The 72,089-nt window shown below is 40.3% G+C and overlaps 4 protein-coding genes and 2 pseudogenes across 4 annotated transcripts; 3 read left to right on the top strand and 3 right to left on the bottom strand.

The window, feature by feature from the left end:
* Positions 1-7,165: 7,165 nt before the first annotated feature.
* On the bottom strand, positions 7,166-9,820 carry LOC132518381 (protocadherin beta-3-like). The gene has a single exon (XM_060146346.1). It carries the CDS (start codon positions 9,679-9,681, stop codon positions 7,315-7,317), a length of 2,367 nt encoding a protein of 788 aa, XP_060002329.1. The 5' UTR covers positions 9,682-9,820; the 3' UTR covers positions 7,166-7,314.
* A 3,413-nt stretch (positions 9,821-13,233) lies between these two features.
* Positions 13,234-15,803, bottom strand: LOC132518406 (protocadherin beta-2-like). Its single transcript, XM_060146369.1, has one exon. It carries the CDS (start codon positions 15,798-15,800, stop codon positions 13,407-13,409), a length of 2,394 nt encoding a protein of 797 aa, XP_060002352.1. The 5' UTR covers positions 15,801-15,803; the 3' UTR covers positions 13,234-13,406.
* Positions 15,804-32,039: 16,236 nt separating this feature from the next.
* On the top strand, positions 32,040-34,296 carry LOC132518378 (transcription initiation factor TFIID subunit 7-like). Its single transcript, XM_060146343.1, has one exon. The coding sequence runs from the start codon at positions 32,728-32,730 to the stop codon at positions 33,775-33,777; it is 1,050 nt and encodes a 349-aa protein (XP_060002326.1). The 5' UTR covers positions 32,040-32,727; the 3' UTR covers positions 33,778-34,296.
* Positions 34,297-39,023: 4,727 nt separating this feature from the next.
* LOC132518376 (mitochondrial ornithine transporter 2-like) lies at positions 39,024-39,931 on the top strand (annotated as a pseudogene).
* A 9,115-nt stretch (positions 39,932-49,046) lies between these two features.
* Positions 49,047-51,466, bottom strand: LOC132517144 (protocadherin beta-2-like; annotated as a pseudogene).
* Positions 51,467-67,504: 16,038 nt separating this feature from the next.
* Positions 67,505-69,809, top strand: LOC132518374 (transcription initiation factor TFIID subunit 7-like). Its single transcript, XM_060146340.1, has one exon. The coding sequence runs from the start codon at positions 68,241-68,243 to the stop codon at positions 69,288-69,290; it is 1,050 nt and encodes a 349-aa protein (XP_060002323.1). The 5' UTR covers positions 67,505-68,240; the 3' UTR covers positions 69,291-69,809.
* The last annotated feature ends 2,280 nt before the right edge of the window (positions 69,810-72,089 follow it).

Genomic DNA, 72,089 nt, shown 5'->3' with positions numbered 1-72,089 from the left:
TATATATCAACATTAAGTGAAATGATAAAAAATAATAAACATACTGAAAAGAAAAAAAGAAAGAATATTATTTTAGATATAAATGGAAAGCAAATTTCCTGAATGAAACAAAAAATTGTTTCATACTGTATTAACTGAGCTCTAGTTAAAGTTAAAGAGTTCAGGACAAAATTCAAACTAGATTTTGTTTACTTATTCCTATATGCTGACATAGTAATAGTGTTGCAGATTAGCTCTTTTCGATCCCTTTTGTCAATCCAAAACAAATGAAATCTAGGTAATATTAACATATATGTGTCACTATATGCCAGATAGTACTCTAAGCATTTTACATACACTAACTCATTTTATCCCTCAAACAACCCTATGAGGTGGGCACTCTTATTAGGCACATTTTATAGACAAAGACATTGAGGAATAGAAAGTTTAAATAATCTGCCCATAGTCACGCACCATGTGAAAATGGCAAAGGTAGGATTCAAACTGTTACAGAATGGCTCCAGAATCCATTCTTTGATCTAACTAAGTGGAATTAGAGAGGTGAAAAACATTTTAGGTAATTTAGATCCAAACTTCAGCCTTGCCTTGGGTACACAGATATCATGGGTGAAATATATTTCTATTCAAATTTTCAATTAATATAAGAATCTTTTAAATAGTTTGTCTCCCGTTAGAGATAGGTACCAGCAAAAAGAGGTGCTTACAAAATTTAGAAATTGAAAGGAAAACTAAGAGTCTTTTGTTGAGATCATTAATTAGGTTTAAAAAAAAAAACTAAGAGTGACATGAATAATGAATTCCCTGTAGCCTTAAATATATATATATATATAAATATCTATGTATAGATCTTTTGAAATGTTATCAGTGTGTAAAGTTAAAATCAAGAAAGGTGGCCTAAGATGATAGTTTAACATTGCATCATGGATTATTTTGCCAAACTGCCAAACTTATCAGAAAAAAAACTATTATATCTGCATGGAAGAGGCAATATTGATAAAGAGAATGACTACCTGCAAAACCATTCCATTCCAGTCAGGAAAGCTGCATTATCCATTCTGAAGGATTCATACAACAACTTACACAATTGGTTGCCAGACCTGAAGCACAATATTTAAAACATTTCTTCCATTTTGAATACACAAAGAGAGATAGAATAGTTAGAGGGATACTCTGGTAATTAAATATCAGTTCTAATTCCTCCTTGGTAAAATACAGGCAAGAACTTTAAATATCATTGAGGGAAAGATAAAAATCATTTTAAAGGAATTTGAATACAAGAAGTCCTGAAGTTCAAATGCTAAACACATACTTTGAAGTTTTGAGTAGTCTCACTTGTTTAAAAAAAAAGAGAGAGAATGTTTTTTTAAAATTCATGATGACTTGAGGGCTGTTTTGCTCTTAACTTGGAAGGGGAAAGTACAGAGAGATATTAAGCAATAATTGTTGAAAGGAGAGATGAATTGGTGAAATATGTATTAGATTTTAAATAGTATTTTTAGTTACTAAAATCACACTTCAAATAGTATTATTTCAAAATATTAAGCAGCATTGATAACTGGTAATTATAAATGGTTTGTAGATTTTACTAGAAATTCTTATAAAAGGAATTATCTTTTGGAATTTTCTACTAAATAGATAAATTAGATTCATCAGCTGGCCATTCAAATGAAATAACCGTAAAGGAAACAATACTTGTCACTGGTAAAAGCAAACTAAAATTTAATATCTTTTAACCTTTTAATATCTTATAGCTAAACTGAAGCTATGTTTTTAAGCAATCACACTAATTGAAATGCAAATTTAGAAAGGAGATATTTGAACAATTAGTGTTTGGCCTTAGAAATTTGTGATGAAATCCAATATAATTTCTAATAATTCCTTGTATTACATACTATATTAAAAATAGGGGCTTCCCTGGTGGCGCACTGGTTGAGAGTCCGCCTGTCGATGCAGGGGACGCGGGTTCGTGCCCCGGTCCGGGAAGATCCCACATGCCGCAGAGCGGCTGGGCCGGTGAGCCATGGCCGCTGAGCCTGCGCGTCCGGAGCCTGTGCTCCGCAACGGGAGAGGCCACAACAGTGAGAAGCCCGCGTACCGCAAAAAAAAAAAAAATAGTATTTGTATGTTTAATTTTTCAAGATTGTTTTGGCTACTTGCATTTCCAAGTGAATTTTACCTTCAATTTGCTAATTTCTGCAAACAAAACAAAACAAAACAAAACCAAGCCTGCTGGGATTTTGATAGGGATTCAGTTGAATCTGTGAACCAACGTTAAATCTTCCAACACATGAACAATTTTCCATTTACTTAGGTTTTCTTTAATTTCTTTCACTGATGTTTTATAGTTTTTGGCATACAAGTCTTGCACTTATTAAATTTATTCCTAAGTATTGTATTATTATTATTATTTTGCGGTACGTGGGCCTCTCACTGTTGTGGCCTCTCCCGCTGAGGAGCACAGGCTCCGGACGCGCAGGCTCAGCGGCCATGGCTCACGGGCCCAGCCGCTCCGCGGCATGTGGGATCTTCCCGGACCGGGGCACGAACCCTCATCCGCTGCATCGGCAGGTGGACTCTCAACCACTGCGCCACCAGGGAAGCCCAGCTGTGGGTTTTCATAGTTGCGTTTTATCAAGTTGAGGATATTCCCTATAATTCTTAGTTTCATGAGTGTTTTTATTATGAAAAGGTGTATTTTGTACAATGCTTTTCCTGCATTTATTGAAATGGTTGTATGGTTTTCCTTTTCTGTTAATACGGTATATTGCATTGATTGATTTTCATATGTTAAATCAACCTGTATTTCTGGGACAAATCCCACTTGGTCATGTTGTATAATCCTTTTCACACGTTGCTGGAGTCAGTTTGCTAATATTTTGTTGAGGATTTTTTATACCTATATTCACAAGAGATATTGGTATTTAATTTCCTTTCCTTGTGTTATCTTTGGTTCTGGCAGCAGGGTAATACTGGCCTCATAAAATGAATTGGGAAGTGGTCCCTGCTCCCTTTTTTTTAAAACAAGTTTGTGAAATATTGGTGTTAATTCTTTTTTAAAAAAAAAATATTTATTTATTTATTTGGCTGCACCTGGTCTTAGTTGCAGCACTCGAGATCTTCGTTGCCACATGCAGGATCTTCATTGCAGCATGCAGTATCTTTAGTTGCGGCATGCGGGATCTTTAGTTGCGGCACGTGGGATCTTTAGTTGAGGCATGCGGGATCTAGTTCCCTGACCAGGGATCAAACCTGGGCCCCCTGTATTGGGAGCATGGAGTCTTAGCCACTGGACCACCAAAGAAGTCCTTGGTGTTAATTTTTTAAATGTTCAGTACAATTCACCAGTGAAGCCATCTAGTCCTGGCTTTTCCTTGTGGAAAGTTTTCTGACTACTGATTAAGTCTTGTTGAAACATTTAGGATGAAGAAATCCATTTCCCCAGAGATAAATATAATGGGAAAAAAAACCCTCAAAAGACAATACTTAGAGAAGACAATTTTAATTTTTGATAAACTTCTAATTTTTCTAAAAGTTCAGTTTCTCATCAAAGTCTTTCCTCATGGACAGCCCATATTAGTTGGACACTATTGACTTCAAAAATCTGAACCCATGGGTTTCCCTGGTGCCGCAGTGGTTGAGAGTCCGCCTGCCGATACAGGGGACACGGGTTTGTGCCCCGGTCAAAGTTGAGCAAAGCTTGAGCTAAGCTTCTTAATTAAGGCTTGGATTTGTAGAGCCTGAGGCTGTAACCACTTTGAGACTCCTTCCTCCCTTTGCAAGACTACCAAAACCAGTAATGGTATGAGGGAAACCTCCAATAGAACATGAGTTCTCAATAAAATATCACCATCTAACAAGACTAACAGTGTGAAAAACAGACTCAACAAATAAAAGATGTATACAGAAGAAACAGAGATTGGAACAATATGGAAAGAACTTAAAAGTAAAAGATATTTAATTTCCTCCAACAAAAAAGAAGGAAATGGCAATTGTTTAAAAAAAAAAAAGAACAAATTGTTGTGAAAATCTGCCAAATGGAAATTTTTGGGGAAAAAAGCCCACCAAAAACTATAGTTAATTTAAAAAAATTCAGTATATTGGGTGAATCTCAGGTTTGGACCTAGCAAATATCAGAACATCAAGAATAAAGAAAACAACTTAGAGAAAAGAAGTTTACAGATAAAAGAATGAGAACTAGACTGATAGACTGTTCATCAACAGTCTTCAATACCAAAAGAGGGAGAAGGAAAATTAGTTTACATTTTATTTTTTTATATAAATTTATTTATTTTTTTGCTGCGTTGGGTCTTCGTTGCTGTGCACGGGCTTTTGCTAGTTGCGGCGAGCGGGGTCTACTCTTCGTTGCGGTGCGCGCGCTTCTCATTGAAGTGGCTTCTCTTGTTGCAGAGCATGGGCTCTAGGCGCGTGGACTTCAGTAGCTGTGACTTGTGGGCTCTAGAGCGCAGGCTCAGTAGTTGTGGTTCACGAGCTTAGTTGCTCCGCAGCATGTGGGATCTTCTCAGACTAGGGCTCGAACCCGTGTCCCCTGCATTGGCAGGCGGATTCTTAACTGCTGCACCAACAGGGAAGTCCCTAGTTTACATTTTAAAATCTATGACCAACCAAACTATTGGCTAAGAACATGAGGATTAGACGTACAAACAACTGAATTATGCCTAATAGGTTGCCAGCTTTAAAACATGTAACAATCTACTCTAAAAAGCAAAATATAGTAGTGGAATATATGTTTAAAAACTGTCATTTTTTAAAGTCCCCATTTGCAAGGAAGCCATATTCAAGGATTAAGGAAGATTTATTAAAAGTGTGGTAAGTTAGTTCACTAGTTTTAATAAGTGATATTTGAATATAGTTTAGTCTTTTAACAACTCTACATAAAAGTTTAAAGTTCATTTTCATCTCTTTCCCTTTCAGTATTAAAAACTAGATTAGAATATTAGTAAGAGATCAATCTGGAAATAATTCACAGTAATGAATTTGTCCATCCTTTAAAAGAAAAACTACTGGGAAATTATTATGAATGTAGAAAGTCATCATTTTTACCTAGTGCTGGACTTTCGGTTGGGGGAATTCCAAAAAGTGGCAAAGATACTTAGTACTCTACATATAGTGCCCTCTCTGTCATGTACTTAATAAGATATCCAGGTAAAGAAGTTTCTGAAAGTTGTCTTCAAATAAAAGGGTAAAAGGTTGCCAATAGCCAAGAAATAAAAGCAACTTTGAACCAAGAGTAAGGTATAATTTTTTCCTATCTTCAAATTTAGTCCATATGATCTTTTCTGGCTTTACGAAACTCTGATCAATTCTCAACAATATGTGAATTCAGTGCATCTATCAACTAAGATATTATTAAGTATCTGTCTTCTTATGTCTGGGTCTAAATAACTCCCTGGTTATATAGTGCCTCCAATTTGAGTCCAAAATCATATACCATATTGGCCAAAAAAGAACTGGCCTCCATATTTTCTGTAGTTGAAAACTTCCCTGGTTCTCACATGAGCTGGAACTAAGCCAGCCAAATACAGAGAAGTCTTGATCAGAATTCTTTGCCTTTTCTCTGATCTTCATGAAACTTCAGCTAAGTATGAAAAGAAGAAAAAAACATCTGACCAAAGAGCCAGATTCAATATCTCTATAAAGTACTTAATGAGTGAAAGGAAATACTGTCTTTCCCCTGATTACTAAAGATTCATGTATTTGACTCTCATACCTAAAATAACACCATTTTAATATGATTATAACTTTATGTGTAATTGAAGACATGTCAGTATTAAACTTTGTTTTTTTTTACAGTCATTAGGAGTTTAAAATTTTTGAGCTGTAATTGACATGTAACACTATATTGGCTTCAGGTGTGACAATGATTTGATATTTGTGCATATTGCAAATGATGACATAAGTCTAGTTAACATCTAGTTAACAACATTCTTTTTCTCTTTTGAGAATTTTCAAAATCTTTGAGAAACTTCAGTTCTCTTTCTTCTAGTCATGAGTATTCAATTTCTGGAAACTTCTATGCCTCTGGATGAGAAAATGCCTATGAGGAGAAATTTTATTTTTTCCTAATCAGATTTGTTAATTGGGGACTAAATATTATGTACTTTAAAATAAGGTTTTTTTCTGTTTCATTCAAACTAGACATAAAAATTGATGTTTGGTTGCTTCAAGAGTTTATTCTTAGTTGCAGTTAATTTAGACTTTCACAGTGATATTGCTCTCTCCCCTTTAGAACTTCCCATTCTTCTAATCTTCTTTTAATTACTGTATAGGAGGTAGAATGCTGATGTGGTTGGGCCGTGTTTATCCCAGAAGGACCATACATAATCCTAAGTCATGTCAGGTTGAAATCTGAAAGAGGGAACTAAGAGAGGAAACAAAGAAAATATTTCCTTCATATATCACCATATAAATGCCAAGTAGATATTAATTTTTTTAAAGTAGGATTGGATGGGACACCACTTTTGCTATAAAGCATTGAGAGAACATATGTACATGTACTTTCTTGAAATTTTTTTAAAATGGCCCTCAGGTTGATAATACTTACATCTCAGAAATTAAAAAACAAATTGTCATTCCACCAGATGCTTATTAAATAATCTTTTCATGCCAAACGGAAAAGCACGATCAGTTGTTCAAAATGCCTATGTTTAATTTTTTTTCTCAGTCATCCATCATAAATACACTTTAGGCAAATCTAAGAGTAATCTGACCTACATTTTTTGTCCATTTTTAGCCAATATAAGCATATACAGTGTTGAAATATTAATTGCAAATGTCAAAACAGAAAATGAATTATATATGTAAGTTTTATTTGAGTACTAAGCCCCTACAGGATGATACACCTTAAAGTGGTACATATTAAAACATTTTTAGTTATCCACTTCATTAACCACAGACAAAGCTGCTTTAGGAGTATTATAAAGAATATTACCTGACTATATTCAATAGGGTAAATTATAATATTGGTGGTGCAGAACTCTCTCTACATTGCTTTGAATAGAGAATTTGAAATGACTACCTTAAATAAACCTATTTGAAATCATCATTAAAAGATAATGCATTTATTTTTACTCACCTATTAGAAAAAGAAAGAGGCATTAATACTGGATTGAAAAGGTAGGAAGCAGATGAAAAAAGAACATGCAGGGTTAACTAGACAGAAAGTAAAATGAAGATATAAACAAAATACTATATCAACTCAAGAGCCTTGACTTAAAAGAAAGCATTCGTAGCCAGACAACTTTCTGATTCTTCTGTTAATGAAACCTACGCTATTCTTGCAATTGCCTTTTTGCACTAGTCCTGCCCAGTGTCTTGAACCAGACCACTAGGGAGAATCGGCTTCAAGAAGTTAAACTCATTTAACCCGGAGCCTCCCGTCAGACACACCTCGTGCTGGTAGCTCTGGGACAGGGTCCCCGTGCCGCTGACGTCCACCAGGTGGCCCGGAAAGTGGCCCTCGGGCACCGAGCAGCGACTCACCGAGGCCGCCCCGCCCCTCCTGCACAGCCGCACCGCGACGAACACCAGTACCCAGAAGAAGAAGAGCGACGACACCGACGCCAAGGCGACCACCAGATAGACGGTGAGCGGGGCGGCCGGGGCCGCGTCCGCCGCTTCCGCTTCCGGGGCCGGCAGGTAGGGCCGCGAGAAGCCGTCCACCAGCAGCACGTACAGCGTGACGCTGGCCGAGAGCGGCGGCTCGCCGTTGTCCTTGACCAGCACCAGCAGCCTGTGCTTGGCCGCGTCGCGCTCGCTCAGCAGCCGGGCCGTGCGCACCTCGCCGTTGTGCGCCCACACGCCGAACAGCCCGGGCTCCGTGGCCTTGAGCAGCTGGTACGACAGCCAGGCGTTCTGGCCCGAGTCGCCGTCCACCGCCACCACTTTGGTCACCAGGTAGCCCGCCTCGGCCGCCCTGGGCACCAGCTCGGTGCAGGGCGCCGAGGCGTTCTGCAGCGGGTACAGCACGAAGGGCGCGTTGTCGTTGTCGTCCGCCACGAGCACGCGCACCAGCGCCTGGCTGCTGAGCGCGGGCGAGCCGCGGTCGGCGGCGCCCACGCGGAACTCGAACGCCCGCAGGGCCTCGTAGTCCAGGGACCTCAGGGCGAACAGGTGGCCGTTGTCCGGGTTGATGGACACCAGGGAGGCCAGGGGCACGTGCGCGTCGAGGGGCGGCAGCAGCGAGTAGGTGACCTGGGCGTTGGCGCCCGCGTCTCTGTCTGTGGCGCGGACGCTGCCGATGTGCAGGGCGGGGCTGTTGTTCTCGCGGACGGACAGGGTGTAGGAGGTCTGGGTGAAGGCGGGGGCGTTGTCGTTGACGTCGGACACCAGCACGGTTATGTTGTGTTCAGTTTTCAGCCTGGGGGTTCCCATATCTGTGACTGTGATGGTGATGTTGTACTCAGCTCTGATCTCTCTGTCCAGCTCTCCTTCTGACAATAGGGTATAAAAATTATCTGCAGATGGTTTCAGGATGAAGGGGAAATCGTTCTCGATGGAACACACCATTTTCCCATTGTCTCCAGAGTCTAGGTCAGAAACACTGAAAACAGCCACCACAGTCTCTGGCGAGTTCTCTGGGATAGGGCTGGTAATTGAGGACAAGGTCAGTTCTGGTGGGTTGTCGTTCACATCAACCACCTGAACTATCACTGTTGATTTTCCTGAAAGGCCTCCACCATCCTTGGCTTCTATGTCCACTTCGTAAGTATGGATCGCCTCAAAATTCAAATATTTGATTAGTCGGATATCACCAGTAATTGGATTTAGTTGAAAAGTTTTTCTAATTTCTTCAGAAACATGAAAAAATGCATATGATATTGTCCCCAAATTTCCTGTATCTAAGTCAGAAGCTGAAACAGTGACAATAAGAGAGTTAACGGGGCTGTTCTCTAGAACTTGAACCTCATAGAGGGACTGTGTAAATTCTGGGGTGTTGTCGTTTATGTCTAAGACCAGGATGTGAACCTGGACGGTCCCAGACCTCCGTGGAGTCCCGCCATCCAGCGCAGTGAGCATTAACCTAAGCTCTGGCTGCTCCTCACGATCCAGTGCTTTGTCTAGTACTAGTTCTGGGTACTTCCTTCCATCCCTACGACTGCGTGTGAGAACGTGGAAATGGGAATTCGGAGTGATCGTGTAGTTTTGGAGACTGTTTCTTCCCACATCCAAGTCTTCAGCATTTCCCAAAGGAATTATTGTTCCTGGTGGAGTGTTTTCTGGGATTTTCAGCTGCATTTCATTTTCAGAGAATGCCGGAGAATGGTCATTTACGTCTATCACCTGGAGCTCATTTGTAATAAACTGCAAGGGATTTTGCAGTAATATCTGAAACTGCAGTATGCATGGCTCTGCGGAGCCGCATAGCTCCTCCCGGTCCAATTTCTCATGCAGGAGCAAATCACCGGTCTGATGGTTGAGCTGAAAATACTGTCTGTTCCCTTTAGACACAACTTGGGCCCCTCTCGCGGCCAGTTTCCCTGCACTCAGCCCCAGATCCTTTGCTAGATTGGAGATGAAAAACCCCCTCTCTTTTTCCTCAGCCACAGAGTAGCGTCTCGACTGGGACGCAGCCAGAGACCCACCCAGAAAAACAAAGAGAAACAGGACTTGCCTTTGTCTAAGAAAGCGCTCTCCTCCGGCCTCCATTGCATTTTCTGCCATGTTCTTCCGAGAAATACTGTCAAGCTAGCCTCCAACAGCACTGGGAAACGCAGTCTTTTGCCTCCTAACCTTTGAAGAAAACCTAGCGAATAATCCTTACTAGAGTCTTAGATTTGCTTGCTTAAAAATCTGCTCCGGCTCACAACCCCTAGTTTACTGCACTGAATCGTTGTGTTACAGAGTATATACACAGTGCCTGCGGTTTATTTCTCCTTTTTAGTCAACAGCGCCACCGTGCGTTCGCTCACAGTTTCAGAATCTTGGAGAAGGTGATGTTTGCTGGGCTTTTAGTTTTGATTTTTTTAATCGCTTATTCCCTTTTATCAAACCGAGTTGATGCTACTGTAGGAATTCCTTCTGTTATATGGTTCAAATAAACACAATCTAGGGAGAAGAAATGCGCTCTTGTCTAAAAGAAGTGACTGTCCCTGGTAGAGTCCCATTTCCATGATTTTGCGGAAGTGGGCACCTGCTAGAACTACTCACCCCACCTCCTGTAATTATTACAGAAAAAGTTTTACAAGATTTTGCTCTAAGTGATGAAGCTTCGCTTTCCTACTTGTGTTTTTCTTTATTTTCCAAATTTTGTAAAATGCACACGAGTTGCATTTATAGTCAGAAAAATGCTATGAAAAGACAACCTCAAGCAAGGTGATAAAAAATTATAATAGATCATGTCAGGGGATATATCCAGAGACCACAAATGCCTAATTCCTTCCACATTTTCGCACTCACTCAAGGAACACAGAGCTTTCTCCTCTTCCTATTTCACAGTAATTCTATGATTACTGGTTTCATCTGTATTAACTCTTTAATCTGCATAACTGTATTTCACCTGTGGAAACCGATATTTATTGCGTTTGTAGAAGTTAGATGTATTGTGGTAATAAGACAGACTATGTCTGTATATCTTATAGAGTTTCCCATCTAATGGGGTGAACAGAATTTAAACAGATGTTTAAACAGTACTATACAGGAAATGTATAATGAGTGCACTGGAAGTATACAATACGGAGACCTAACTCAATGGGGGGATTCAGAAAGTTTCCCAAAGATGTCCCATTTAATCTGGAATATGAAGGATGAGAAGAAGTTTGCCAGGCTAAAACTAAAATGGGAGGATTCCATATATAAGGAATGCAAAGGCCCGGGGACAGTAAAGCATAGCTATTCTAGATAATGAAGGTAGGATAGTGTACCCAAAGTTTAGTGTCTCAAGAGTAAGTGGGGGGCTTCCCTGGTGGCGCAGAGGTTAAGAATCCACCTACCAATGCAGGAGACACGGGTTCGAGCCCTGGTCCAGAAGATCCCACATGGCGAGGACTAAATTAGCCCACACGCCCTAGAGCCCGTGCTCTGCAACAAGAGAAGCCACCACAATGAGAAGTCCGTGCACCACAACGAAGAGCAGCCCCAGCTCGTGGCAACTAGAGAAAGCTGGTGCGAAGCAACGAAGACTCAGCGCAGCCAAAAATAAATAAATAGACATTTAAAAAAAAAAGAAACATAAATATCACCTAATAAATAAAAAAGAGTAAGTGGGAAGACAAGGCTGGACAGGGAGGCAGGGGCCAAATAATAGGTGGCTGGATTTTATTCTAAGAGTGAAAGGAAGCTATTGCAAGGTTTTGGGCAGAGCAACGAAACAGCACAAGTATTATGTGTTCAATATAGCTTCTTCACAATTATAAGTAATGTTATATGAAGGACCATTTATTAAATTTACTCTTAATATTAGTGATACTAAAAATAACAGGGCTTCCCTGGTGGCGCAGTGGTTGAGAGTCCGCCTGCTGATGCAGGGGACGCGGGTTCGTGCCCCAGTCTGGGAAGATCCTACATGCCGCCGAGCGGCTGGGCCCATGAGCCATGGCCGCTGAGCCTGCGCGTCCAGAGCCTGTGCTCCGCAACGGGAGAGGCCACAACTGTGAGAGGCCCGCGTACGGAAAAAACAAAAAACAAAATTACACTTCTTATCCTTATGTTATCTTATTTGGACATAACTGCAAGCTATTTAAATAGCTGTTATCATTTCTGGGGGTACAGAAATTATATGACTTATCCAAGATCCAACAGGTAATAATTTGATACCAAGATACTTCTCTATATGAATGCTAAACTCAAAATGAGACCTTTAAATTTTATATTATAATTTTAATAGTATGTTCAAATAAACATAAAATAATATAAAAATTTAAAGATAGTCTGAAGAACATTAAAAATTAAAATTCCATTTTAATGTGTGGATCAGTAATTGAACTGCAAGAAATAAATAAGAATAAAGAAAGTTAAATGAATCACTTAAGGAATTATGGAAGGAAAATATACATCATAAAATTGAAAACACAATTTCCCCATGTGGATTCCTTAAGCTAGTTGGCAGGAGAGGAGATTAAAATTAAGCAGAAAAAGAAAAAGGAAAACTATCTTGAAGGAAAGAGACACCAAGCACTAATAACTGCATAATGTTTGAATAACAGTGAAGTTCTGTTAATAACCAAAAATTAAATCAGAGAGCATTTAATTCCAGCAAAATTTGTCCTGTGAGTATTTTAATGTATTTGAGTGTCAGTATTTCACAGATGAAATAAAGACATTTCTTTCCTTCAATCAGTCATTTAAAATTTTTATGAAGAACCTAGTCTTGCAGTCATTAGGCTAATCATGCAGTAAATGGAGAGCTACTGAGAAACATAACTCAAGCACTAAAAAGGAAACCAAAAAGCATTGAAAAGTCTAGGAAACTGAAAGGGGGAAAATGGAAGTATTCAGTGAAAAAAAATAGAATGAGCAAACCAAGATAAATATTTTTTCCATGGGCTTATTTCCAATTGAATCATAAATGCTCCAGATATTATTTTAAAATGCAATGCCAAATTACATATGAAGTTTCTAAAATTTGGTCATAGACAAAAACATGTACTCTCTCAGATCTTTTGGATTTTAATGAAGTACTCAAAGAATAGATGGTTTTAAATAATTAAAACAGATTTTTAAATGGAGGGATTGAAACAGAGGTTTTAAAATTTTTAATGAAAAGCATGAATATTTAGCATGTCTGAAAATGACTGGACATTGCTATTTATTTAACTACATTTTAGAATATTGGTAGTTGATTTATTGAAAACTTTTAATGTGGATGATTTGTAGAATCCAACAGTCAAGGTTTTCACAATCTCTAAAGAATCATACTTATCAGGTATGAACATTTTAAGGAAGTATATATTTAGAAAAGTGTGAGAGGGTGCTTTGTTATTCATGAATGTACCTATGTTAATGGTTTTAGCCAATGTGAGTTCACAGGAAGAAAGTTTAAACTAGCCTAAGAGAATACTCTATACAAACAGAAATATTCTGGGTAGGAAAAAAGAGTAACCCTATGTACTTATTGCAAACTTTCAAAAATGTAGGAATGCAAAAATTACCTAGGGACTGTGGAAGGTGAATTTTGAAAAAAAGTGCTCTAAAAATTAAAGACTTCAGAAAATACAAAATATACTTTCACACATTAAACCGAATTAAGTTACAGTGATATTAACAGTAAGAAAGAAAATTTGCATTCATTATACCACAGAGCAGCACATCTAGAAACACCAGTAACATGCGCTGAATTGGAATAAGATAGTTACATTTCAAATACAAAGAAAACAACTCCAATGGGCAAGGCAGTAAAAAAGGACTTTGCACAATTTAACTGAGATGGCATCATAGACCCTTATTAAAATTTAGCTGAATTCAAAACTATTCCTGAAACTGGGGTTTGCCTCACTAACCCTCTCCTCATCTTGAGTAAGGAAGTTTGGGATAACCGGCTTGAGGAACTTGAAAGTCCCAGAGCCTCCCGTCAGACACACCTCGTACTGGTAGCTCTGGGACAGGGTCCCCGTGCCGCTGGCGTCCACCAGGTGGCCCGGAAAGGGGCCCTCGGGCACCGAGCAGCGACCCACCGAGGTCGCCCCGCCCCTCCTGCACAGCCGCACCGCGACGAACACCAGCAACGAGAAGAGGAAGAGCGACGACACCGACGCCAAGGCGACCACCAGGTAGACGGTGAGCGGGGCGGTCGGGGCCGCGTCCGCCGCTTCCGCTTCAGGGGCCGGCAGGTAGGGCCGCGAGAAGCCGTCCACCAGCAGCACGTACAGCGTGACGCTGGCCGAGAGCGGCGGCTCGCCGTTGTCCTTGACCAGCACCAGCAGCCTGTGCTTGGCCGCGTCGCGCTCGCTCAGCAGCCGGGCCGTGCGCACCTCGCCGTTGTGCGCCCACACGCCGAACAGCCCGGGCTCCGTGGCCTTGAGCAGCTGGTACGACAGCCAGGCGTTCTGGCCCGAGTCGCCGTCCACCGCCACCACCTTGGTCACCAGGTAGCCCGCCTCGGCCGCCCTGGGCACCAGCTCGGTGCAGGGCGCCGAGGCGTTCTGCAGCGGGTATAGCACGAAGGGCGCGTTGTCGTTGTCGTCCGCCACGAGCACGCGCACCAGCGCCTGGCTGCTGAGCGCGGGCGAGCCGCGGTCGGCGGCGCCCACGCGGAACTCGAACGCCCGCAGGGCCTCGTAGTCCAGGGATCTCAGGGCGAACAGGTGGCCGTTGTCCGGGTTGATGGACACCAGGGAGGCCAGGGGCACGTGCGCGTCGAGGGCCGGCAGCAGCGAGTAGGTGACCTGGGCGTTGGCGCCCGCGTCTCTGTCTGTGGCGCAGACGCTGCCGATGTGCAGGGCGGGGCTGTTGTTCTCGCGGACGGACAGGGTGTAGGAGGTCTGGGTGAAGGCGGGGGCGTTGTCGTTGACGTCGGACACCAGCACGGTTATGTTGTGCTGGGTTTTCAGTCTCGGTGTCCCCATATCTGTGACGGTGATGGTGATGTTATATTCGGATCTTGTTTCTCGGTCCAGGGCTGTGTTTGTGACTAAACTGTAAAAATTCTCAACAGAGGGTTTAAGAATGAAGGGAAGATCATCTTGGATGGAGCAAACCATCCTTCCATTGTCTCCAGAGTCAGGATCTGAAACGCTGAATACAGCAATTACAGTCTCCTGCAAGTTTTCTGGGATCTCAGTGATAAGCGTTGACATGGTCAGTTCTGGCGGGTTGTCATTCAAATCCATCACTTGGACAAACACCACACAACTGCCAGAAAGGCCCCCACCATCTGTCGCCTGAATATTTAATGTATAAGTCTGAATAGATTCAAAATCCAGTTCCTGTGTTAAAAGGAGTTCTCCCGATTTTGCATTTATTCCAAATGTTTTCCGAATATCCTCAGATGCTTGGGAAAGTACATAAGATATTTCTCCATAGGTTCCAATATCTAAATCTCTGGCAGAGACAATGGCAACCTGGGATCCAATGGGGCTGTTTTCTAGGACATGCGCCTCATAGTGCAGCTTTGCAAACTCGGGGGCATTATCATTGATGTCTAAGACTTCAATGCGGATTAGGGCGGTCCCAGACCTGGGTGGAATCCCGCCATCCAGCGCTGTGACGGTTAATCTGATCTCAGGCTGTTCCTCTCTATCCAGTGCTTTGTCCAGCACCAGCTGTGGTAATATTGTGCCGTCGGAACTGTCTTGTAATTTAAGATGGAAGTGGGAATTGGGGCTGACTGTGTAACTTTGGAGACTGTTGCTTCCTACATCTAAGTCCTGGGCACGCTCTATTAGGAAAGTAGTTCCAGGAGTGATACTTTCTGAAATTTTCAATATTATTTCTTTGTCTAGGAAAACTGGAGAATGATCATTTATGTCCCTAATCCGTAGCTCAGCCTGGAAAAACGTCAAGGGATTTTCCAGTAACATCTGGAAAGGTAGTACACAGGGCTCGGTAGGGCCACATAGCTCCTCCCGGTCCAGTTTGTCATTTAACAACAAATCCCCGGTCTGCCTATCAAAATGCAAACGCACTTTTTTCCCTTTGGAAACGACCCGGGGGGCCCGAGCAGCTAGATCATCTACCTCCAACCCCAAGTCTTTCAACAGATTGGCCACAAAGGAGCCACCGTCCATTTCCTCGGCCACTGAATAACGCCTAGGCTCAGAGCCAGCCTGAGCTATGCCCAGCCAAACAAAGAATATGAAGACTTGCCTTTGTTTCAGAAAGCATTTCTTCCTCTCTCGTGCCTCCATCGCACTCTCGTCTCCCAGCAAACTTGACCCAGCTCGGATTCACGTTGTCGCTGATCTATCTCCCAGTATCACTCAGACACTGGGATAAGTGGAGATGCCTATGGCCCTGATTTCCCGGAGCAACTGCCTTAGAAAGCCTCCTTTTCCTGCTTGCTTCTTTAGCAGAGCATCTAGCTAGAGGAACGCAGACTGGTAGCTTTCTTCCTTCTACTTCTAATGCTGCAGCGCCACCCTGCGTCCTTTCCGAGTGTTTATTTTTACCAAAACATTAAGGAAATCCCAATCCTTTCTTTCAGACTGATGGCAATCTAAATGGAATATTTTCAAGTAGTGTGTCTCAGTGTACCGAAGTAAAAATAATTCCATATTAACTAAAATCCAGTCCCTAATAACTTTTTAAAATTATCCTTCCATTATTCTCCCCCAGTTTTCTTCAACTTAAATAAGAATTCATATTCACTCTTGAATTCCTTTTAGAAATGCACTTATTTTCTTAACCACTTGACATAAGGAATGTCTTCGAAAATTTGTTTTTAAACCAAGTTTCATGATTGTATTGGTGTTACATCTGTTGTATTGGTGTTACATCTGTTTATTCTAGAACAGTCCCCTGTATTTTATTGATATTGAATTTTTTGAAGTATCCAGATCAGTTGTCTTATAGGTAAACAAAAGATAAAAATAGCTAAGGCATTGGTACTTGTGACTATAAATTAACAATTAGCTATGCTTCAGAAGAAAAGAAAACACTACTGAAGATAGAGCAATAAAACAACACCTATAGCATTATTCAGAAAGAGTGTGTTTCCTCTGCTTTTTACCCAGAGCCCAAAAGGCAAGAATGCCAAGGGTGATAGCTGTCTCCACATACTATCTTGTTTTTAGCTTCAAAGAACCTAATTTAATTGGAGATAAGGTGATGTTAAAGAGATGTATCTCCCGTCTCTCTGTCTTGCATTAGGTTGGCAGGATATGGGGATTTTTTTTTGTTTGTTTTTTACATTCAATGAAAAGAAAATTGTGGAAGGAAGGACCAAGGCATTTTCTTTTTATTCCAGAGTTCTGAGATAATCCTTAAAGAGGTGAAGTCTTCTTCTGGAAGTACTTGTAGGATGAGCAGGTAAGTGTCAACATCACCAATTTTATGGAATTGTCATCCAACATCTTTTACATGAAGAAAGGTATTTCTGAAACTATTTCCTATGTAAATTGCCTGAATGTTTGCCATGTAGCCATGAAGTTGCCTGGTAATTTTCTTGCAGTGGATGTTTATAATGCACAGATATGAGTGGTATTTAAAATGTGTGGTGAGTACGCACCAGAGATTGGAGAATTCAGTGAGACTGGAAAATTCAGTGAGCCTGCAGAATTCTGTGAACAGCTCCTTAATATACTGAGATTAAATCTTGAGCAGGCTTTGACAACCAGGTTGCTGAGGAGCATGCATCTCAAAGGTTGTCACTGATTGTCACGATCTGGACCTTAGGAGGTCTGAGACTAGTGTTGATACCTACCATTTTCTTCTGTGCGAGTTAAACTTACCATAGGTTGTTCTTCATCCAGTGATTTTCCCCCAAGAATGGGCAAATTACTCACCCCACTATTGCATCACATATTATTGTGAAATTAAACTCCCTGTGTGGTTTCCAATGGTGGAAAATTCAACCAAATCTCATGCACCATCCCCATGCACATTCTGAAACATTCACAAGAATTTTTCAAAGGGGCAACATCGCAGATTCATAGATTTTTCTCAGAAAACAAAAAAGTTTACAGGTAATACTTGGAAATGTATAGTTTCTATAGGTCTGGCTTCCTATTCGGGAGGAAAGGCTCTTCTGTGGGTGTATCTAAACTATTCTTTGATCTCTTAATAGTTTAGATCCACCCACAGAAGAGCCTTTACTCACGAATCTTTGGTCAGTTTGGAAACCACCTTGCTCAGGTCTGTCTGCCCGCCGCTACGCAGACACTCCCCTTTCCGCTGCGAGGCCAAATCTCCAGGAACCGGCTATAAAAAGCAGCCTTCCTTTTCCTGGACTGCTTACGCTACGCCCAGGAAGTAAAGGAAAACTCACCACTTGCCTTTTTCTGCTAGATTTTCTCTCAGTTTCCAGCATAGCCTCTTTGACTGCGTTGTCTTTAATGAAAGAAGCCTTCGGAAGTCTTCCAGTAGGGATAACATCAACATATATCTAGCTCCCATTTGTTTGAAGAAAAGTCTAAAATCTCAGCTTGCTGCCGACGTTTTCCAAGGCACGTCAACCCCCAGCCCTGCTCAGTTTTGTCTTTTGTAAAATGGAGTCTGTGGCAAGCGCCTGGCTCCACCTCCATTTTTAGCCTGCAGCGTCGCCAGGCGTCTGAACTGAAAACCTGGTTTGTACAGCGCTTTCCCTCAGAAACTGTCAAAAAACAACAACAACAACAAAAACAAAAAAGTGTTCGTGTCACGTGGTCTAGTGGCACAATTCTTACCTCCTGATAGTATAAATTACTTCTCCGACTTTTGGGTTAGCTAATTACAATTTTTAATTAGTATACGGCTTTATTATCAGCCAGCTGTACAATTTCTTTTGTGAGTAATTTGAATTTGATTTCTTCCATTTTAGACAGGCCAGTCGTTTGGCTGTACATTCACTGAGTTTTTAAATTCATCGGCAGGTGTTTATTACACACAGATCAATTTCAGGCACTGTGAAAGGCATTAGGGATATAAAATGGAATAAAGCCTGGTACTTACACCCCAAGAGGTTACAGCCTAGAAGTAAAGTAAAGCGATAATTACTGTAGTGAGTCATAAGTGCTAAGACAGTGATTTGCACAGGCACTCTGAAGTACTCAAAAGGAATATTTAAGCAAGAACAGAAATGGGGTATCAGGAAAGATTCTCAGAGGAGGTGAGGTTCGAGCTAAGTTGAATTTTATGGTACCAACTTAAAAAGAAATCCATTGAAATAGTTTTCTACTGCAGATAATGTAGATAAAGTATTTCTGATTTTACAGAAAGAAGATTTACTCAAATGATGGGAACATCATGGCTTATTTGGGATACAGTCTTTTACTCAGTCAACATCACAGAGTTCTGTATGACGTGTTGTGGGGTGACAACTAACTAAAAGACTAGGGCTGGGCCCTTGTTTCCTATTTCAATTTGCTCATCTATCTAATACTCAACTTAAAGGAGAGTCCTAAGCATGAGTATGTGCGTGTATGAGTGGCTTGTTCTGTTAACAATATCTTTAGGAGATATTTTTGAGTGGTGATTAAGAGCACAGACTTTTATGTCAGGAAATATTCAAGTACTGGCTCTGCTACATTGTATATGTTAAGTTAGAAAAATTCTTTACTCTCTCCAGACTTCAGTTTCCTCATCTGAAGGAAAAAAAAAAAACAACGGATGTAAGGACGGTACCTACTTCATGAATTTGTAAGAACTAAGTGAAACAATGCTTATGAAATAGTCAGCCTAGTTCTTGGAATATCATAGTGTTTCATAAGTGCTAGCTATTTTAAGTGGTGATACAGTGAAAACAAGGAACTTATCTACATAGTTCGGTTTACTCCTACCAACAAATGTAAGTCTAAATGACTCCCTTGTGTATGTTGGTGGGAATGTAAATTGGTGCAGCCACTATGGAAAAGAGTATGGAGGTTCCTCAAAAAAAGAACTATCATATGATCCAGCAATTCCACTTATGGGTATATATCTGAAGGAAATGAAATCACTATCTCGAAGAAATATTTGCACCCCTATGTTCATTGTAGCATTATTCACAATAGCCAAGACATGGAAAAAACCTAAGTGTCCATCCATGGATGAATAAAGAAAATGTGGTGTGTATATATACATGGTAATTATGTCAGAAAAAGGATATGTTAACTGACCTTACTGTGGTAAACATCTTGCAGCAGAAAGGGGAATATTAGAGTAGTGGCAAGAGGACAGACCCAAGCAGGGTGGTTTACAAAGAAACCAAAGAATACCTTAGATCCACCCACAGAAGAGCCTTTGGTTCCAAAGGGAAGGCAGATGTATAGAAGCGCTACATTTCCAAGTATTACTTGTAGACTTCCTTTCTGTATTCTGAGAAAAATCTATGAATCTGAGATGTTCTCCCTTTGAAATATTCTAGAGTACCAGAATGTACATGAGGAAGTGCATGAGATTTGCGTGAATATTCCATCATTGGAAACTACACAGTCAGTTCAATTTCCGTTTTGTTGTTGTTGTAATTATGGTGACAATATTGAGCTCTCCTCTCATAGCAACTTTCTATTATTGAAGTATAGTTGATTTACACTATGATGTTAGTTTCAGGTATACAGCAAAGTGATATAGATATATATACATACACATATATATTCTTTTTCAGATTCATTTTCATTATAGGTTATTACAAGATATTGAATACAGCTCCCTGTGCTATATAGTAAATCCTTGTTGTTTATCTGTTTTATATATAATATTGTATATCTCTTACTCCAAACTCCTATTTTATCTCCTCCCCCTTCCCCTTGAGTAACCATAATTTGGTTTTCTGTCTGTGAGTCTTTCTAATTTGTAAACAAGTTTATTTGTATTATTTCTTACATTCCATATATAAGCAATACCAGATAATATTTGTCTTTCTTGGTCTGACTGACTTCACTTTCTATGATAATCTCTAAGTCCGTCCATGTTGCTGCAAATGGCATTATTTCATTCTTTTACACGGCTGAGTAATATTCTTTTTGTATATGTACACCACATCTTTATCCATTCATCTGTTGATGGACATTTCCATTGTTTCCATGTTTTGGCGATTGTGAGTAGTGCTGCTATGAACGTAGGGGTGCGTGTATCTCCTTGAATTATAGTTTTGTCTGGATTATGGCCAGGAGTGGGACTGCTGGATCATATGGTACTCTATTTGTAGTTTTTATAGGAATCTCCATGCTGTTCTCCATAGTGGCTGCACCAATTTACATTCCTACGAACAGTGTAGGAGGGTTGCCTTTTCTCCACACTGTCTCCAGCATTTGTTATTTGTAGACTTTTTAAAGATGGCCATTCTGACTGGTGTCAGGAGGTACCTTATTATAGTTTTGATTTGCATTTCTCTACTAATCAGTGATGTTGAGCATCTTTTCATGTGTCTGTTGGGCATCTGGATGTCTTCTTTGGAGAAATGTCTATTTGGGTCTTCTGCCCATTTTTTGATTGGGTTGTTTGTTTGTATGTTTGTTTGTTTTTTGGTATTAAGTTGTATGAGCTGTTTGGATATTTTAGAAATTAAGCCCTTGTTGGTCACATCGTTTGTAAATATTTTCTCCCGTGCTAAAGGTTGTCTTCTTGTTTTGTTGATGGTTTCCTTTGCTCTGCAAAAGCTAATAAGGTGGATTAGGTCCCATTTGTTTAATTTTGCTTCTATTTCTTTTGCCTTGGGAGACTAATCTAAGAATATATTGCTATAATTTATATCAGAGAATCATTTACCTATGTTCTCTTTTAGGAATTTTATGGTGTCATGTCTTATATTTAAGTCTTTAAGCCATTTTGAGTTTATTTTTGTATATGGTGGGAGGGAGTACTCTAACTTCATTAATTTACATGTGGCTGTCCAGAGTTCCCAACACCAGCTGAGAAGAGACTGTCTTTTCTCCACTGTCTATTCTCCTCTCCTTTGTCAAAGATTAATCGACTGTCGGTGTGTGGATTTATTTCCGGGATGCTTATTCTTTCCCATTGATCTGTATGTCTGTTTCTGTGTCTATATCACACTGTGGTTTTTTTAAATAACATTTTAAAAATTTTGGATTGCACATGGGCAAGGGCGAGGGATCTGGTGTATGTTTGTGTGTGTGTGTGTGTGTGTGTGTGTGTGTGTATGTGTTTTCCACTCATTGTTTTCAGAGCTTGGGACTGCTAAGGTCTTTTCTTTTGTTAAGACCTTGCTGTGCGGCATAGGGGATCTTAGTTCCCTGACCAGGGATCGAACCTATGTCCCCTATATTGGGAGCACAGAATCTTAAACAATGAATCGCAAGGGAAGTTCCCACACTGTGTTTTTTGTAATTTATTTTATTGAAGCATAGTTGAGTTATGATGTTGTGATGATTTCTGAAGTAGAGGAGAGTGATTCAGTTTTACATATATACAGATACTTTTACATATTCATGTCCATTACTATTTATCATAGGATATTCTGTATAGTTAAATGTGCTCTACAGTAGTACCTCATTCTTGATCCATTCTCTATATAATAGTTTGCATCTGCTAATCCCAAACTCCCAATCCATATCTCTCCTTCTTAGCAACCACGGGTCTGTTATCTATGACTCTGTTTCTGTTTGCAGATGAGTTCGTTTTTGTCATATTTCAGATTCCACATGTAAGTGATACCATATGGTATTCGCCTTTCTGTTTCCGACTTCCTTCACTTAGTTTTGGGAAGTGGTAGTGGGAAGATATTTTCCATACCATGTCACGGAAAGACCAGAATGAACTTTTTGGCCAACCCAATGTGATAATCTCTTGGTCCATCTGTGTTGCTACAAATGGCATTATTTCAGCTTCTTTTATGGCTGAGGAGTACTCCATTATATATGTATATATATACCATATCGTCTTGATCCCTTCATCTCTTGACTGACATTTTGGTTGATCCCGTGTCTTGGCTATCGTGGGTAGTGCTCCTGTGAACCTAGGGGTGCATGTATCTCTTTGAATGGTAGTTTTGTCTGGATGTATGACAAAGAGTGGAATTGCAGGATCATATGGTAATTCTAGCTGTACTTTTTTGAGGGACCTGCCTATTGTTTTGTATAGTGGCTGCAACAATTTATATTCCCCCCCAGAGTGTAAGAGGCTTACCTTTTTTCCACACCGTCTCCAGCATTTGTTATTTGTAGACTTTTTAATGATGGCCATTCTGACCCGTGTGAGGTGGTACCTCAGTGTACTTTTGATTTGCATTTCTCTACTAATCAGTGATGTTGAGCATCTTTTCATATGTCTATTGGCCACCTAGATGTCTTCTTTGGAGAAATGTCTGTTTGGCTCTTCTGTGCATTTTTGACTGGGTTGTTCATTTTTGTTTTATACATTTGTTTGTATGAGCTGTTTGTATATTTTAGCAGTTAAGCCCTTGTTGGTCACATGCGTTGCACATCTTTTCTCCCATTCCGAAGGTGATCTTTTTGTTTTGTTGATGCTTTCCTTCGCTATGCAAAAGCATATAAGGATGATTAGGTCCCATTTGTTTATATTTGCTTTCATTTCTTTTCCACTGGGAGACCGATCTTAGAAAATATTGCTGCAATGTGTGTCACAGAATGTTTTGCCTATGTTCTAGGTGTTTTATGGTGTCCTGTCTTACATTTAAGTCTTTAAGGCATTTTGAGTTTATTTTTGTATATAGTGGGAGGGGGTGTCTATTCATTGATTTTCATGTGTCTGTCCTCATTCCCAGTACCACTTGCTGAAGAGACTGTCTTTTCCGCATTGTATATACTTGCCTCCTTCATGGAAGATTAATCGTCCGTTGGTCTGTGGATTTCGTGCCGGGCTCCTTCATCTGTTACAGCGATGTATGTATCTGTTTTTTGCCTATACCACATTATGTTTCTTTCGATTTATTTTATTGAAATACAGTTCATTTACAGTGCTTTCTGCTGTACAGCACCGTGATTCAATTATATATATATATGGATAGATATACACTTTCTACATTCCTTTTTAGTACAGTTTATCAGAGGATATCGAATGTAGTTCCCTGTGCTGTACAATAGGACCTTGTTGTTTATTTATTCTCTATAGAACAGTTTGCATCTGCTAATCCCAAACTTCCCATCCATCCCTCTCCCAGTTCCTCTCCCCCTTGGTCACCACAGGTCTGTTTTCTATGGCTTTGAGTCTGTTTCTCTTATGTAGGTAAGTTCATTTGTGTCCTATTTCTGATTCCCTGTATAAGTAATATCACATGGTATTTGTCTTTCTCTTTTTGACTTCCTGCATGTAATATGATAATCTCTAGGTCCTTCCAGGCTGCTGCAAATGGCATTATTGCGTTATTTTTTATGGCTGAGTAGTACTCCATTGTATACATATACGACATCTTCTTTTTTTTTCCAATTTTCTTTTATTATTATTATTATTGTACATCTTTATGGGAGTATAATTGCTTTACAGTGGTGTGTTAGTTTCTACTTTATAACAAAGTGAATCAGTTATACATACACATATGTTCCCATATCTCTTCCGTCTCCCTCCCTCCCATCCTCTCTATCCCACCCCTCTAGGTGGTCACAGAGCACTGAGCTGATCTCCCTGTGCTATGCGGCTGCCTCCCACTAGCTATCTATTTTACGTTTGGTAGTGTATATATGTCCATGCCACTCTCTCACTTTGTCACAGCTTACCCTTCCCCCGCTCCATAGCCTCAAGTCCATTCTCTAGTAGGTCTGTGTCTTTATTCCCGTCTTACCCCTAGGTTCTTCATGAAATTTTATTTCCTTAAATTCCATATATATGTGTTAGCATACGGTATTTGTCTTTCTCTTTCTGACTTACTTCACTCTGTATGACGGACTCTAGGCCCATCCACCTCATTACAAATACTTCAATTTCGTTTCTTTTTATGGCTGAGTAATATTCCATTGTATATATATGCCACATGTTCTTGAACCATTCATCTGTTGATCGACACTCAGGTTATTTCCATATCTTGGCTTGTGAATAGTGCTGCTGTGAACATAGGGGTGCATGTGTCTCTTTGAATGATAGACTTGGCTGGATATATGCCAAGGACTCGGATTGCTGGATCATAATGTACCTCTTTTTGAACTTCTTGGAGGACACTGCTTACTGTTTCCTCTAGTTGCTACACCCATTTACATTCCCACCAATAGTGTAGGAGGGTTTCCTTTTGTCACACCCTCTCCAGCATTTCTTCTTTGTAGGCTTTCTAGTGATGGCCATTTTGACTGGTGTCAGGTGATACCACTTTGTAGTTTTGATTTGCATTTCTCTAAGAATCAGCAGTGCTGAGAATCTTTCATGTGTCCATTGGCCATCTGGATGTCTTCTTTGAATAAATCTCTAAGTCTTCTGCCAATGTTTCGATTGGTTGTTTAGTTTGTTTGTTGGTTTGTATTGAGTTGTATGTGCTGTTTGTATATTTTAGAAGTTAAACCCTTGTCGGTTGTATCGTTGAAAACATTTTCTTTCATTCTGTAAGTTTTTTGTTTTGGTTTGTTGATGCTTTCCTTTGCTGTGGAAGAGCTTCTAAGGTTGATTAGTCCCGTTTGCTTATTTTTGCTTTTAATTCTTTTTTGTTGGCCAGCTGATCTAAAAAAGCATTGCTAGGATTTTTGTCAGAGGATGTTTTGCCTATGATTTCTTCTAGGTGTTTTGTGGTGTCATGTCTTTATATTTAAGTCTTAAGCCATTTTGAGTTTATTTTGGGGCACGGTGGGAGGGAGTGTTCTAACTTTATTGATTTACATGTGGCTGTTTATCTTTCCCTATACCACTGGCTGAAGAGACTGTCTTTTCTTCATTGTACATACTTGCTCCTTCATCACAGATTAATTCACTGTCGCTATGTGGATTTCTTTCTGGGTTCCTTATTGGGGTCGATTAATCTATATGTCTGTTTTTGTGCCAATACCACACCGTGGTGTTTTTTAAAAATTTATTTTAATGAAGTATATTTGATATACAATGTTGTGTTAATTTTCTGCTCTGCAGCACAGTATTTAGAATTACTATATAAAGATCCTTTTTCATAATCTTTTCTGTTACAGTGTATCACAGGATGTTGCTTATAGTTGCCTGTGGTATACAGAAGGTCCTAGTTGTTTATCCATTCTCCATGTAATAGTTTATATCTGCTAATCCCAAACTCCCAATCCATCCCTTCTGTGCCCTTCTGCCCCTTGGCAACCACTGGTCTGTTCTTTATGTCTCTGAGTCTGTGCAGATGAGTTCCTTATTGTCATATTTCAGATTCCACATGTAAGTGATACCATATGGTATTTGTCTTTCTCTTTCCGACTTCCTTCCTTCCTTAGTTTTGGGAAGTGGTAGTGGGAAGATGTTTTCCGTACCATGTCACGGAAACACTAGAGTGAACTTTTTGGCCAAGCCAATGTGATACTCTCTTGGTCCATCCATGTTGCTGCAAATGGCATTATTTCAGCTTTTTAGGCTGAGCAGTATTCCATTATATATGTATATATATATATACCATATCGTCTTGATCCCTTCATCTCTTGACTGACATTTAGGTTGATCCCATGTCTTGCCTATGGTGGGTAGTGCTCCTGTGAACCTAGGGCTGCATGTACCTCTTTGAATGGTAGTTTTGTCTGGATGTATGACCAGGAGTGGAATTGCAGGATCATATGGTAATTCTAGCTGTACTTTTTTGAGGAACCTGCCTACTGTATTTTATACTGGCTGCAACAATTTATATTCCCCCCCACAGTGTAAGAGGGTTACACTTTCTCCGCACCCTCTCCAGCATTTGTTATTTGTAGACTTTTTAATGATGGCCATTCTGACCCTTGTGAGGTGGTACCTCAGTGTACTTTTGATTTGCATTTATCTACTAATCAGTGATATTGAGCATCTTTTCATGTGTCTATAGGCCGTGCAGCTGGATAAGCCTTCGTTTCTGCGTTCTGAGGCTGCCCCAGAGCCATTACTGTCTTTTGTAATGCATTAAGGATTTTAGCACACACTGCTTTTTATTTTTAATTCTCTGCTTCTATTTTTATGCTTGCCTCTCCACTTCTCTTTGCCGTCTGGAGTCAAAGCTGAACCACGTCGATAAGAGCCTTGCACTATATCCAAGGGTTTTTCCTCCAGGTTGATTATGGTCTCTTAGTGTGAAGAACTAGGCAGGAAGTCTCCTTGGTTTCAGGACTTTCACTCCTTGAGAGAAGGTCTAAAGGCTTGGTTGAGCTTAAACATTTTTGGCAAGAATACTTCATGGTGAATCTGTGTGCTTTATATTCTCTCACATGTGCTGTTTTTATTTTTATACAGTTGGATCTCAAGTTCACAGAATTGGATTACGATAAACTGTCATCATTAGTCCATACCTGACCTGAATTGTTTATTTACTTACCTATCCAGTATCATTTAGCTGTATATCTATATATGTAGTTATCTATCGAAATAGTAATAAGAATTTGTGAACACAGTACCTCCCCACAAATGCCAGGACCTTGGTAGTAATATACATCTGATCGTACAAATGGTCCCTCCTACGACTCCCTGGACCCAGCAGATCAAGGTAACTATCATCCTGAATTCTATGTGCATCATTCTTTGCTCCTCTGAATTTTTTTTTTGTATTATATGTTACTCCCACATATATATTTTTCTAGTTGTTTTAAATTTTATAGTAAGGTAAAATACTGTATGTGATACTTTGGTACATTTTTTTCTCTAATATTTATTTTTAAAATCCAATCATCTTGTGTTCCTGTAATTCATTTATTTAGACTACTGTAAAACATTCCATTTTGTGAGTATGCCGTAGCTTATTCATTCAGTTGATAGGCATATGGATTGTTTCCTGATTTTTGCTCCTGTTGCCTACTGTCAATATAAACATTCTTATACATACCTCCTGATGCAAATGTGCAAGAATTTCTTTTGGGTATATAACTAGGAATAGAAATTCTGGAACTCGCAAGTATTTATCTAGGAGGAATCGTTATATTTAATAGCTAATATTCAACTATTTTGCAAAGTAGTTGTATGGATTTTTACATGCACTTGCAATATATAGGCCTGAACCTCTTGTATCCACATGCTTTCCAACACTTGGCATTGTCAGGCGTTTAAATTTTTATCAAACAAAAAAATCTACCTGATCTTGGTTTTGATCTATATTTCTCTAATTACAACAAAAGAACATCTCTTTGTGCATCTATTGGTTATATGTTTCTTCTGTGAAATGTTTGTTCATGTCTTTTACCATTTTTCTATTGTTATTTTTATTTATATTGGTTTGTAGGAGTTCTTTATATATCCTTGATATTAATTCTTTGTCAGTGTGCATATGTGAGTATCCTCTCCTGGTTTGTACCTTTTCGCATCTTTAAGATGTCTACTGATAAATGAAGTTCCTTGATTTTATTACAAATGTATTAATCTTTTATTCTATGGTCAGTGTCTTTTTAAAGAAATTATTTCTAGCCCAAGGTCTAAAATCCATTAACCTGTATTTTCCACTAAGAGCTTGAACGTTGTTTTGGGTTTTGTTTTTGTTTTTGACATTTGAGTCTTAGAACCATTTGAAGTTGATTTTTAAATTAAGACCCAATTTAATCTTTTTCTCTTAGGATAACCATTTTTAACTGAACACTTCACCTTTTCGCATTGATCTGTGTTATGGACTGAATGTTTGTGCCCCACCCCCTACCCTAGTTCATATATTGAAGCCCTAGCCCCCACTGTGATAGTGTTAGGAGGAGGGGCCTTTGGGCACTAATTAGGTTTAGATAAAGTCATGAGGGTGGAGCCCATGATGGGATTAGTGTCTTTATAAGAAGAGGAAGAAATATCAGAGCTGCTTCTTTACACCATGTATACATACACCGTGTACGTATACATACATGGTGTATGTATACGTACAAGGTGTATCTATACGTACATGGTGTATGTATATGTACATGGTGAGGAGGCTGCAGCCTGCAAGCCAGGAAGAAGACCATCATTAAGAAACCAGCTGCTACATAGAGAATGGACTTGAGGACATGGGGATGGGGAAGCTGGGACGAAGTGAGAGAGTGGCATGGACATATATACACTACCAAATGTAAAATAGATAGCTAGTGGGAAGCAGCCATATAGCACAGAGAGATCAGCTCGGTGCTTTGTGTCCACCTAGAGGGGTGGGATAGGGAGGGTGGGAGGGAGGGAGACGCAAGAGGAAAGAGATATGGGGTATATGTGTATGTATAGCTGATTCACTTTGTTATAAAGCAGAAACTAACACACCATTGTAAAGCAATTATACTCCAATAAAGGTGTTAAAAAAATTAAACAAAATTAAAAATTCAGTCCCCTGGGATTTCCCTGCAGTGTAGTGGTTAAGAATCTGCCTGCCAATGCAGGGGACACGGGTTCGAGCCCTGGTCCGAGAAGATCCCACATGCCGCGGAGCAACTAAGCCCGTGAGCCACAACTACTGAGCCTGCTTGCTGCAACTACTGAAGCCCACGCTCCTAGAGCCCGTGCTCTGCAACAAGAGAAGCCACCGCAATGAGGACCTCACGCAATGCAACGAAGAGTAGCCCCAGCTCGCTCCAACTAGAGAAAGCCGGCGCGCAGCAACAGAGTCCCAATGCAGCCAAATATAAAATAAATGAATAAAATTCAGTTCCCCAGTCAAAACAACAAGAACAACAACTGGATCTATCAATAGACATTAAGGAAATGGTGATGTGGCAGTTCCCTTAGCTTTAAGATCAGTGTAACTACCCCTCAAAAAATAGCATTCAGAAAATGTATTAAACTCAAAAACAGAAAATATGTTTCAGGATTGAAGGAGGTAGATACTTTAGGGGACACTTCAGTTGATCCTTTTAATTAACTCTGACAACCTTCCATTTCAAGGTTTAATAACTAAACTACACCATAATTTTGGCAAATCTGAATTGCCTGGAATTTATCTCAAGTTATTTTCTGTGACAAAGATATTTGAGCATCATAAAACTCATAGGCAATTAAAATGCAAAGCAATATTTGGATTATTTTCATGTATAAGCATGGCCTCACATTTTATAGGGTTAAATAAAGCAGTATGCAAAGGCTAGCATGAAAAACTCATATCTATTAAGTAAGTAAAATCAGGTACAATTACGGGACAAGCACATTGGAAAAACTTCTTCAAAAAGAGGAAATAGATCATCCTGGAAATTACATATACATCAGCTAACGTTCTTCTTTACATTACAGAACAAAGAGCTAAAATACAGTTATGTAGAAGAGCATAATTTTCCTTCAAACTTAACATAAAAAACCAGACTGGTACCAAACCATTTAAATTGCACCCCATGACACACGGTAGCACAGTGTATGAAACAAAAGGGGTCACATTCACACACGCTATTTGCAAACTTGTGGCCTCATAACAATTGGCACCATCCGTGACTGGAGTGGAAATGTATATATGAAGTGGCTCTATCTCATTTTAAGGTGACACAGAATGTATTTTCTGACAAATTATTATAGGATTTAGATTGTATTTATGTTCTTTCTGGATGGATCAATTGTTTCATTCCATTAGCAAATATTTTTTATCTCCCACGTTTTGATACTAGGCACTGGGACCGGATGAACATGATATTAGACTCCTGATTATCATGGAGCTTCCAATCTTAGGTGAGGGAAACAATAAGTACATAAAGAAATAAAGTGAATTTTCTAAATGTTAATCACATTTTAAGTGAATTCTCTAAAACTTACATGCAGGTGTTGATATATTAGAGAATAGAAATTGAAATTTTAATGACCTCGATAGTCTACCAAATTGATCCTATTAATAAGTAAATGGAAATGAATAGGAATAAGTGGAAACTGTTACACAGTTACACTGAAGTACTATAAATACATGTTGAAGAATACTTGACCACCTAAAGAAGAGGCAAGCAGAAAAGTTATCCAAACAGTAGAGGTGGATTTTTTAAAATTCCAAACTAATTTAAAAATTACTGGCAAATGAGTACAAGGAAGTAATACTTCAATTATATTCTACTTTAATCAGACTATTTGTCTTTCAGCCAACTGTCCTAAATGAACATGGGCCTCCAGAAGAACACGACGTTCTCTGTTTACATTTATATCTACGTCAAACACATTAAAAAGAGGAATCACTACTCAGCCATAAAAAGGAACGAAATTGGGTCATCTATAGAGACGTGGATGGATCTAGAGACTCACACAGAGTGAAGTCAGAAAGAGAAAAACAAATATCGTATATTAACGCATATATGTGGAACCTAGAAAAATGGTACAGATGAACCGGTTTGCAGGGCAGAAATTGAGACACAGATGCAGACAACAAACGTATGGACACCAAGGGAGGGAAGTGGCAGGGGAGGGGAGGGCGGGGATGAACTGGGAGATTGGGATTGACATGTATACACTAATATGTATAAAATGGATGACTAATAAGAACTTGCTGTATAAAAAAATAAATAAACTAAAATAAAAAGAGAGGAATCACCCTTGTTCCCTCAGGGGGTCTTCAAAACAGAAACAGACCGAGTCACGGGCCCCCTTCAGCCATCTTCATAATCAAACACAGACTTAGAATTATAGTGGGCTGCACGTCCTCACTCCACTGACTTGGGTACTTTAAAATCCACGGTATGGTTAGTTATGAGTTGTTTTTTTTTACCAGCCATACCTTCCAAGTATATTTATTTATTTTTTTAGCGGTACGTGGGCCTCTCACTGTTGTGGCCTCTCCCGTTGCGGAGCACAGGCTCCGGACGCGCAGGCTCAGCGGCCATGGCTCACGGGCCCAGCCGCTCCGCGGCATGTGGGATTTTCCCGGACCGGGGCATGAACCGGTGTCCCCTGCATCGGCAGGCGGACTTTCAACCACTGCGCCACCAGGGAATACCCAGTTATGAGTTTTTTTAATCGGCTCCAGATTGAAGACAGCCTGTGGAGATGCCGAGATGTTTCCAGAAACAAACACCATTTCCGCACTGACGCCCTATCTCCGGCAATCACGCAGAAGCCTACGAGGTATCCGGCCCCACAGAGATCCGGTAAAAGCCTTGGCCTAGCGGAGGCGGGGAGAATCTATGTCCTTTTTATAACCGTTTTCTCTAAGTACTTTTAAACCAACAGATTTTTTTTGTGTGTGTGTGGTACGCGTTCTTCTCACTGTTGTGACCTCTCCCGTTGGGGAGCACAGGCTCCGGACGCGCAGATCCAGCGGCCGCGGCACGCGGTATCCTCCCCGACTGGGGCACGAACCCTTGACTCCTCTATCTGCAGGCGGACTCCCAACCACTGCGCCAACAGGGAAGTGCTAAACGAGCTCCTCTTTACGAAACATAGTCTTCATCCCGTTAAGGCCAAGTTCTCGCGAGACGACAAGACACGCCGCAGAGCGTATTCGGGCGTTCGCCTGCGCGCGCTGCGGCAGCCCGCACTTCCGTCGGAGGCGTGTTGCGACTCAGAGCAGCTTCCCGTCCCGTGTGGTGACGTAGCTGTCTTTTTTCGACTAGGTCGGCCGTTAACGGACGGAGGCCCGCAGAGCTGCGGAGTTGCAGAATCTGGCGTTTGGAGCTGCGGTTGTTGGCGAGATTTCGCGTTGCCCGTCCTCAGCCGTTTCGCCGATAATCAGCGGATCGCTTTGCCAAGTGCCGGGAAGAACAAAGGAATTCGGAAGGAGACGCTCGGCTCCCGGCCACCTTGCTCTGAGTGGCTTCCTTTTCCGCTCGCGCCTGTCCGGAGAAACTGGACTTATAATCGTCACTGGATTGTAAGTACCCGAGACGAAGAGAGCTCACTACGCCCCGCTTTTTGCGTATCTTTGTTCCGGGAGAGTTTGTGCATTGGGAGTATCTGCTGAGCCTTACTTTCTGTGCCGAACATCATTCCGTAGGAGCCGCCATTTGCTTTCCCTGCGTTGTCCTGCAGCGGCATCTAGAGGTTGGAACTTGGCATCGCAGCTGATAGATTTAAATGGACCTGCGTAAGGCAATGCGTCAGTAACGACTGGTATTGTTACAGCATATTTAGAAAGACTTGGGGCTTAATTCAGAATAGACGCTTAGTTGCTATTCTACCTAGAACTCTTTGTAATTAAAGACTTCAATTTATAAAGAACTGGTCTTTCTGTTGAAATAGCTGAAATTTTTCAGTGCAGCAAGTGGTTATTAGAGAAAAAGTCACAAAGAAATAAAGATGAGTAAGAGCAAAGATGATGCTCCTCACGAACTAGAGAGCCAGTTTATCTTACGCCTACCTCTGGAGTATGCCTCTACCGTGAGGCGGGCGGTACAGTCTGGTCATGTCAACCTGAAGGACAGACTGACAATTGAGTTACACCCTGATGGGCGTCATGGAATTGTCAGCGTGGACCAGGTCCCATTGGCGTCAAAATTGGTAGATCTGCCATGTGTTATGGAAAGTTTGAAAACCATTGATAAAAAAACCTTTTACAAGACAGCTGATGTCTCTCAGATGCTTGTCGCCACAGTTGACGGTGATCTCTATCCTCCTGTTGAGGAACCAGTTGCCACTGCTGATCCCAAAGCAACCAAGAAAAAGGATAAGGACAAAGAGAAAAAGTTTGTATGGAACCATGGAATTACTCTGCCTCTAAAAAATGTCAGAAAGAGAAGGTTCCGTAAGACAGCAAAGAAGAAGTATATTGAGTCTCCAGATGTGGAAAAAGAAGTAAAGCGGTTGCTGAGCACAGATGCTGAAGCTGTCAGTACCCGTTGGGAAATAATTGCTGAAGATGAAACAAAAGAAGCAGAAAACCAAGGCCTTGATATCTCTTCCCCAGGAATGTCTGGCCACAGGCAGGGCCGTGACTCGTTAGAACATGATGAGCTTCGGGAGATATTCAATGACCTTAGCAGCAGCAGTGAAGATGAAGATGAGACACAGCATCAAGATGAAGAAGATATAAACATCATTGACACTGAGGAAGATCTGGAAAGGCAGCTACAGGACAAGCTAAATGAGTCAGATGAACACCAGCAAGAAAACGAGGGAACTAATCAGCTGGTTATGGGAATTCAGAAACAGATTGATAACATGAAAGGCAAGCTCCAAGAGACCCAGGACAGGGCAAAGCGACAGGAGGATCTCATCCTGAAAGTGGAAAACCTGGCTCTCAAGAAAAGATTTCAGGCTGTGCTGGATGAACTGAGACAAAAGGAAGACCGAGAAAAGGAGCAGCTCAGCTCTTTGCAAGAAGAGCTAGAATCACTTCTAGAGAAGTGAGGAGAGTTTTGATACTTAATTTCATTCCTGACAGTGGTCAGCCTTGAAAGAAAAACTTTGTTTTCATCACCTGGACTAGATAGTAAAACTTTGCAGTAGTTCCCAATTTCCTCCACTGCCTTCTATTGGATTTGTCTTGTAGACAAATATAACTGTGAATTTCTATCTCATTTGTCTTTTGGAACCACTTTGGTGGGTGTTTGTCCTGTAGTAAGTAGGAATGTATAGACAGATAAATGCAAGGAAGTTGTAGGATTAGTGAACAGTTCAGTTTAGTAATTAATCACAGCTTCACTGCAGGACTTTGCTGCCGTTTCTCTGTTTACCAGAAGCTGCCATTGCTACTCTGTGATGCCATCTGAGATAAATTAGTAGAGTCTAGTTTGGTGGCAGTGAAGTTTGTTTACATATGTTTTCCCATGCTGTAGCTATTGTCCCAGTTATTCAAAGCAGTTTTCCACGTTTTGCATTGCAAATCATTTCATAAAGTTGTTTTCACAATAAGTAAAAGCAAGTAATTTTCACCTTATAATGTGTCTTGCTCTTTTAGAGGTAGTGGGTATCAGATCCTCTTCTGAAGTGGTTTCTTTATGGGGTTTAAGGGACTGACCAATTGGATTGTGTTTTGTAGGAAAAGAAGCAGTTATGTTAGAATTTAAGAAAAAGAGGAACAGCAGAGGCAAAGAAATGGGGAAATGTCATCTTTGCATTATGTTTCCAATCCACCTGCTCCATTTGGAGGTCAGGAGATAAAGAATGTTCCTAAACTATCCTAAATTCTTTTCTTTCAGCCTGATCTCACCACATTCTCTCACTATTTTCAATCCTGAGCTTATTTCCATTTTTTTCAAGGAGTTTAATTACTACTCTTTCTCTATAATAGTCTATTGGGATAAATATTATTATGCATCTATCACACCAAAGTCTAAGTTACCTGTTACTCGTGTCCTCACTAGGCTGTAAATGCACCGAGATTACGTACTTTGCCTTGTTAGTCACTGTAAACTTACTAAAGAAGAGTAGAGATTAAAATCACAAGGTCAGGAGATGTGGTGCCTGTGTTTGTATCCTATTTCAGTGACCTAGTTGAGATTGATCTTGGGCAAGTAAATTAATCTGTTGGTTTCAGTTTCCTCATCTCTAAAATGGAGGTGATAATATTACCTACCTGGGGGCCCTTGAGTTGTTGGCTATTGAGTTGATACATATAAGGACTTAGAACAATTCCTAGAATAAAAGCAAACTATTATTGCCTATTTACTAGGGTCTGAACGTACAGGGATTAAAAATTTGAATTAAAGACTGATTGAAATGGTAGAAAAGTATAAAGAAACAGCTGCTTTAAATGCGGTTGACTGATTTCAAATTAAAGAATCATTCTAAAAGTTTATAAATTACAGCAGAAACAAAGTTTGCTTCAAATACATCTGCAGCATAAGCAAACTGAGTCAGTTTACTACTGTAGCTTTGGTTTTTATTTGATTCATTTACGGCTTGGTCTTGCATAAATATTAAAACCTCCATAATGAAGAGTTATTATCTGTTATGTAAACTTCAAAAGGGAAAAACTTAACTGAAGAAGATTGGGATCCATTTCCCTTCGTGTAAATCCAGAGTTACCAAGAAAGACTCACTTTTCTCAGAGCTCCCTTGCCTGATGAGTGTGATGTATAGTTGGGCTACGGTTTTCAATATTTCTGAGTTCATGAATGGAAGTTGAATTTTTTAAATTAGTGTTTTAAAATATTATAAGAAAAAACACTGAAAATATTAAGCAATGCAGAAATTTTACAAATTCTTAATTTTATTCACTCCCCTATTGCCGGTCACTTAGGTTGTTCCATTTTACATTTGCTATTACACAGAATGCTGCAATAAGCATGTCAGTGTGGTCTCTGTTTTGCATTATTTCTATAGATTAGGTAAATGGGATCTTTATGTTCACATCTAAATGTCATAAAGCCTGACGTTTTGAATTTGTAGATCAAATGTTTGAGACAAAAAATTTGGACAAATTGTGACCAATCATGTTTCTGAAGGACTGTCTTCAACTCTGCTTAAACTTTTATTACCTGGTAAGAACTGTGTGAAAACACAGACTAGGAAGACTGCTCACCACACAGCAGGTATATTGGCCTTTCTGTATTTCAAACGCCCAGCTCTTTCACACTACAGAGCTTTACTTATATTACACTTATATTTCCCTTTTCCTGGAACAGTCTCCAGATAGTCTCATGGCTAGCTTTTTGTTACTCAGCCCTCAGCTCAAACCTTACTTTCTCTGGTAATCCTATCTGGCTACTCAATCTGATTGCTAGGGTACATGTGATGTGGGTGTGCATCTTCACTGAAAATTTGGAAGTTCCTTTGCCATTGTTTTCCATGTATGCGCGGGAGTACATGTGCTCCAAGTGCAGCTGTTTAAATATATTTCATGGAACTTGAGATCTGTGTATTATTGCACAGCTATGTCTGATAATTCAATGAAATTACAGACGATTTCCCTATTAATGCCCTCATGATCCCTTGCGCTGATTACTAACCTGGTTTCCCCAAAACATATACATATATGAATTTAATGCAAAAGCAGTTGATGATTTATTGTAGTATCCTGCATCTCTTGTGTTTGTAAAAATAGTATGTGCTTTTAAAAAATAAACAATGAACCATACGTAATTAATGGACAGTTTTAAAAAACCAAAACAGTTTTTAAAAACCCTCAAATGTGAGGGACTTCCCTGGTGGTGCAGTGGTTAATCCATCTGCCAATGCAGGAGACACAGGTTTGAGCCCTGGTCCGGGACGATACCACATGCTGTGGAGCACCTAAGCCCATGTGCCACAACTACTGAGCCTGTTCTCTAGAGCCCGTGAGCCACAACTACTGAGCCTGAATGCCACAACTACTGAAGCCCGTGCATCTAGAGCCCATGCTCTGCAACAACAGAAGCCAGCGCAATGAGAAGCCCGTGCACCGCAACGAAGAGTAGCCCCCGCTTGCGGCAACTAGAGAAAGCCTGAGCACAGCAACAGACCCAATGCAGCCAAAAATAAATAAATAAAGAAAATTAATTTCTAAAAAACCATCAAATGTGATACGAAATTTTAAAAATTTAAGAAATTAAATTTTTTTCTAGTTTAAAATGGCACATTGTTCCTATGAATCTCTTTTCTCTGTCAGATAGCCTGCTAATATAGTAACCCCCAAGGGCAAGGAAAATAGGAGATGAGACAACAGTGGATGAGACATGTCAATGTTTTCAGAAGGCCAAAGCAGATGAAGAAACGATAAATTCATAGATCACAGAAAGTTACATGCTAAATGTCTGCAAGGAGGTATACCAAGGAGAAACAAACCCACCCACTTGATATAGACACGGAGGCTCAGTTTTTACAGGCAGTTTCCAAGGAAGAGAAAAGGTGTGAGGCTAGAAACAGGATTCATTAATATCTGTGTTCAGGGACTTCTCTGGCAGTCCAGTGGTTAGGACTCTGGGCTTCCACCGCAGGGGGCACAGATTCCATCCCTGGTCTGGGAACTAAGATCCTGCATGCCATGTGGCACAGACAAAAAAAATAAGATAAAATCTGTGCTCAGAGCTGTTGGATGTCCAGGAGCCCTATCTCACTCAAGCCAGATGACTTTTCCTTCCCCATGCCACAGACAGAAAGTTTATTTTCTGGGTAAATTGAACCAAAGAAGGCACAGATGGAGGCTGGGGGTCCATAGCATTGAACAAGGGAATTGTGTGAAAGTCTGTTTTCTGACTGCAGGATGTCAACCCTCTTCTCCCACTTGGTGTCATTAAATCAGTACCCAAGGTAAACACCACCCGCACCCCCCCTCCCCCGCAAACACACACAGACACACACACAGTCAAGACTGGAAGATTATTCTCTGAAGAAACCATATGGTACCAGAGAAAAGAAATCCAGATACATTTGGGCACTCTCCAAAGAAAAGGCCAAGTCACTACTTACTACAATGAAGTCTACCTGTTGACAAACAGTATCCACGCACAATCTGCTTTTAGGTGCCTCACTTTTAAATATTAACTGATACCCAAAGACTCAGACAAGGAAAGCTTTCTAAATGAAAGAATCCTTTTAGCATACTTTCTGCCCCCTCCACCGTTTTGTTTTTACCCCCAAAGTAAAATACCGCCTAGGGCTTAAAATGTAAACTTTAAGAGAATTCGTTCCAACGCTGGGATTATAAGCATATGGGAGGATAAGTGTGTCCTGACAGCGGTACCCTCACCGATGCCCCAAACTGCATCTTGCCTACTAGGCCTGTAGTCAGTTATATCCAGAACTGCTGCTGCATAAAGCTGCATGGCTCCTCAGCAAGAACCCCGAGACTCAGCACGCACAGAGCGCTGGAGCCACACAGGTCTTTTATATCAAGGTTTTCAGCTGTATGTAAATGTTTTCCAATGCGATTGTACACGGCCTTGACTTACCTCTAGAAATAACGAGGGTGTGCGTCCCACCAGCTCACAGGGCTTCAGGCCAGGATCCTCGGCGATGTTACCACGAAAGAGGGGATCTGCCCGCCTCAGGCCTCCCCCGGCGTCGCCCCCAGCGAGCAGAGAGCTACACCTGGAGAGGCGCGGCGGCCGGCACCTTTGTGGAGCCGCCATTCCTCTCCGGAGACGATTAAGGGTTTTCTGATCCGAAGGAGCCACCGATTGTCAGGTAAACCCCGCAAAGTGTTTGTTCGTTTTCCCTATTTTAAACCTTTGTATCTGTAGGTTGACCCTTTGACCCCGGGCGCGATCAAGCACCTCCCATTTTGTTTTGCCGGGAGGTGAGGGTCTCTGGCCGAACAGGAAGGCAAGTCTTCCTCCGCCGCAGCAGCGCCTAGAGTTTCTGGCCGTAATCGCAGGAATTTATCGGACAGCTTTCTACTGCTGTATTGAGATTCATTAGAAGTGTTTCTCTAGTCGGCCCCGGGGCCCGCGGGCGCTGGGACTAACGGGCGGCGCGGAGCGAGCGGGAGGGCGGCTGACGGGTTTAGGGCCCAGACGCGGCGGCCGCAGGGCGCCAGGAGAGGCGCGCGCGGGCCCGCGGGCCGGGGGTTATTTCAGTGCGTGGGGAGGGCGGCCCGCGGCCTAGTCTGGGGTTAAGCGGCTTCTCCCGGAGAGAGCCGGAGAGAGAGCCAAGAGCAGGCGGCTGGACACGGGACGGCCTCCTAAGCTCCAGAGAGTTCCCTTCCTCGGAGACCAGCAGAAGAGTGGGCGAACATGAAATCCAATCCTGCCATCCAAGCCGCCATCGACCTCACCGCGGGGGCCCTTGGGGGCACAGCATGCGTCCTGACCGGGCAGCCCTTCGACACACTGAAAGTGAAGATGCAGACGTTCCCTGGCCTGTACAAGGGCCTCGTCGACTGTGGCCTGAAGACGTACTCCCAGGTGGGTTTGCGGGGCTTCTACAAAGGGGCCGGCCCCCGCGCTGATGGCCTACGTCGCCGAGAACTCAGTCCTCCTCTTGTGCTACGGCTTCTGCCAACAGTTCGTGAGGAAAGTGGTTGGATTGGACAAGCGGGCGAAGCTGAATGATCTGCAGACTGCGGCCGCTGGTTCCGTCGCCTCTGCGTTTGGCGCGCTGGCCCTGTGCCCCACTGAGCTGGTGAAGTGCCGGCTGCAGACCATGCACGAACTGGAGATGTCAGGGAGGATAGCAAAAAGCCATAATACAGTTTGGTCCGTCGTGAAGAGTATCCTTAGAAAGGATGGCCCCTTGGGCTTCTACCACGGACTCACGAGCACTCTGTTTCAAGTAGTACCAGGCTATTTCTTCTTCTTCGGTGGCTATGAACTGAGCCGATCGTTTTTTGCCTCGGATGGATCAAAAGATGAACTAGGCCCTGTCCCCTTGATGTTAAGCGGTGGAATTGCTGGAATTTGCCTTTGGCTTGTCATATACCCAGTGGATTGTATCAAATCCAGAATTCAAGTTCTTTCCATGCTTGGAAAACAGGCAGGATTTATCAGAACTCTTTTAAGTGTTGTGAAAAACGAAGGAGTAAGCAGCTTTATATTCTGGTCTGAAAGCTACTTTGATTCGAGCGTTCCCTGCCAATGCGGCACTATTTTTGGCTTATGAATACAGCAGGAAGATGATGATGAGCCAGTTTGAAGCATACTGAAGTGTCTTGGTGAATCTGGATCCAAGTACACGCCTTTGAGGACTATAATTTAACTCAGAGTTTCATGGAGCACTGGACCAGTGTGGTATTATTTTTGACTTCATGGGAACTTTGCTTTTGTCTTCCCTGCTTATATGCTAAATCTTAACCTTTATGGAAGAACCTCTATTTTATATCATATAATTTCTGCCCATAATTGTATTGAAATAGAAAAGTTGCTGCGCTTGTGTTTGGTGATATAATACAGGGCGAGTGGGTGGCCGTATGTACCTAATCTGAAAAGCTAAACATAGTTGTATCACCGGGCTTTTGCATAAATCTACACATGTACATGCAGTTTGTTTGCTTATATGTTGTGAGTGAAACACAGTTTGGTTTCCATGTTTAATCTCATGTCACTAGAAAAACCGAGTTAAACATGTTTCAAGATGGTTATAAATGATTACTTAACCCACTCAAGATGTAGGGTCTCTTTAAAAGTCTGCTTAACATGTGCACTATATTAGCCAATTAAAGTTTTTAAAAAGTTTTTGGTGCTTGAAAACAAAAATATCCATCTACATTTTTTCATTTACAATGATTTATTTTAATTTTTATTGAGGTAATCTTGATTTATGGCATTATATTTCTACATCTGTATACCCTACAATGTGCTTACCACCAAAAATTTATTTTTCATCTATCACCATACAGTTGATCCCCTTTATCCACTTTGTCTCCCTCGTTTACCTACCCGCTCTGATAACCACTACTCTGTTGTCTGTAATGACATGTTTGTTTTATTTGGTTTTGGTTTGTTCATTTATTAGGGGTTTTGTTTGTTTATTATAGTTTTTCATATTCCAGATATGAGTGAAATCCTATAGTATTTATCTTTCTCTGTCTGACTTACTTAGCATAATACCCTCAAGGTCCCTCCATGTTGTCGCAAATGGCAAGATTTCATATTTTTTCTCATCTAGATTTTTTGTTTAATATTTATTCGGTTGCACCGGGTCTTAGTTGCGGCATGCAGGATCTTTAGTTGCAGCATGCAGAATGTTTTTTTAGTCGGGCATGCGGGATCTAGTTCCCTGCGCAGGGATCCAACCTGGGCTCCCTGCACTGGGAGCGTGGAGCCTTAGTCACTGGACCACCAGGGTGGTCTCTGTCATCTTAGATTTTTAAGAGGAGAATATACCTGCATACTGATGTGTCTTCCACAGCCTCGAGTTAAAGTTTCAGAGTAGGCATCCTGGATTTTCCCAAGATGTTCTACTCTTAAAATCGTGCCATTCATCTTCAAAGTGGGATCATATTCCACACTCTTAGTTAGGTGTGGCCTAGAGCATTAGGCCTCTGGGAAGTAGCCTGGCCTTTGTCTGTACCAAATTTCCTTCCTCTCTTCTCCCAAAGAGCTTCCCCTCTGCTCTACTTTAGACTGAGGAAGGGGTGAGGGATGGGGCTGTGCTTCTGTGCTTGGATGAAGACCCATGTAGTTGACAACAGTTCTTGGCTTCCAGTCTCAGGGTCCTGGCCTGGGTAGGATTCCAGATGTACTATTGGCCCATTTAGGGGTTGTTGATTCCTTTTGGATCGTTCACTGTCCTCTCTGCCTCCACCAGTCAGAAACCCTTCCAGGGAACAGAGAGTGCCAAAGCCATGAGAACTTTTTGTGCCCTGATGGTGATCAGGTGACGTTACCAGTGGATGAAGTCCTCTCCTCTCAAATAGAACTAGACAGAACTTAGTGCTTGCAGTCCACAGTGATTAATGTTAGGGCTGACCCATCCTGAAGTTTACCTGAGGGCTAATAACTCCTTGTCATTTTTTTACAGTGTTGGAAACTTCTGAATTTCGTAGTGGTCATCTGTGAGTTTTATTGATGACTATATATGATGTGACTTTACAAAGCAATGAAACATAAGAAAAGCAACTTTATTAAACTGTACCATATGTATGTATATAGGCACTGACAAAAACCAAAAACAAAAAAACATAGTTCGTCTGATCCCCACACACTTGTGCATGTGTTCTTTGGCCCTATAATGTAAGAGGGTCATTCTTACTAAAGTAAGCCTCATCATTCCATGATGATCCAAGACCAGCAGAGTCTCTCTCAATAAGAAGTGTTCTTAAGCAGCCTGTAAAGCTGAAAAGAGGTAGGCTCCCAGTGTTAATGATCGCACGTAGCATGTGTGTCAATCACTGCTGGTGGAATGTACACCTGGTATGGAATCCCCAGTTTCCTTCAGCTTTCTTCTATCTGTGAAACCTCTGAGGTAAGTCTAGCCATATTGCCAGAGGCAAGAGGGTCAGGGTGATGGATGTTGACAAATGGGGGCTGGGGCAGACATTTGGGGAGGGGATGCTCAGTGTCATGCCTGGTGTGCTCCAGAGCGGTGGCTGGCCTTCCATTTGCTTTTTCTTTAAAAGAAAACCATTTTTCTACTTTACATCTAAGTTATTTATACATTTAAGTTATATATTACGTACGTAAGTGGTCAGTAGCTACTTAATGGGGCTTCATTCAAGCAGGTCTGGATTAAAGCAGAAAAGAGAACAGGAATGGCTTCTGCAGGAAGTGGACCTTTCAAAGTCCGAAGGCCCCCTGCTCAGTACCCATGAGCTTGTCTCAATTAGCCCTATAGTCAATGGACCTTTTCACATGTTGTCCATTAAAGGTTTACCTAAATATCTTCAATAGAAATCATTTGAGGCAAGCAAGAGTGGGAGTAAGGAATTGAAACCTAAGTCAGAAGAATTGTTTTCCACCCTTTTTGCTTAATTCATGGTTCAATATTTAGATACAATTTGTACCACTTCAGATCTGTACTCAGACAAAAATATAGTAACTTGAAATATTGTGTTTAAAGAAACTTGAGTGTTCTATCATTAAATTATTTACCTAAATAAAAATATTTATTGAATTCACACCATTTACAGTATACTGTATTGAGCTCTGGGTATTCAGATATTAATGGTCTAGTTTCTGTTCTCAGGGATCTGATGGTCTAGATGTTTGTTTTCAGTCAGAAGAGCAATATTGTAGAATACAATTTAGAACAATAAAATAGAATCCAAATTATGTGTGTGTGTATGTAAAATCAATGATGTGTGTGTGTAAAATCTTTTCCTTAACTGTGTTTTTGTTTTTATATTGTGGTTTCTTTAGTCTTTAAATTAGTTTCATGGTATTTCTTTCTTTTTTCTTCCCCAGCTTTATTGACATATAATTGACAAATAACATTGTGCATGTTTACGGTGTACAATGTTATGATTTTATATATTTGTTTATTATGAAATGATTATTACAATAAGGTTAGTTAATGTCCATCACCTCACAGGTTACTATTTATTTATTTATTTATTTTGAGGTGAGATGGTATTTATTTCTAAGATTTAAGTTGGTCAAATGCATATTTCTGATGCCTAGCCTTATTTTAAACTTTATTTCCACATAGTATAATTTATCTCTCAACTTTTTAAAAATTATTTTTATTGAAGTATAGTTAATTTACAATGTTGTTAGTTTGCAGTGTACAGCAAAGTGATTTAGTTATACATGTGTGTGTGTCTGTGTGTGTGTGTGTGTGTATATATATATATATATATATATACTTTTTCAGGTTCTTTTCCATTATAGGTTATTATAAGATATTGAGTATAGTTCCCTGTGCTAAAGAGTAGGTCCTTGTTGTTTACCAACTTTATATATAGTAGTGTGTATATGTTAATCCCAAACTCCTAATATATCCCTCCCTCCCCCACTCCCCTTTGGTAGTTCATTTGTATCATCTTTTTAGATTCCACAAATAAGTGATATCATATATTTGCCTTTTTCTGTCTGACTTCACTTAATATGGTAAATTCTAAGTCCATCCATGTTGCTGCAAAAGGCATTTTTTCATTCTTTTTATGGCTGCATAATATTCCATTGTGTGTGTGTATGTATGTATATATATATATATATATATATATATATATATATATATATATATATACACATACCACATCTTCTTTATCCATTCATTTGTTGATGGACATTTAGGTTGCTTCCATGTCTTGGCTATTATAAATGGTGCTACTATGAACTTGCATGTATCTTTTAAAATTAGAGTTTTCTCTGCTATCCCTCAATTTTTTTTTTTTTTTTTGGCCATGATGCAAAACATGCAGGATCTTAGTTCCCGACCAGGGATTGAACCCAGGCCATGGCAGTGAAAGCACCGAGTCCTACCACTGGACTGCCAGGGAACTCCCTGGTATCCCTCAACTTTGAAAAATCTTATTATACCCTTTGGTCTACTGTCAGGACCAGATGGTATGCATCTTGCAATGCTATAGTGATACTGTAGCTAGAAATTCATTCTCTGTTCCAGCTTTCATGGGATACTAATACCAAGATACAGCAGTTAAGTATATGTAATATCTCAGAAGGACCGTATCTGGCAGTGGAGTATCAAACTTGATCATTTTCTTGAATTAAACAAGAAAATGTCCCCAAGTTGTTGAACTTGGAAGAAAAAGCCTGTGCGTCCGGAGCCTGTGCTCCGCAGCGGGAGAGGCCACAACAGTGAGAGGCCCGCGTACCAAAAAAAAAAAAAAAAATCTGAACCCATTTGTCTCTGATATTCCAATCAGAAACCTCTCATATTAGTAGTTCTGGAACTAAGTCTTAGTGATGTTGATATCCCCAGAATGCTCAGAAGGTGGCCTTATGAGCAGCTCTCCACTGAAGGCTCCTTGTTCATCCTCCACATTTGAGTATCATTGAATGGGAGCAGAGAGAATTGGAAGAGGAAGATGGCTAAATCAAATTAGTGATCAAGAGGATAGAGCATATGTTGGCTTGAGTAAACTTCTGTGGGTGGTTCAAGGAACAGAAGGTAGGGCTGGGATAGGTCCTAGACCAGGTATAGCATGATTATGCCAAATAGAAGGTGGCTTCTAGTTGTCTTTAATAACAGCACATGTTTGTGCCTGGCTGTGTCTGTCTCTTAGGAGCCTAGATATGCTTCAGTGCTCTATACTTCCAGGTTGTGGGTCCATGTGCTAAACATTAAGTACTTTGAGGCTTTGAATCTTTGATAAAATAGTCATGAGTTCTAGCTCATCACCATCCAGGATACCACCTTGTTCTACCTGGTACCAACTCAGTACACAATATAGGATTGCTTAGCAGTGGGTTTTCTTTGTCATCCAGCAAGTTGGGTGTGTCATCCAGGACCACCATATGCAGCACTGTCATGCATATGAATCAAGACCATGTTTTTTCCCTGTAGGTAATTCTCATGTATCAATTACTTCAGTTACGACTCATTTTCCTCAAAATCAGCTTTATTCTAAGATTAAATCAGCTTGCTTACTCTAAAGATTGAAAAGTAAATGATGTCTTCATTAGCTCTCATGTCTATAGCCTTATCGGACATCATGACAGCCAAGAAGCAGAGGGTGACAGTCCCTAAGATTTTGCTTCATAGAGCAAATGCAGAGCAGTGCCACCCAAGGGAGACTGGGGCCCAGCTCAAACACATCATTAGGTGTTGGTCCAGAACTTCTACTTGTGTGTGGCAAAGTTGAGCTAAGCTTCTTAATTAAGGCTTGGATTTGTAGAGCCTGAGGCTGTAACCACTTTGAGACTCCTTCCTCCCTTTGCAAGACTACCAAAACCAGTAATGGTATGAGGGAAACCTCCAATAGAACATGAGTTCTCAATAAAATATCACCAACTAACAAGACTAACAGTGTGAAAAACAGACTCAACAAATAAAAGATGTATACAGAAGAAACAGAGATTGGAACAACATGGAAAGAACTTAAAAGTAAAAGATATTTAATTTCCTCCAACAAAAAAGAAGGCAATGGCAATTGTTTTTAAAAAAAAAAAGAACAAATTGTTGTGAAAACCTGCCAAATGGAAATTTTGGGGGAAAAAAGCCCACCAAAAACTATAGTTAATTTAAAAAAATTCAGTATATTGGGTGAATCTCAGGTTTGGACCTAGCAAATATCAGAACATCAAGAATAAAGAAAACATCTTAGAGTAAAGAAGTTTACAAATAAAAGAATGAGAACTAGACTGATAGACTGTTCATCAACAGTCTTCAATACCAAAAGAGGGAGAAGGAAAATTAGTTTACATTTTATTTTTTTATATAAATTTATTTATTTTTTTGCTGCGTTGGGTCTTCGTTGCTGTGCACGGGCTTTTGCTAGTTGCGGCGAGCGGGGTCTACTCTTCGTTGCGGTGCGCGCGCTTCTCATTGAAGTGGCTTCTCTTGTTGCAGAGCATGGGCTCTAGGCGCGTGGACTTCAGTAGCTGTGGCTTGTGGGCTCTAGAGCGCAGGCTCAGTAGTTGTGGTTCACGAGCTTAGTTGCTCCGCAGCATGTGGGATCTTCTCAGACTAGGGCTCGAACCCATGTCCCCTGCATTGGCAGGCGGATTCTTAACTGCTGCACCAACAGGGAAGTCCCTAGTTTACATTTTAAAATCTATGACCAACCAAACTATTGGCTAAGAACATGAGGATTAGACATACAAATAACTGAATTATGCCTAATAGGTTGCCAGCTTTAAAACATGTAACAATCTACTCTAAAAAGCAAAATATAGTAGTGGAATATATGTTTAAAAACTGTAATTTTTTAAAGTCCCCATTTGCAAGGAAGCCATATTCAAGGATTAAGGAAGATTTATTAAAAGTGTGGTAAGTTAGTTCACTAGTTTTAATGAGTGATATTTGAATATAGTTTAGTCTTTTAACAACTCTACATAAAAGTTTAAAGTTCATTTTCATCTCTTTGCCTTTCAGTATTAAAAACTAGATTAGAATATTAGTAAGAGATCAATCTGGAAATAATTCACAGTAATGAATTTGTCCATCCTTTAAAAGAAAAACTACTGGGAAATTATTATGAATGTAGAAAGTCATCATTTTTACCTAGTTCTGGACTTTCCGTTGGGGGAATTCCAAAAAGTGGCAGAGATACTTAGTACTATACATATAGTGCCCTCTCTGTCATGTACTTAATAAGATATCCAGGTAAAGAAGTTTCTGAAAGTTGTCTTCAAATAAAAGGGTAAAAGGTTGCCAATAGCCAAGAAATAAAAGCAACTTTGAACCAAGAGTAAGGTATAATTTTTTCCTATCTTCAAATTTAGTCCATATGATCTTTTCTGGCTTTACAAAACTCTGATCACTTCTCAACAATATGTGAATTCAGTGCATCTATCAACTAAGATATTATTAAGTATCTGTCTTCTTATGTCTGGGTCTAAATAACTCCCCGGTTATATAGTGCCTCCAATTTGAGTCCAAAATCATATACCATATTGGCCAAAAAAGAACTGGCCTCCATATTTTCTGTAGTTGAAAACTTCCCTGGTTCTCACATGAGCTGGAACTAAGCCAGCCAAATACAGAGAAGTCTTGATCAGAATTCTTTGCCTTTTCTCTGATCTTCATGAAAATTCAGCTAAGTATGAAAAGAAGAAAAAAAAATCTGACCAAAGATTCAGATTCAATATCTCTATAAAGTACTTAATGAGTGAAAGGAAATACTGTCTTTCCCCTGATTACTAAGGATTCATGTATTTGACTCTCATACCTAAAATAACACCATTTTACTATGATTATAACTTTACGTGTGATTGAAGACATGTCAGCATTAAATTTTTTTGTTTTTTTTTTACAGTCATTAGGAGTTTTAAATTTTTAAGCTGTAATTGACATGTAACACTATATTGGCTTCAGGTGTGACAATGATTTGATATTTGAGCATATTGCAAATGATGACATAAGTCTAGTTAACATCTAGTTAACAACATTCTTTTTCTCTTTTGAGAATTTTCAAAATCTTTGAGAAACTTCAGTTCTTTCTTCTAGTCATGAGTATTCAATTTCTGGAAAGTTCTGTGCCTCTGGATGAGAAAATGCCTATGAGGAGAAATTTTATTTTTTCCTAATCATATTTGTTAATTGGGGACTAAATATTTTGTACTTTAAAATAAGGTTATTTTTTCTATTTCATTCAAACTAGACATAAAAATTGATGTTTGGTTGCTTCAAGAGTTTATTCTTAGTTGTAGTTAATTTAGACTTTCACAGTGATATTGCTCTCTCCCCTTTAGAACTTCCCATTCTTTTAATCTTCTTTTAATTGCTCTATAGGAGGTAGAATGCTGATGTGGTTGAGCAGTGTTTATCCCAGAAGGACCATACATAATCCTAAGTCATGTCAGGTTGAAATCTGAAAGAGGGAACTAAGAGAGGAAACAAAGAAAATATTTCCTTCATATATCACCATATAAATGCCAAGTAGATATTAATTCTTTTAAAGTAGGATTGGATGGGACACCACTTTTGCTATAAAGCATTGAGAGAACATATATACATGTACTTTCTTGAAATTTTTTTAAAATGGCCCTCAGGTTGATAATACTTACATCTCAGAAGTTAAAAAAGAAATTGTCATTCCACCAGATGCTTATTAAATAATCTTTTCATGCCAAACGAAAAAGCACGATCAGTTGTTCAATATGCCTATGTTTAATTTTTTTTCTCAGTCATCCATCATAAATACACTTTAGGCAAATCTAAGAGTAATCTGACCTACATTTTTTGTCCATTTTTAGCCAATATAAGCATATACAGTGTTGAAATATTAATTGCAAATGTCAAAAAAAAATGAACTATATGTGTAAGTTTTATTTGAGTACTAAGCCCCTACAGGATGATACACCTTAAAATGGTACATATTAAAACATTTTTAGTTATCCACTTCATTAACCACAGACAAAGCTGCTTTAGGAGTATTATAAAGAATATTACCTGACTATATTCAATAGGGTAAATTATTAATATTGGTGGTTCAGAACTCTCTCTACATTGCTTTGAATAGAGAATTTGAAATGACTACCTTAAATAAACCTATTTGAAATCATCATTAAAAGATAATGCATTTATTTTTACTCACCTATTAGAAAAAGAAAGAGGCATTAATACTGGATTGAAAAGGTAGGAAGCAGATGAAAAAAGAACATGCAGGGTTAACTAGACAGAAAGTAAAATCAAGATATAAACAAAATACTATATCAACTCAAGAGCCTTGACTTAAAGCATTCGTAGCCAGACAACTTTCTGATTCTTCTGTTAATGAAACCTACGCTATTCTTGCAATTGCCTTTTTGCACTAGTCCTGCCCAGTGTCTTGAACCAGACCACTAGGGAGAATCGGCTTCAAGAAGTTAAACTCATTTAACCCGGAGCCTCCCGTCAGACACACCTCGTACTGGTAGCTCTGGGACAGGGTCCCCGTGCCGCTGACGTCCACCAGGTGGCCTGGAAAGTGGCCCTCGGGCACCGAGCAGCGACTCACCGAGGCCGCCCCGCCCCTCCTGCACAGCCGCACCGCGACAAACACCAGTACCGAGAAGAGGAAGAGCGACGACACCGACGCCAAGGCGACCACCAGATAGACGGTGAGCAGGGTGGCCGGGGCCGCGTCCGCTACTTCCGCTTCAGGGGCCGGCAGGTAGGGCCGCGAGAAGCCGTCCACCAGCAGCACGTGCAGCGTGACGCTGGCCGAGAGCGGAGGCTCGCCGTTGTCCTTGACCAGCACCAGCAGCCTGTGCTTGGCCGCGTCGCGCTCGCTCAGCAGCCGGGCCGTGCGCACCTCGCCGTTGTGCGCCCACACGCCGAACAGCCCGGGCTCCGTGGCCTTGAGCAGCTGGTACGACAGCCAGGCGTTCTGGCCCGAGTCGCTGTCCACCGCCACCACCTTGGTCACCAGGTAACCCGCCTCGGCCGCCCTGGGCACCAGCTCGGTGCAGGGCGCCGAGGCGTTCTGCAGCGGGTACAGCACGAAGGGCGCGTTGTCGTTGTCGTCCGCCACGAGCACGCGCACCAGCGCCTGGCTGCTGAGCGCGGGCGAGCCGCGGTCGGCGGCGCCCACGCGGAACTCGAACGCCCGCAGGGCCTCGTAGTCCAGGGACCTCAGGGCGAACAGGTGGCCGTTGTCCGGGTTGATGGACACCAGGGAGGCCAGGGGCACGTGCGCGTCGAGGGGCGGCAGCAGCGAGTAGGTGACCTGGGCGTTGGCGCCCGCGTCTCTGTCTGTGGCGCGGACGCTGCTGATGTGCAGGGCGGGGCTGTTGTTCTCGCGGACGGACAGGGTGTAGGAGGTCTGGGTGAAGGCGGGGGCGTTGTCGTTGACGTCAGACACCAGCACGGTTATGTTGTGCTGGGTTTTCAGTCTCGGTGTCCCCATATCTGTGACGGTGATGGTGATGTTATATTCGGATCTTGTTTGTCGGTCCAGGACTGTGTTTGTGACTAAACTGTAAAAATTCTCAACAGAGGGTTTAAGAATGAAGGGAAGATCATCTTGGATGGAGCAAACCATCCTTCCATTGTCTCCAGAGTCAGGATCTGAAACGCTGAATACAGCAATTACAGTCTCCTGCAAGTTTTCTGGGATCTCAGTGATAAGCGTTGACATGGTCAGTTCTGGCGGGTTGTCATTCAAATCCATCACTTGGACAAACACCACACAACTGCCAGAAAGGCCCCCACCATCTGTCGCCTGAATATTTAATGTATAAGTCTGAATAGATTCAAAATCCAGTTCCTGTGTTAAAAGGAGTTCTCCCGATTTTGCATTTATTCCAAATGTTTTCCGAATATCCTCAGATGCTTGGGGAAGTACATAAGATATTTCTCCATAGGTTCCAATATCTAAATCTCTGGCAGAGACAATGGCAACCTGGGATCCAATGGGGCTGTTTTCTAGGACATGCGCCTCATAGTGCAGCTTTGCAAACTCGGGGGCATTATCATTGATGTCTAAGACTTCAATGCGGATTAGGGCGGTCCCAGACCTGGGTGGAATCCCGCCATCCAGCGCTGTGACGGTTAATCTGATCTCAGGCTGTTCCTCTCTACCCAGTGCTTTGTCCAGCACCAGCTGTGGTAACATTGTGCCGTCGGAACTGTCTTGTAATTTAAGATGGAAGTGGGAATTGGGGCTGACTGTGTAACTTTGGAGACTGTTGCTTCCTACATCTAAGTCCTGGACACGCTCTATTAGGAAAGTAGTTCAAGGAGTGATACTTTCTGAAATTTTCAATATTATTTCTTTGTCTAGGAAAACTGGAGAATGATCATTTATGTCCCTAATCCGTAGCTCAGCCTGGAAAAACGTCAAGGGATTTTCCAGTAACATCTGGAAAGGTAGTACACAGGGCTCGGTAGGGCCACATAGCTCCTCCGGGTCCAGTTTCTCACTTAACAACAAATCCCCTGTCTGCCTATCAAAATGCAAACGCATTTTTTTCCCTTTGGAAACGACCCGGGGGGCCCGAGCAGCTAGATCATCTACCTCCAACCCCAAGTCTTTCAACAGATTGGCCACAAAGGAGCCACTGTCCATTTCCTCGGCCACTGAATAACGCCTAGGCTCAGAGCCAGCCTGAGCTATGCCCAGCCAAACAAAGAATATGAAGACTTGCCTTTGTTTCAGAAAGCATTTCTTCCTCTCTCGTGCCTCCATCGCACTCTCGTCTCCCAGCAAACTTGACCCAGCTCGGATTCACGTTGTCGCTGATCTATCTCCCAGTATCACTCAGACACTGGGATAAGTGGAGATGCCTATGGCCCTGATTTCCCGGAGCAACTGCCTTAGAAAGCCTCCTTTTCCTGCTTGCTTCTTTAGCAGAGCATCTGGCTAGAGGAGCGCAGACTGGTAGCTTTCTTCCTTCTACTTCTAATGCTGCGGCGCCACCCTGCGTCCTTTCCGAGTGTTTATTTTTACCAAAACATTAAGGAAATCCCAGTCCTTTCTTTCAGACTGATGGCAATCTAAATGTAATATTTTCAAGTAGTGTCTCTCAATGTACCGAAGTAAAAATAATTCCATATTAACTAAAATCCAGTCCCTAATAACTTTTTAAAATTATCCTTCCATTATCCTCCCCCAGTTTTCTTCAACTTAAATAAGACTTCTATTCACTCCTGAATTCCTTTTATAAATGCACTTATTTTCTTAAACACTTGACATAAGGAATGTCTTAGAAAATTTGTTTTTAAACCAAGTTTTATGATTGTATGGTGTTACATCTGTATATTCTAGAACAGTCCCCTGTATTTTATTGATATTGAATTTTTTGAAGTGTCCAGATCAGTTGTCTTATAGGTAAACAAAAGATAAAAATAGCTAAGGCATTGGTACTTGTGACTATAAATTAACAATTAGCTGTGCTTCAGAAGAAAAGAAAACACTACTGAAGATAGAGCAATAAAACAACAACTGTAGCATTATTCAGAAAGGGGGTGTTTCCTCTGCTTTCTACCCAGAGCCCAAAAGGCAAGAATGCCAAGGGTGATAGCTGTCTCCACATGCTATCTTGTTTTTAGCTTCAAAGAACCTAATTTAATTGGAGATAAGGTGATGTTAAAGAGATGTATCTCCCGTCTCTCTGTCTTGCATTAGGTTGGCAGAATATGGGGATTTTTTTTTTTTTACATTCAATGGAAAGAAAATTCTGGAAGGAAGGACCAAGGCATTTTCTTTTTATCCCAGAGTTCTGAGATAATCCTTAAAGAGGTGAAGTCTTCTTCTGGAAGTACTTGTAGGATGAGCAGGTAAGTGTCAACATCACCAATTTTATGGAATTGTCATCCAACATCTTTTACATGAAGAAAGGTATTTCTGAAACTATTTCCTATGTAAATTGCCTGAATGTTTGCCATGTAGCCATGAAGTTGCCTGGTAATTTTCTTGCAGTGGATGTTTATAATGCACAGATATGAGTGGTATTTAAAATGTGTGGTGAGTACGCACCAGAGATTGGAGAATTCAGTGAGACTGGAAAATTCAGTGAGCCTGCAGAATTCTGTGAACAGCTCCTTAATATACTGAGATTAAATCTTGAGCAGGCTTTGACAACCAGGTTGCTGAGGAGCATGCATCTCAAAGGTTGTCACTGATTGTCACGAACTGGACCTTAGGAGGTCTGAGACTAGTGTTGATACCTATCATTTTCTTCTGTGCGAGTTAAACTTACCATAGGTTGTTCTTCATCCAGTGATTTTCCCCCAAGAATGGGCAAATTACTCACCCCACTATTGCATCGCATATTATTGTGAAATTAAACTCCCTGTGTGGTTTCCAATGGTGGAAAATTCGACCAAATCTCATGCACATCCCCATGCACATTCTGAAACATTCACAAGAATTTTTCAAAGGGGCAACATCGCAGATTCATAGATTTTTCTCAGAAAACAAAAATGTTTACAGGTAATACTTGGAAATGTATAGTTTCTATAGGTCTGGCTTCCTATTCGGGAGGAAAGGCTCTTCTGTGGGTGTATCTAAACTATTCTTTGATCTCTTAATAGTTTAGATCCACCCACAGAAGAGCCTTTACTCACGAATCTTTGGTCAGTTTGGAAACCACCTTGCTCAGGTCTGTCCGCCCGCCGCTACGAAGACACTCCCCTTTCCGCTGCGAGGCCAAATCTCCAGGAACCGGCTATAAAAAGCAGCCTTCCTTTTCCTGGACTGCTTACGCTACGCCCAGGAAGTAAAGGAAAACTCACCACTTGCCTTTTTCTGCTAGATTTTCTCTCAATTTCCAGCATACCCTCTTTGACTGCGTTGTCTTTAATGAAAGAAGCCTTCGAAAGTCTTCCAGTAGGGGTAACATCAAACATATATCTAGCTCCCATTTGCTTGAAGAAAGGTCTAAAATCTCAGCTTGCTGCCTACGTTTTCCAAGACGCGTCAACCCCCAGCCCCTCTCAGTTTTGTCTTTTGTAAAATGGAGTCTGTGGCAAGCGCCTGGCTCCACCTCCATTTTTAGCCTGCAGCGCCGCCAGGCGTCTGAACTGAAAACCTGGTTTCTCCAGTGCTTTCCCTCAGAAACTGTCAAAAAACAACAACAACAAAAACAAAAGTGTTCGTGTCACGTGGTCTAGTGGCACAAGTCTTACCTCCTGATAGTTTAAATTACTTCTCCGACTTTGGGTTTAGCTAATTACAATTTTTAATTAGTATACGGCTTTATTATCAGCCAGCTGTACAGTTTCTTTTGAGAGTAATTTGAATTTGATTTCTTCCATTTTAGACAGGCCAGTCGTTGGGCTGTACATTCACTGAGTTTTTAAATTCATCGGCAGGTGTTTATTACACACAGATTAATTTCAGGCACTGTGAAAGGCATTAGGGATATAAAATGGAATAAAGCCTGGTACTTACACCCCAAGAGGTTACAGCCTAGAAGTAAAGTAAAGCGATAATTACTGTAGTGAGTCATAAGTGCTAAGACAGTGATTTGCACAGGCACTCTGAAGTACTCAAAAGGCATATTTAAGCAAGAACAGAAATGGGGTATCAGGAAAGATTCTCAGAGCAGGTGAGCTTCGAGGTAAGTTGAATTTTATGGTACCAACTTAAAAAGAAATCCATTGAAATAGTTTTCTACTGCAGATAAAGTATTTATGATTTTACAGGAAAGAAGATTTACTCAAATGATGGAAACATCATGGCTTATTTGGGATACAGTCTTTTACTCAGTCAACATCACAGAGTACTGTATGACGTGTTGTGGGGTGACAACTAACTAAAAGACTAGGGCTGGGCCCTTGTTTCCTATTTCAATTTGCTCATCTATCTAATACTCAACTTAAAGGAGAGTCCTAAGCGTGAGTATGTGCGTGTATGAGTGGCTTGTTCTGTTAACAATATCTTTAGGAGATATTTTTGAGTGGTGATTAAGAGCACAGACTTTTATGTCAGGAAATATTCAAGTACTGGCTCTGCTACATCGTATATGTTAAGTTAGGAAAATTCTTTACTCTCTCCAGACTTCAGTTTCCTCATCTGAAGGAAAAAAAAAAAAAACAACGGATGTAAGGATGGTATCTACTTCATGAATTTGTAAGAACTAAGTGAAACAATGCTTATGAAATAGTCAGCCTAGTGCTTGGAACATCATAGTGTTTCATAAGTGCTAGCTATTTTAAGTGGTGATACAGTGAAAACAAGGAACTTATCTACATAGTTCGGTTTACTCCTACCAACAAATGTAAGTCTAAATGACTCCCTTGTGTATGTTGGTAGGAATGTAAATTGGTGCAACCACTATGGAAAAGAGTATGGAGGTTCCTCAAAAAAAGAACTATCATATGATCCAGCAATTCCACTTATGGGTATATATCTGAAGGAAATGAAATCACTATCTCAAAGAAATATTTGCACCCCTATGTTCATTGTAGCATTATTCACAATAGCCAAGACATGGAAAAAACCTAAGTGTCCATCCATGGATGAATAAAGAAAATATGGTGTGTATATATACATGGTAATTATGTCAGAAAAAAGATATGTTAACTGACCTTACTGTGGTAAACATCTTGCAGCAGAAAGGGGAATATTAGAGTAGTGGCAAGAGGACAGACCCAAGCAGGGTGGTTTACAAAGAAACCAAAGAATATCTTAGATCCACCCACAGAAGAGCCTTTGGTTCCAAAGGGAAGGCAGATGTATAGAAGTGCTACATTTCCAAGTATTACTTGTAGACTTCCTTTCTGTATTCTGAGAAAAATCTATGAATCTGAGATGTTCTCCCTTTTAAAAATTCTTCTAGAGTACCAGAATGTACATGAGGAAGTGCATGAGATTTGCATGAATATTCCATCATTGGAAACTACACAGTCAGTTCAATTTCCATTTTGTTGTTGTTGTAATTATGGTGACAATATTGAGCTCTCCTCTCATAGCAACTTTCTATTATTGAAGTATAGTTGATTTACACTATGATGTTAGTTTCAGGTGTACAGCAAAGTGATATAGATATATATACATACATATATATATATTCTTTTTCAGATTCATTTTCATTATAGGTTATTACAAGATATTGAATACAGCTCCCTGTGCTATATAGTAAATCCTTGTTGTTTATCTGTTTTATATATAATATTGTATATCTCTTACTCCAAACTCCTATTTTATCTCCTCCCCCTTCCCCTTGAGTAACCATAATTTGGTTTTCTGTCTGTGAGTCTTTCTAATTTGTAAACAAGTTTATTTGTATTATTTCTTATATTCCATATATAAGCGATACCAGATAATATTTGTCTTTCTTGGTCTGACTGACTTCACTTTCTATGATAATCTCTAAGTCCATCCATGTTGCTGCAAATGGCATTATTTCATTCTTTTACACGGTTCAGTAACATTCTTTTTGTATATGTACACCACATCTTTATCCATTCATCTGTTGATGGACATTTCCATTGTTTCCATGTTTTGGCGATTGTGAGTAGTGCTGCTATGAACGTAGGGGTGCATGTATCTCTTTGAATTATAGTTTTGTCTGGATTATGGCCAGGAGTGGGATTGCTGGATCATATGGTACTCTATTTGTAGTTTTTATAGGAATCTCCATGCTGTTCTCCATAGTGGCTGCACCAATTTACATTCCTACCAACAGTGTAGGAGGGTTGCCTTTTCTCCACACTGTCTCCAGCATTTGTTATTTGTAGACTTTTTTTTTTTAACATCTTTATTGGGGTATAACTGCTTCACAATGGTGTGTTAGTTTCTGCTATATAACAAAGTGAATCAGTTATACATATACATATGTTCGCATATCTCTTCCCTCTTGCGTCTCCCTCTCTCCCACCCTCCCTATCCCACCCCTTTTAAAGATGGCCATTCTGACCGGTGTCAGGAGGTACCTTATTATAGTTTTGATTTGCATTTCTCTAATAATTAGCGATGTTGAGCATCTTTTCATGTGTCTGTTGGGCATCTGGATGTCTTCTTTGGAGAAATGTCTATTTGGGTCTTCTGCCCATTTTTTGATTGCGTTCTTTGTTTTTTGTTTGTATGTTTGTTTTTTGGTATTAAGTTGTATGAGCTGTTTGGATATTTTAGAAATTAAGCCCTTGTTGGTCACATCGTTTGTAAATATTTTCTCCCGTGCTGTAGGTTGTCTTCTTGTTTTGTTGATGGTTTCCTTTGCTCTGCAAAAGCTAATAAGGTGGATTAGGTCCCATTTGTTTAATTTTGCTTCTATTTGTTTTGCCTTGGGAGACTAATCTAAGAAAATATTGCTATAATTTATATCAGAGAATCATTGACCTATGTTCTCTTTTAGGAATTTTATGGTGTCATGTCTTATATTTAAGTCTTTAAGCCATTTTGAGTTTATTTTTTATATGGTGGGAGGGAGTACTCTAACTTCATTAATTTACATGTGGCTGTCCAGAGTTCCCAACACCAGCTGAGAAGAGACTGTCTTTTCTCCACTGTTTATTCTTCTCTCCTTTGTCAAAGATTAATCGACTGTCGGTGTGTGGATTTATTTCTGGGATGCTTATTCTTTCCCATTGATCTGTATGTCTGTTTCTGTGTCTATATCACACTGTGGTTTTTTTTTAATAACATTTAAAAAAATTTTGGATTGCACATGGGCAAGGGCGAGGGATCTGGTGTGTGTGTGTGTGTGTGTGTGTGTGTGTGTATGTGTTTTCCACTCATTGTTTTCAGAGCTTGGGACTGCTAAGGTCTTTTCTTTTGTTAAGACCGTGCTGTGCGGCATAGGGGATCTTAGTTCCCTGACCAGGGATCGAACCTATGTCCCCTATATTGGGAGCACAGAATCTTAAACAATGAATCGCAAGGGAAGTTCCCACACTGTGTTTTTTGTAATTTATTTTATTGAAGCATAGTTGAGTTATGATGTTGTGATGATTTCAGATGTAGAGGAGAGTGATTCAGTTTTACATACATACAGATACTTTTACATATTCATGTCCATTACTGTTTATCATAGGATATTGTGTATAGTTAAATGTGCTCTACAGTAGTACCTCGTTCTTGATCCATTCTTTATATAATAGTTTGCATCTGCTAATCCCAAACTCCCAATCCATATCTCTCCTTCTTGGCAACCACAGGTCTGTTATCTATGACTCTGAGTCTGTTTCTGTTTGCAGATGAGTTCGTTTTTGTCATATTTCAGATTCCACATGTAAGTGATATCATATGGTATTCGTCTTTCTCTTTCCAACTTCCTTCACTTAGTTTTGGGAAGTGGTAGAGGGAAGATATTTTCCATATCATGTCATGGAAAGACCAGAATGAACTTTTTGGCCAACCCAATGTGATAATCACTTGGTCCACCTGTGTTGCTGCAAACGGCATTATTTCAACTTCTTTTATGGCTGAGTAGTACTCCATTATATATGTATATATACACCATATCGTCTTGATCCCTTTATCTCTTGACTGACATTTTGGTTGATCCCGTGTCTTGGCTATCGTGGCTAGTGCTCCTGTGAACTTAGGGGTGCATGTATCTCTTTGAATGATAGTTTTGTCTGGTTGTATGACCAGGAGTGGAATTGCAGGATCATATGGTAATTCTAGCTGTACTTTTTTGAGGAACCTGCCTACTGTTTTTTATAGTGGCTGCAACAATTTATATTCCCCCCGCACAGTATAAGAGGGTTACCTTTTCTCCACACCCTCTCCAGCATTTGTTATTTGTAGACTTTTTAATGATGGCCATTCTTACCCGTGTGAGGTGGTACCTCAGTGTTCTTTTGATGTGCATTTCTCTACTAATCAGTGATGTTGAGCATCTTTTCATGTGTCTATTGGCCATCTGGATGTCTTCTTTGGAGAAATGTCTGTTTGGCTCTTCTGTGCATTTTTCTTTTATACATTTGTTTGTATGAGCTGTTTGTATATTTTAGCAGTTAAGCCCTTGTCGGTCACATGCTTTGCACATCTTTTCTCCCATTCCGAAGGTGATCTTTTTGTTTTGTTGATGCTTTCCTTCGCTGTGCAAAAGCATATAAGGATGATTAGGTCCCATTTGTTTATATTTGCTTTCATTTCTTTTGCACTGGGAGACCGATCTAAGAAAATATTGCTACAATGTATGTCACAGAATGTTTTGCCTATGTTCTAGGAGTTTTATGGTGTCCGGTCTTACATTTAAGTCTTTAAGGCATTTTGAGTTTATTTTTGTATATAGTGGGAGGGAGTGTCTACCTTCATTGATTTTCATGTGTCTGTTCTCATTCCCAGTACGACTTGCTGAAGATACTGTCTTTTCCGCATTGTATATACCTGCCTCCTTCATGGAAGATTAATCGTCCATTGGTCTGTGGATTTCGTGCCGGGCTCCTTCCTCTGTTACAGTGATGTATGTATATGTTTTTTGCCTATACCACATTATGTTTCTTTCGATTTATTTTATTGAAGTATAGTTTATTTACAGTGCTTTCTGCTGTACAGCACAGTGATTCAGTTTTACATATATATATATACTTTCCACATTCTTGTTTAGTACAGTTTATCAGAGGATATCGAATGTAGTTCCCTGTGCTGTACAATAGGACCTTGTTGTTTATTTATTCTCTATAGAATAGTTTGCATCTGCTAATCCCAAACTTCCCATCCATCCCTCTCCCAGTTCCTCTCCCCCTTGGCCACCACAGGTCTGTTTTCTATGTCTTTGAGTCTGTTTCTCTTATGTAGGTAAGTTCATTTGTGTCCTATTTCTGATTCCCTGTATAAGTAATATCACATGGTATTTGTCTTTCTCTTTTTGACTTCCTGCATGTAATATGATAATCTCTAGGTCCTTCCATGTTGCTGCAAATGGCATTATTGCATTATTTTTTACGGCTGAGTAGTACTCCATCGTATACATGTACCACATCTTATTTTTTTTCCAATTTTATTATTATTATTCTACATCTTTATTGCAGTATAATTGCTCTACAATGGTGTGTTATTTTGTACTTTATAACAAAGTGAATCAGTTATACATATACATATGTTCTCATATCTCTTGTGTCTCCCTCCCTCCCATCCTCCCTATCCCACGCCTCTAGGTGGTCTCAGAGCACTGAGCTGATCTCCCTGTGCTATGCGGCTGCCTCCCACTAGCTATCTATTTTACGTTTGGTAGTGTATATATGTCCATGCCACTCTCTCACTTTGTCACAGCTTACCCTTCCCCCGCTCCATATCCTCAAGTCCGTTCTCTAGTAGGTCTGTGTCTTTATTCCTGTCTTACCCCTAGGTTCTTCATGACATTTTTTCTTAAATTCCATATATATGTGTTAGCATACGGTATTTGTCTTTCTCTTTCAGACTTACTTCACTCTGTATGACGGAATCTAGGTCCATCCACCTCATTACAAATACTTCAATTTCGTTTCTTTTTATGGCTGAGTAATATTCCATTGTATATATGTGCCACATGTTCTTGAACCATTCATCTGTCGATCGACACTTAGGTTATTCCCATATCTTGGCTTGTGAATAGTGCTGCTGTGAACATAGGGGTGCATGTATCTCTTTGAATGATAGTTTTGTCTGGATATATGCCAAGGACTCAGATTGCTGGATCATAATGTACCTCTTTTTGAACTTTTTGGAGGACACTGCTTATTGTTGCCTCTAGTTGCTACACCCATTTACATTCCCACCAATAGTGTAGGAGGGTTTCCTTTTGTCACACCCTCTCCAGCATTTCTTCTTTGTAGGCTTTTTAGTGATGGCCATTTTGACTGGTGTGAGGTGGTACCACTTTGTAGTTCTGATTTGCATTTCCCTAATAATCAGCAATGCTGAGCATTTTTCATATGTGCATTGGCCAGGTGGATGTCTTCTTTGAATAAATCTCTAAGTCTTCTGCCCATTTTTGGATTGGTTGTTTAGTTTGCTTGTTGGTTTGTATTGAGTTGTATGTGCTGTTTGTATATTTTAGAAGTTAAACCCATTTTGGTTGCATCATTGAAAACATTTTCTTTCATTCTGTAGTTTTTTTGTTCTGTTTTGTTGATGCTTTCCTTTGCTGTGGAAGAGCTTCTAAGGTTGATTAGTCCCGTTTGCTTATTTTTGCTTTTAATTCTTTTTTGTTGGCCAGCTGATGTAAAAAAGCATTGCTAGGATTTTTGTCAGAGGATGTTTTGCCTATGATTTCTTCTAGGTGTTTTATGGTGTCATGTCTTTATATTTAAGTCTTTAAGCCATTTTGAGTTTATTTTTGGGCACGGTGGGAGGGAGTGTTCTAACTTCATTGATTTACATGTGGCTGTTTATCTTTCCCTATACCACTGGCTGAAGAGACTGTCTTTTCTTCATTGTACATACTTGCTCCTTCATCACACATTTATTCACTGTTGATATGTGGATTTCTTTCTGGGTTCCTTATTGGGGTCCATTAATCTATATGTCTGTTGTTGTGCCAATACCACACGGTGATGTTTTTTTTTTAATTTATTTTAATGAATTGTATTTGATATACGATGTTGTGTTAATTTTCTGCTCTGCAGCACAGTATTTAGAATTACTATATAAAGTTCCTTTTTCGTATTCCTTTCTGTTACAGCGTATCACAGGATGTTGTTTATAGTTGCCTGTGATATACAGCAGGACCCAGTTGTTTGTCCACTCTCCATGTAATAGTTTATATCTGCTAATCCCAAACTCCCAATCCATCCCTTCCGTGCCCTTCTGCCCCTTCGCAACCACTGGTCTGTTCTTTATGTCTCTCAGTCTGTGCAGATGAGTTCCTTTTTATCATATTTCAGATTCCATATGTAAGTGATACCATATGGTAAGTGGTAGTGGGAAGATGTTTTCCGTACCATGTCATGGAAAGACCAGAGTGAAATTTTTGGTCAACCCAATGAGATAATCTCTTGATCCATCCGTGTTGCTGCAAATGGCATTATTTCAGCTTTTTTTTATGGCTGAGTAGTACACTATTATATATGTATATATATACCGTATCGTCTTGATCCCTTCATCTCTTTTTTTTTTTTTTTTTTTTTTCCTTCATCTCTTGACTGACATTTCAGTTGATCCCATGTGTTGCCTATCGTGGTTAGTGCTCCTGTGAACCTAGGGGTGCATGTATCTCTTTGAATGATAGTTTTGTCTGGATGTATGACCAGGAGTGGAATTGCAGGATCATATGGTAATTCTAGCTGTACTTTTTTGAGGAACCTGCCTACTGTTTTTTATAGTGGCTGCAACAATTTATATTCCCCCCACAGTGTAAGAGGGTTACCTTTTCTCCACACCCTCTCCAGCATTTGTTATTTCTAGACTTTTTAATGATGGCGATTCTGACCCGTGTGAGGTGGTACCTCAATGTACTTTTGATTTGCATTTCTCTACTAATCAGTGATGTTGAGCATCTTTTCATGTGTCTATAGGCCGTGCAGCAGGATAAGTCTTCGGTTCTGCGTTCGGAGGCTGCCGCGGAGCCATTACTGTCTTTTGTAATTCATTAAGGTTTTTAGCACACACTGCTTTTTATTTTTAATTCTCTGCTTCTATTTTTATGCTTGCCTCTCCACTTCTCTTTGCCATCTGGAGTCAAAGCTGAACCACGTTGATAAGAGCCTTGCACTATATCCAAGAGTTTTTCCTCCAGATTGAATCTGGTCTGTTACTGCGAAGAACTAGGCAGGAAGTCTCCTGGTTTTCAGGACTTTCACTCCTTGAGAGGAGGTCTAAAGGTTTGGTTGAGCTTAAACATTTTTGGCAAGAATACTTCATTGGTGATTCTGTATGCTTTATATTCTCTCACATGTGCTGTTTTGTTTTATTTTTATACGGTTGGACCTCAAGTTCACAGAATTGGATTATGATAAACTGTCATCATTAGTCCATAGCTGACCTGAATTGTTTGTTTACTTACCTATCCAGTATCATTTAGCTGTATATCTGTATATGTAGTTATCTATCGAAATAGTAATAAGAATTTGTGAACACAGCACCTCCCCACAAATGCCAGGACCTTGGTAGTAATATACATCTGATCGTACAAATGGTCCCTCCTACCACTCCCTGGACCCAGCAGATCAAGGTAACTATCATCCTGAATTCTATGTGCATCGTTCTTTGCTCCTCTGAATTTTTTTTTGAATTATATGTTACTCCCACATATATATTTTTCTAGTTATTTTAAATTTTACAGTAAGGATAAAATACTGTATGTGATACTTTGGTACTTTGTTTTCTCTAATATTTATTTTTAAAATCCAATCATCTTGTGTTCCTGTAATTCATTTATTTAGATTACTGTAAAACATTCCATTTTGTGAGTATGCCGTAGCTTATTCATTCAGTTGATAGGCATATGGATTGTTTCCTGATTTTTGCTCCTGTTGCCCACTGTCAATATAAACATTCTTATATATACCTCCTGATGCAAATGTGCAAGAATTTCTTTTGAGTATATAACTAGGAATAGAAATTCTGGAACTCGCAAGTATTTATCTAGGAGGAATCGTTACATTTAATAGCTAATATTCAACTATTTGGCAAAGTAGTTTACTGATTTTTACATGCACTTGCAATATATAGGCCTGAATCTCTTGTATCCACATGCTTTCCAACACTTGGCATTGTCAGGCTTTTAAATTTTTGTCAAACAATAAAATCTACCTTGGTTTTGATGTATATTTCTCTAATTACAGCAAAAGAACATCTCTTTGTGCATCTATTGGTTATATTGGCATCCTTTGGTTTCTTCTGTGAAATGTTTGTTCATGTCTTTTACCATTTTTCTATTGTTATTTTTATTTATATTGGTTTGTAGGAGTTCTTTATATATCCTTGATATTAATTCCGTGTCAGTGTGTATATGTGAGCATCCTCTCCTGGTTTGTACCTTTTCGCATCTTTAAGATGTCTACTGATAAATGAAGTTCCTTGATTTTATTACAAATGTATTAATCTTTTATTCTACGGTCAGTGTCTTTTTAAAGAAATTATTTCTAGACCAAGGTCTAAAATCCATTAACCTGTATTTTCCACTAAGAGCTTGAACGTTGTTTTCGGTATGTTTTTGTTTTTGACATTTGAGTCTTAGAACCATTTGAAGTTGATTTTTAAATTAAGACCCAATTTAATCTTTTTCTCTTTGGATAACCATTTTTAACTGAACACTTCACCTTTTCGCATTGATCTGTGTTATGGACTGAATGTTTGTGCCCTACCCCTAGTTCATATATTGAAGCCCTAGCCCCCACTGTGATGGTGTTAGGAGGAGGGGCCTTTGGGCAGTAATTAGGTTTAGATAAAGTCATGAGGGTGGAGACCACCCTCATGAGGGTGGAGGGTAGTGTCTTTATAAGAAGAAGAAGAAATATCAGAGCTGCTTCTTTACACCATGTATACATAAACGGTGTATGTATCTGTACATGGTGTATGTATACGTACATGGTGTATGTATACGTACATGGTGTATGTATACGTACATGATGTATGTATACATACATGGTGAGGAGGCTGCAGCCTGCAAGCCAGGAAGAAGACCATCATTAAGAAACCAGCTGCTACATAGACAATGGACTTGAGGACACGGGGAAGGGGAAGCTGGGACGAAGTGAGAGAGTGGCATGGACATATATACACTACCAAATGTAAAATAGATAGCTAGTGGGAAGCAGCCACATAGCAAAGGGAGATCAGCTCGGTGCTTTGTGTCCACCTAGAGGGGTGGGATAGGGAGGGTGGGAGGGAGGGAGACGCAAGAGGGAAGAGATATGGGGATATATGTATATGTATAGCTGATTCACTTTGTCATAAAGCAGAAACTAACACACCATTGTAAAGCAATTATACTCCAATAAAGGTGTTAAAAAAATTCAAGAAAATTAAAAATTCATTTCCCTGGGGTTTGCCTGGCAGTGTAGTGGTTAAGAATGTGCCTGCCAATGCAGGGGACACGGGTTCGAGCCCTGGTCCGGGAAGATCCCACATGCGCGGAGCAATAAGCCCGTGAGCCACAACTACTGAGCCTACGTGCGGCATGCAACTACTGAAGCCCGCGCACCTAGAGCCCGTGCTCTGCAACAAGAGAAGCCACCGCAATGAGAACTTCACGCAATGCAACGAAGAGTAGCCCCCGCTCGCTCCAACTAGAGAAAGCCCGCGCGCAGCAACAGAGACCCAATGCAGCCAAAAATAAAATAAATAAATAAAATTCAGTTCCCCAGTCAAAACAACAAGAACAACAACTGGATTTATCAATAAGCATTAAGGTAATGGTGATGTGGCAGTGCCCTTAGCTTTAAGATCAGTGTAACTACCCCTCAAAAAATAGCATTCAGAAAATGTATTAAACTCAAAAACAGAAAATATGTTTCAGGATTGAAGGAGGTAGATACTTCAGGGGACACTTCAGTTGATCCTTTTAATTAACTCTGACAACCTTCCATTTGAGGGTTTAATAACTAAACTACACCATAATTTTGGCAAATCTGAATTGCCTGGAATTTATCTCAAGTTATTTTCTGTGACAAAGATATTTGAGCATCATAAAACTCATAGGCAATTAAAATGCAAAGCAATATTTGGATTATTTTCATGTATAAGCATGGCCTCACATTTTATAGGGTTAAATAAAGCAGTATGCAAAGGCTAGCATGAAAAACTCATATCTATTAAGTAAGTAAAATCAGGTACAATTACGGGACAAGCACATTGGAAAAACTTCTTCAAAAAGAGGAAATAGATCATCCTGGAAATTACATGTACATCAGCTAACGTTCTTCAACACATTACAGAACAAAGAACTAAAGTACAGTTATGCAGAAGAGCATAATTTTCCTTCAAACTTAACATAAAAAACCAGACTGGTACCAAACCATTTAAATTGCACCCCATGACACACGGTAGCACAGTGTACGAAACAAAAGGGGTCACATTCACACACGCTATTTGCAAACTTGTGGCCTCATAACAATTGGCACGGTCCGTGACTGGAGAGGAAATGTATATATAAAGTGGCTCTATCTCATTTTAAGGCGACACAGAATGTATTTTCTGACAAATTATTATAGGATTTAGATTGTATTTATGTTCTTTGTGGATGGATCAATTGTTTCATTCCATTAGCAAATATTTTTTATCTCCCACGTTTTGATACTAGGCACTGGGACCGGATGAACATGATATTAGACTCCTGACTATCATGGAGCTTCCAGTCTTAGGTGAGGGAAACAATAAGTACATAAAGAAATAAAGTGAATTTTCTAAATGTTAATCACATTTTAAGTGAATTCTCTAAAACTTACATGCAGGTGTTGATATATTAGAGAATAGAAATTGAAATTTTAATGACCTCGATAGTCTACCAAATTGATCCTATTAATAAGTAAATGGAAATGAATAGGAATAAGTGGAAACTGTTACACAGTTACACTGAAGTACTATAAATACATGTTGAAGAATACTTGACCACCTAAAGAAGAGGCAAGCAGAAAAGTTATCCAAACAGTAGAGGTGGATTTTTTAAAATTCCAAACTAATTTAAAAATTACTGGCAAATGAGTAGAAGGAAGTAATACTTCCATTATATTCTACTTTAATCAGACTATTCGTCTTTCAGCCAACTGTCCTAAATGAACATGGGCCTCCAGAAGAACACGACCTTCTCTGTTTACATTTATATCTACGTCAAACACATTAAAAAGAGGAATCACTACTCAGCCATAAAAAGGAACGAAATTGGGTCATCTATAGAGACGTGGATGGATCTAGAGACTCAGAGTGAAGTCAGAAAGAGAAAAACAAATATCGTATATTAACGCATATATGTGGAACCTAGAAAAATGGTACAGATGAACCGGTTTGCAGGGCAGAAATTGAGACACAGATGCAGACAACAAACGTATGGACACCAAGGGGGGGAAGTGGCAGGGGAGGGGAGGGCAGGGGATGAACTGGGAGATTGGGATTGACATGTATACACTAATATGTATAAAATGGATGACTAATAAGAACTTGCTGTATAAAAAAATAAATAAACTAAAATAAAAAAAGAGGAATCATCCTTGTTCCCTCACGGGGTCTTCAAAACAGAAACAGACCGAGTCACGGGCCCCCTACAGCCATCTTCATAATCAACAAACACAGACTAAGAATTATAGTGGGCTGCACGTCCTCACTCCACTGACTTGGGTACTTTAAAATCCACGGTATGGTTAGTTATGAGTTTTTTTTTATCGGCTCCAGATTGAATATACCCTGTGGAGATGCCGAGATATTTCCATAAACAAAAACCACTTTCGCATGGACGCCTAGGAGGTACCCGGCCCCACAGAGATCCGGTAAAAGCCCTGACTTAGCGGAGGCGGACGGGACAATCTATGTCCCTTTTATAACTGTTTTCTCTAAATTCTTGTAAACCTACACCTTTATTTTTTTTATTTTTTATTTTTTTTCGGTAAGCGGGCCTATCACTGTTGTGGCTTCTCCCGTTATGGAGCACAGGCTCCAGACGCGCAGGCCTAGCGGCCGCGGCACGCGAAATCTTCGCGGACCGGGGCACGAACCCGCGCCTCCTGCATCGGCAAGCGGACTCGCAACCGCTGCGCCAACAGGGAAGTGCTAAACCAATCACTCTTTACGAAATATAATCTTCATCGCGTTAAGGCCAAATTCTCGCGAGACGACAAGACACGCCGGAGACCGTATTCGGGCGTTGCGACTGCGCGCGCTGCGGCAGCCCGCACTTCCGCCCGAGGCGTGTTGCGACTCAGAGCAGCTTCCCGTCCCGTGTGGTGACGTACCTGTCTTTTCTCGGCTAGGTCGGCCGTTAACGGACGGAGGCCCGCAGAGCTGCGGAGTTGCAGAATCTGGCGTTTGGAGCTGCGGTTGTTGGCGAGATTTCGCGTTGCCCGTCCTCCGCCATTTCACCGATAATCAGCGGATCGCTTTGCCAAGTGCCGGGAAGAACAAAGGAATTCGGAAGGAGACGCTCGGCTCCCGGCCACCTTGCTCTGAGTGGCTTCCTTTTCCGCTCGCGCCTGTCCGGAGAAACTGGACTTATAATCGTCACTGGATTGTAAGTACCTGAGGCGAAGAGAGCTCACTACGCCCCGCTTTTTGCGTATCTTTGTTCCGGGACAGTTTGTGGATTGGGAGTATCTGCTGAGCCTTACTTTCTGTGCCGAACATCATTCCGTAGGAGCCGCCATTTGCTTTCCCTGCGTTGTCCTGCAGCGGCATCTAGAGGTTGGAACTTGGCATTGCAGCTGATAAATTTAAATGGACCTGAGTAAGGCAATGCGTCCGTAACGACTGGTATTGTTACAGCATATTTAGAAAGACTTGGGGCTTAATTCAGAATAGACGCTTAGTTGCTATTCTACCTAGAACTCTTTGTAATTAAAGACTTCAATTTATAAAGAACTGGTCTTTCTGTTGAAATAGCTGAAATTTTTCAGTGCAACAAGTGGTTATTAGAGAAAAAGTGAGTCACAAAGAAATAAAGATGAGTAAGAGCAAAGATGATGCTCCTCACGAACTAGAGAGCCAGTTTATCTTACGCCTACCTCTGGAGTATGCCTCTACCGTGAGGCGGGCGGTACAGTCTGGTCATGTCAACCTGAAGGACAGACTGACAATTGAGTTACACCCTGATGGGCGTCATGGAATTGTCAGCGTGGACCGGGTCCCATTGGCGTCAAAATTGGTAGATCTGCCATGTGTTATGGAAAGTTTGAAAACCATTGATAAAAAAACCTTTTACAAGACAGCTGATGTCTCTCAGATGCTTGTCGCTACAGTTGACGGTGATCTCTATCCTCCTGTTGAGGAACCAGTTGCCACTGCTGATCCCAAAGCAAGCAAGAAAAAGGATAAGGATAAAGAGAAAAAGTTTGTATGGAACCATGGAATTACTCTGCCTCTAAAAAATGTCAGAAAGAGAAGGTTCCGTAAGACAGCAAAGAAGAAGTATATTGAGTCTCCAGATGTGGAAAAAGAAGTAAAGCGGTTGCTGAGCACAGATGCTGAAGCTGTCAGTACCCGTTGGGAAATAATTGCTGAAGATGAAACAAAAGAAGCAGAAAACCAAGGCCTTGATATCTCTTCCCCAGGCATGTCTGGCCATAGGCAGGGCCGTGACTCATTAGAACATGATGAGCTTCGGGAGATATTCAATGACCTTAGCAGCAGCAGTGAAGATGAAGATGAGACACAGCATCAAGATGAAGAAGATATAAACATCATTGACACTGAGGAAGATCTGGAAAGGCAGCTACAGGACAAGCTAAATGAGTCAGATGAACATCAGCAAGAAAACGAGGGAACTAATCAGCTGGTTATGGGAATTCAGAAACAGATTGATAACATGAAAGGCAAGCTCCAAGAGACCCAGGACAGGGCAAAGCGACAGGAGGATCTCATCCTGAAAGTGGAAAACCTGGCTCTCAAGAACAGATTTCAGGCTGTGCTGGATGAACTGAGACAAAAGGAAGACCGAGAAAAGGAGCAGCTCAGCTCTTTGCAAGAAGAGCTAGAATCACTCCTAGAGAAGTGAGGAGAGTTTTGATACTTAATTTCATTCCTGACAGTGGTCAGCCTTGAAAGAAAAACTTTGTTTTCATCACCTGGACTAGATAGTAAAACTTTGTAGTAGTTCCCAATTTCCTCCACTGCCTTCTATTGGATTTGTCTTGCAGACAAATATAACTGTGAATTTCTATCTCATTTGTCTTTTGGAACCACTTTGGTGGGTGTTTGTCCTGTAGTAAGTAGGAATGTATAGACAGATAAATGTAGGGAAGTTGTAGGATTAGTGAACAGTTCAGTTTAGTAATTAACCACAGCTTCACTGCAGGACTTTGCTGCTGTTTCTCTGTTTACCAGAAGCTGCCATTGCTACTCTGTGATGCCATCTGAGATAAATTAGTAGAGTCTAGTTTGGTGGCAGTGAAGTTTGTTTACATATGTTTTCCCATGCTGTAGCTATTGTCCCAGTTATTCAAAGCAGTTTTCCACGTTTTGCATTGCAAATCATTTCATAAAGTTGTTTTCACAATAAGTAAAAGCAAGTAATTTTCACCTTATAATGTGTCTTGCTCTTTTAGGGGTAGTGGGTATCAGATCCTCTTCTGAAGTGGTTTCTTTATGGGGTTTAAGGGACTGACCAATTGGATTCTGTTTTGTAGGAAAAGAAGCAGTTGTGTTAGAATTTAAGAAAAAGAGGAACAGCAGAGGCAAAGAAATGGGGAAATGTCATCTTTGCATTATGTTTCCAATCCACCTGCTCCATTTGGAGGTCAGGAGATAAAGAACGTTCCTAAACGATCCTAAATTCTTTTCTTTCAGCCTGATCTCACCACATTCTCTCACTATTTTCAATCCTGAGCTTACTTACATTTTTTTCAAGGAGTTTAATTACTACTCTTTCTCTTTAATAGTCTATTGGGATAAATACTATTATGCATCTATCATACCAAAGTCTAAGTTACCTGTTGCTCATGTCCTCACTAGGCTGTAAATTCACTGAGATTACGTACTTTGCCTTGTTAGTCACTGTAAGCTTACTAAAGAAGAGTAGAGATTAAAATCACAAGGTCAGGAGATGTGGTGCCTGTGTTTGTATACTATTTCAGTGACCTAATTGAGATTGATCTTGGGCAAGTAAATTAATCTGTTGGTTTCAGTTTCCTCATCTCTAAAATGGAGGTGATAATATTACCTACCTGGGGGCCCTTGAGTTGTTGGCTATTGAGTTGATACATATAAGGACTTAGAACAATTCCTAGAATAAAAGCAAACTATTATTGCCTATTTACTAGGGTCTGAACGTACAGGGATTAAAAATTTGATTTAAAGTCTGATTGAAATGGTAGAAAAGTATAAAGAAACAGCTGCTTTAAATGGGGTTGACTGATTTCAAATTAAAGAATCATTCTAAAAGTTTATAAATTACAGCAAAAACAAAGTTTGCTTCAAATACATCCGCAGCATAAGCAAACTGAGTCAGTTTACTACTGTAGCTTTGGTTTTTATTTGATTCATTTACGGCTTGGTCTTGCATAAATATTAAAACCTCCATAATGAAGAGTTATTATCTGTTATGTAAACTTCAAAAGAGAAAAACTTAATTGAAGAAGATTGGGATCCATTTCCCTTCGTGTAAATCCAGAGTTACCAAAAAAGACTCACTTTTCTCAGAGCTCCCTTGCCTGATGAGTGTGATGTATAGTTGGGCTACAGTTTTCAATATTTCTGAGTTCATGAATGGAAGTTGAATTTTTTAAATTAGTGTTTTAAAATATAAGAAAAAACTCACTGAAAATATTAAGCAATGCAGAAATTTTACAAATTCTTAATTTTATTCACTCCCCTATTGCCAGTCACTTAGGTTGTTCCATTTTAAATTTGCTATTACACAGAATGCTGCAATAAGCATGTCAGTGTGGTCTCTGTTTTGCATTATTTCTATAGATTAGGTAAATGGGATCTTTATGTTCACATCTAAATGTCATAAAGCCTGACGTTTTGAATTTGTAGATCAAATGTTTGAGACAAAAAATTTGGACAAATTGTGACCAATCATGTCTCTGAAGGACTGTCTTCAACTCTGCTTAAACTTTTATTACCTGGTAAGAATTGTGTGAAAACACAGACTAGGAAGACTGCTCACCACATAGCAGGTATATTGGCCTTCTTTCTATATTTCAAACGCCCAGCTCTTTCACACTACAGAGCTTTACTTATATTACACTTATGTTTCCCTTTTCCTGGAACAGTCTCCAGATAGTCTCATGGCTAGCTTTTTGTTACTCAGCCCTCAGCTCAAACCTTACTTTGTCTGGTAATCCTGTCTGGCTACTCCATCTGATTGCTAGGGAACATGTGATGTGGGTGTGCATCTTCACTGAAAATTTGAAAGTTCCTTTGCCATTGTTTTCCATGTATGCGTGGGAGTACATGTGCTCCAAGTCCAGCTGTTTAAATATATTTCATGGAACTTGAGATCTGTGTATTATTGCACAACTATGTCTGATAATTCAATGAAATTACAGACGATTTCCCTATTAATGCCCTCATGATCCCTGGCGCTGATTACTAACTTGGTTTCTGCAGAACATATATGAATTTAATGCAAAAGCAGCTGATAACTTATTGTAGTATCCTGCATCTCTTGTGTTTGTAAAAACAGTATGTGCTTTTAAAAAATAAACAATGAACCATACGTAATTAATGGACAGTTTTAAAAAACCAAAACAGTTTTTAAAAACCCTCAAATGTGAGGGACTTCCCTGGTGGTGCAGTGGTTAATCCACCTGCCAATGCAGGGGACACAGGTTTGAGCCCTGGTCCGGGA

Source organism: Lagenorhynchus albirostris, chromosome 3 (genome assembly GCF_949774975.1).
Source record: "Lagenorhynchus albirostris chromosome 3, mLagAlb1.1, whole genome shotgun sequence".
Classification (NCBI taxonomy): domain Eukaryota; kingdom Metazoa; phylum Chordata; class Mammalia; order Artiodactyla; family Delphinidae; genus Lagenorhynchus; species Lagenorhynchus albirostris.
The sequence above is the reverse complement of the archived record's forward strand: the minus strand, read 5'-3'. Positions and strand labels throughout refer to the sequence as shown.

Bases quoted from the DNA above. Each gene is read 5' to 3' on its own strand.
- LOC132518406 (XM_060146369.1), bottom strand. From the start codon at position 15,800: ATGGAGGCACGAGAGAGGAAGAAATGCTTTCTGAAACAAAGGCAAGTC.
- LOC132518378 (XM_060146343.1), top strand. From the start codon at position 32,728: ATGAGTAAGAGCAAAGATGATGCTCCTCACGAACTAGAGAGCCAGTTT.
- LOC132518381 (XM_060146346.1), bottom strand. From the start codon at position 9,681: ATGGCAGAAAATGCAATGGAGGCCGGAGGAGAGCGCTTTCTTAGACAA.
- LOC132518374 (XM_060146340.1), top strand. From the start codon at position 68,241: ATGAGTAAGAGCAAAGATGATGCTCCTCACGAACTAGAGAGCCAGTTT.